The sequence below is a fragment of the Copadichromis virginalis genome, linkage group LG23 (assembly GCF_057382275.1).
Source record: "Copadichromis virginalis isolate Kocher_CV1m ecotype Utaka linkage group LG23, C_Virginalis_male_GT1.1, whole genome shotgun sequence".
Lineage (NCBI taxonomy): Eukaryota > Metazoa > Chordata > Actinopteri > Cichliformes > Cichlidae > Copadichromis > Copadichromis virginalis.
In genome coordinates, this window is record NC_140639.1 from 8584210 (window position 1) to 8656298 (window position 72089).

At 39.4% G+C, this 72089-nt stretch overlaps 2 protein-coding genes across 4 annotated transcripts in view; one reads left to right on the forward strand and one right to left on the reverse strand.

The window, feature by feature from the left end:
- The window catches only part of kdr (kinase insert domain receptor (a type III receptor tyrosine kinase)), a 19102-nt gene extending 9145 nt beyond the window's left edge, over nucleotides 1-9957 (forward strand). For both annotated transcript variants that reach the window (XM_085448097.1, XM_085448099.1), the window contains exons 11-30: nucleotides 505-625; nucleotides 753-864; nucleotides 1022-1366; nucleotides 1471-1617; nucleotides 1704-1835; nucleotides 3419-3525; nucleotides 3933-4068; nucleotides 5545-5649; nucleotides 5741-5854; nucleotides 6046-6134; nucleotides 6368-6530; nucleotides 6612-6703; nucleotides 6813-6935; nucleotides 7075-7186; nucleotides 7274-7373; nucleotides 7453-7558; nucleotides 7930-8072; nucleotides 8174-8258; nucleotides 8989-9074; nucleotides 9182-9957. In XM_085448097.1, coding sequence (XP_085304223.1) covers nucleotides 505-625; nucleotides 753-864; nucleotides 1022-1366; nucleotides 1471-1617; nucleotides 1704-1835; nucleotides 3419-3525; nucleotides 3933-4068; nucleotides 5545-5649; nucleotides 5741-5854; nucleotides 6046-6134; nucleotides 6368-6530; nucleotides 6612-6703; nucleotides 6813-6935; nucleotides 7075-7186; nucleotides 7274-7373; nucleotides 7453-7558; nucleotides 7930-8072; nucleotides 8174-8258; nucleotides 8989-9074; nucleotides 9182-9398 — 2635 coding nt within the window. In that variant the 3' untranslated portion in view covers nucleotides 9399-9957. The remainder of the gene's footprint in view (nucleotides 1-504; nucleotides 626-752; nucleotides 865-1021; nucleotides 1367-1470; nucleotides 1618-1703; nucleotides 1836-3418; nucleotides 3526-3932; nucleotides 4069-5544; nucleotides 5650-5740; nucleotides 5855-6045; nucleotides 6135-6367; nucleotides 6531-6611; nucleotides 6704-6812; nucleotides 6936-7074; nucleotides 7187-7273; nucleotides 7374-7452; nucleotides 7559-7929; nucleotides 8073-8173; nucleotides 8259-8988; nucleotides 9075-9181) is intronic.
- An 18637-nt stretch (nucleotides 9958-28594) lies between these two features.
- kita (KIT proto-oncogene, receptor tyrosine kinase a) lies at nucleotides 28595-52887 on the reverse strand. 2 transcript variants are annotated; one of them, XM_085447468.1, is made up of 21 exons: nucleotides 52546-52887; nucleotides 49532-49783; nucleotides 48175-48459; nucleotides 47941-48080; nucleotides 47341-47512; nucleotides 44278-44461; nucleotides 42957-43072; nucleotides 42612-42726; nucleotides 38659-38843; nucleotides 37198-37304; nucleotides 36938-37052; nucleotides 36278-36382; nucleotides 35798-35908; nucleotides 35550-35691; nucleotides 35291-35385; nucleotides 35054-35184; nucleotides 34222-34344; nucleotides 32983-33094; nucleotides 32790-32889; nucleotides 32425-32530; nucleotides 28595-31362 (listed from the first exon to the last, which is right to left on the reverse strand). In XM_085447468.1, the coding sequence occupies exons 1-21, from the start codon at nucleotides 52607-52609 to the stop codon at nucleotides 31180-31182; spliced, it is 2943 nt and encodes a 980-aa protein (XP_085303594.1). In that variant the 5' UTR covers nucleotides 52610-52887; the 3' UTR covers nucleotides 28595-31179. The 2 variants fall into 2 exon arrangements, with proteins under 2 accessions (XP_085303594.1, XP_085303593.1); XM_085447467.1 differs by having other exon boundaries at nucleotides 47341-47533.
- Nucleotides 52888-72089: the final 19202 nt, after the last annotated feature.

Sequence of the window (72089 nt, forward strand, 5' to 3'; positions counted from 1 at the left end):
TGTGTGTGAGGGACCAGACAACACCAGCAGCAGATTCCTTATCATCTTTCTACACATCTGAGCACTTCCTCTGTCCTGCACTACGTTTCCTGTTGTTCCTGTCATGTTCTTTTTCAAAAAAGAGGTTCTTCCTGCTAAAGCTAAACCTCTTCTTATTACTTACTTACTTTCTTTCCCTGTTTACTAAATTTTATGGTGTTTCTCGCTGTATTTGGGTGTATTAGCAGTTAAAAATGAGAATAACAATTAAACTAGTAGGATTGGTAAATAGAAAAAAAGTGGAAAAACAAGTACTTAGCCGTCATTCTGAAAGACCTGCCAGCTTCTTTTCATCTTCTTTTTGTGTACCATTTGTCAGTGCTAATTCGGTGTATCAGAGTGAAAGAGGAAACTGCTGTGCAGCTATTTACACAGCTGGTGTTTTTGCATTTAATAAAAATTTAAAAAAAGATCAGAGCTGGATATTTGTGTTTTATGATTCTTCTGTTCACTTTTGTCCATCAGGTCAAGACTTGTTAGGTCTGAATCACAGCTGAAGGAGTGCACAAATTGGAGAGATGTCAGCAACAGAACTGGTCACAACCACGTACAACCAATTAGAACTGACACTGATCAAGCTCAAAAGGTAACAAAAAGTCTGTGATTACACCATATTTTCCCTTTTGCTCCAAGAATTTTACGATATCTGAACGATACGGTATTTGGAGTTTAGCTAAATAATAGTAACTAACAGATGAAATGTATTTCTCTAGAAAATCACGAGCTCTTTAAAGATTCAGAAAGCTGAGGCTCACGCCCTCTACAGATGCACGGCTGCGAACAAAGTAGGCAAGGATTCACGTGTCATCTTTTTCCATGTAACACGTAAGTTCCATCCTTTTTTTCTCCTCTTAAAAAGCATCTTGTTGTAATCGTTTTGTGTCTGATGGTGTGACTTCTGTCATCATATAAACAGCCTTTTCAGTATTCTTCTTTTTCTTATATCCTTACTCATTCTTTACCCATGTGTTTCCATCCCTAGGTGGCCTCGAGGTGACTATGTCTCCCTCTAACAGGCCTTTGGAGGAGGATCACGTCATTCTGCGGTGTAAGGCAGACTCGCTGATCTACGGCAACCTCACCTGGTTTCGTGTGACCAACGTTTCCAAGTCAGAGCAGGGAACATTGGCGCAGCCTTGTCGCTCACTGACTCTGCAGCCTACTCCACTGTCGCATGCTGTCCTGACCCCCCAGCCTGGCACCAATGTGACTCTGGAGCTGTCACTTCGCAATGCGTCCCATCAGGACGAGGGCCTGTACGCCTGTCAGGTGGTAAACATCATCACTGGGGAGAAAACCTGCCTGCTACACAGTGTTTCTCTCAGAGGTGAGATGTACTCACAGCATTTTCTTTTTGTAAGGAATAGGTCAGGGTTTGTTAAGTGAATCATACATTTGTTTCAAAATAATCTTTATAATTTTGATGTTTAGACCTCGAGGCTCCAAGGATCCTTAATAACTTCACTGACCAAAAGGTTAGAGTAAGTTCGACAGTCACTCTCCGCTGTATGGCTGCTGGGACGCCAAACCCGATTGTTGCCTGGACCAAAAACAACCACACTGTTGTGGAGAGCTCAGGTGAGACATTCGCAGCGTTTCACTGAAAACTGATTTACTTCATGAGTTACAAGAGCTGCAAAACAAAACATCTGGTTGCCTTTCAGGTGTTACTCTGAATCAGCAGAACCGTAGCCTGACAATTCAGCGTGTGACGAAGGAGGACAGTGGTCTGTACACCTGCACTGTATGTAACAGCCTTGGGTGTGACACAGCACAGGCCTCTTTGAGTACTGAAGGTCAGTCACTAAGTAAGATGATGCCTTTTATTGTAACTCATGTCTGCTTCTTGCAGATGCTTTTTAATGTGTTTTTTTTTCTCTCATTGGGGTTGTGTTTTGTCTTGTTTTTTGTCCACCTGCAGATGTTTTTTTAAAAAATCTTTGTGGTTATTTCTTGCAGTTTCTCTGCATGTTGCATGTCATTGTCATTGACTCAGGGTCTCCCTGACCTTCTGGGCCCTTGGGCCTGTCCCGGGTGTCTTGTGTTGTTTGTAATACATTCTCAGCTTAAAATCAGGAATATCTTATTGTCTGTGTGAAAGGTTTTGGCCTAAACCCTTTGGCAATTCCACCAATACTAAAAAGACTGTATGGTTATATCTGGCTTCAAGGTTTCACAAATTCACATCGCACATAGTTTTACTTTTTATATGTCAAAGATCTAAATAAAAATAGCCTTGCTTCCTCATGACAGGAAGCTACCCCAGTTAACGCACATCCTCCTGGGAGTATCTAAATCTAAAACAATTAAGAGACGGCAGGACAAAGGGAAAGGCCAGCCCTGCCTGAGCTCCAGCCTCTGCTCTCTTGTCCACAGTCTTTTTGTACCAAACACAGGGACACAGCGAAAAACAAACAAATGAACTGACTAGACGCAGAGCCTACGTGACCGTCTCCCCGCCAGCAGAATGTGCACCCAGTTACAGTAGCTCACAATTCTGCTCAGGCGCCAGCTCTGTTAAAAGAGGGGGTAGAGGGACAGACCTTCTCACAACAAAAGCCCTGTGTATGAGGGTGGGGGGAGGCAAGCAATTGCACGTCACTTTAATAACATTTTTTGATTTTTACATATTACAAAAAAGTAATACTCACACATTTGACCAGCTTTTAACTAAAAAAAGGAATACCTAACCAGTAAAAATGGAGAGCTTCTATTACAAATATACCGTAGCGTAATGATGTAAATGGCCAACAAATAATATAGCCAGAGAGTAAGTGAAACTAGCACAGGTGTCTGTGGGGGTGTGCTGTTAACGAAAAATTTGTGATCAGAAATCTGACTGTCCATCATGTCTGTCATATTCACAAAGGGATGAGAAAGATCCCTGCAAACAACCCTTCAGTGTAACCTTCCCATTTTCTGACCCCATCTGCCCCCCAAATAATTCAAGCTCAATAGCAGTGGAACGAAAGGGCCCATTACAGCACGCAGCGACACACTACAATGGCTCTGATAGACCTTTTCCAAGTTGTCTTTGGCAGTAGTTATTCATTCTGACTCCTGACCATTTGTTATGACTAGATAAAATATCAGTTTGCTTACAGTCCAGATTCCAACAGTCTCCTTTCTCCAACCTAAACACAGACATACACATGTGAACAGGCCAAAAACAATGATAAACCTGTCTGAACTTTAGGAAATGCTGCCAAGGCACCTCACTGAAATTATAACCAACATTCCACTGCGACTGTTTTTTCCTCAAACACGGGCCTCAAATTTGTCATGCATGTAGTAAAATCTGTTCTGTGATACCATTACACATTTTATGTCATGTACCTTTAAATTCTTATTTTAAAAGTATTCTTTGTGTATATCTAAGGTGCAGAAGAGAAGACTAATGTGGAGCTGATTGTTCCTATTGGGTCAGTGGTCATCGCTATGTTTTTCTGGTTACTGATCGTCTTCGTCATCCGCGGGAGAAAGAGAGTAAGAACTTCCTCATCCTCTTTTTCCTGTACTTTTCCTTCCCCTTTCCCCTCCAGTTACGCACACGGATGATGTCCATTAAAAAAAATTACAAACACGGTAAAACTGACGAGTACAATGACATGCACTGTAAGGCATTTACGGCTGATTGGAAGTGACTGCTCTGGCCCTCAGTAGCTGCTCTCTTTTGTATCCAGGAACAACAGGGAGTCTCTCTGCTCCCCTAAGTCACGTAGGCCCACCACACTGAGTAGGCCCCTTTTATTGAATGGCCACGGGAGTCACTGGCAAACTGTTGTACACTTTGATTGTGGTGAAAGGGAATAACTGAGAGAAATGGCAGCTCATTAATTTACATGTTACATCTCTGTTTGTCTTTAAAATTTGCCACTGCATCACTGTTTCAGCCAAATGGAGTGGATCTGAAGACCGGCTACCTCTCCATGATCCTTGACTCAGAGGATATGCCAATGGATGAGCAGTGTGAGAGGCTCACCTACGATGCTAGCAAATGGGAATTCCCCCGGGACAGGCTGAAACTTGGTGAGACATGATTATCATTCAAACAATCTTTGAGAAGACTTGTTAAAACAAACATCTGCGCTGCTACCAACCAGTGCCTACCTTATGAAAGAGTTTATAAAACATTACATGAAGTTACAGCCCACATTTGATTTAAACTTTCAGTGTTTTGATCACTGGCCAGCCAGAGGCAAAAATAGGCAATCATGAGATTCTAAATATTGTTTTTAAGCCCATAGACCAACAAGCCAGTCAATCAAGACTTGCACCATATACATCAAATACAACAGAAAGTTCAAGATCAGTGCTGTGATTTGAAACACTTGTTTTTGATACTTCCTGTCACAATGGCTGATAAGATGCTTGAGATGGTCAAAGCAGACACTTTGACATCCCCCCCCCCCACAAACAAACAAAAAACAAAACAAAACCTGATGAATTTTTGTCTGTTGCCATTTTGGCGTTTTGAAACTGCCAATATTTGGATAGGAGAATGATATTAAATGGCTAATGCTAGCACTACCTACTTCTGAGTTCTGAGCTGCTATTTGAACTGGGCTGATAAGTCTAGCTCAGGGGTGCCCAATCCCGGTCCTCGAGAGCTACCGTCCTGCAGCTTTTAGATGCATCCTTGTTCCCACACACCCGAATCAAATGAACGGCTTGTTATCAGGCCTTTGCCAAACATGATGGCATGCTGAAGAGGTAATCAAACCATTTGATTCAGCTGTGTTGGAGTGGGGATGCATCTAAAAGCTGCAGGATAGTAGCTCTCGAGGACTGGGATTGGGCAGCCCTGGTCTAGCTGATTAAAGTGAAGTGGTAATAAGTTCCAAAGAAAAACTGCATCACATCTGAAGGTTCTGGTAGCCATCGTGTTAAGTTTGAAACGAGGAGCAGTCAATAGAGCTGCTGAGTGTAGGGCAGCACAGGGAAAGGGTATAAGGATGAAGGAGGTATGATAGATATGGGGTACCATGTAACTGAAAGCTTTAAAGTGAGAAGCAGAATCTTTATTGGATATGTTAGCAAATGGGGAGCTAATGAAGGTGTGATATTGTCAGTAGACTCTTGCTGTAGAATTCTGTATCATTTGGAGTATCTCAGAGACCTTTACACTTACCTACAAGTGTAGAAAGATCAGGGAACAGCTCAGCTAACATAAATGGCCCTATAGCATAGTGGGTTACACATTTGCCTAACATGTGAAAAGTCCCTTTAGTGTTTTGTCACGAAGGCCATCTGAGCTATCTGCTGTGGTGACCCTTTGTGAATAAGGGAGCAGCTGAAAGAGGCTTCTCCTTCATGTTCAGCATGCTAACAACCATCATACCTGCCAGAAGCTTTTTTTTACCACCTTAGTTTGGCATTTTAAAATTTCTAGCACTGTCCTCACTAGTTGCAATATTTCTATTAAAAACTAGTTGTTTTAAAATCATAAGTACTAAAAGTATTTTTTTTAGGGATTTTGGTCATGACAAACATTTTACTTTAAAGGTGACCCACTGGGACGAGGGGCATTTGGCCAGGTGGTAGAAGCAGCTGCATTCGGCATTGAGAAAGCGACCACATGCACCACAGTTGCAGTCAAGATGCTTAAGGGTTTGTATTTTGTCCTCCTTTTATTACACACAGCGAGCAAACACAATAAAAACCTTCAAACACGCAGAACTAATGTTATCTCTACGTGCAGAGGGAGCCACAGCAAGTGAGTACCGCGCCTTGATGTCAGAGCTGAAAATTCTCATCCACATTGGACATTATCTTAATGTGGTCAACCTGCTGGGAGCCTGCACGAAACCTGGGGGTCAGTCAAACCAAGTGCATTATTTACTTTAGCTGACTAAGCATGTCCTGTATATGCAACTTTTCTTCACATGAATTTGAATCTTATAATCTTTATAAATCAACATCAGTGTGCCATCTGTTGTCCTTTAATGTGTTAATGTTCATTCTTCCTCTGATAATTAAACTTCTTTCTCTTCCTTCTGCTTGCAGGACCGCTGATGGTTATTGTTGAATACTGTAAACATGGAAATCTATCCAGCTACCTTAAGAGCAAGCGCGGAGAGTACAGCCCCTACAAGGTAAATTATGTGTAACCCACATGCACCCAGTAAACCACAGTCAGTCCACTGATGTGGTTTACAATCCAGATGGTTGCACACAATCAAATAGACTGACCGATCATTAAGTAGTAGTGCAGTTCTGTACTGTCCACAGATTGTATCTAACATGAACCATATTGCAGGCAATACAAACAATTCCTGCATGAAATGTTGGGATTTTTTCATTAGTTTAACTGTTCTGTGGTGAACAGAGGAAGCGAGTAAATAGCCAGAGGTGGGTGTCTGCAGAGGAGGATGTGACTGAAGGGGATCTGGGTCTGGGGAAGATTGCCCAGCTGGACATCTGCACAGGAACAGCGGTCTGTTCTACCACTTCAGACAGGGCTTCAGGCAGCAACATGGACATTCAGAAAGGTTCTGAAGACAACTTAGAATAACATTACTGTGGTGCCACTCAGGCTTCGTATTTATTCCTGTGAAATCCCGTTATTACAGAGAGTTCAGATGATGACCATCTAACCATGGAAGACCTGATAAGCTACAGTTTCCAGGTGGCCAAAGGAATGGAGTTTCTGTCTTCTCGCAAGGTGAAATCACAAGTGTCTGAATTTTTTGGTGCACAAATCTGCATTGAAATTGGAGATATTACTTAATTCTTCCATGCTTTGAATATAAATGTCTCTGTTTGGTCGATAGTGCATTCACAGAGATCTGGCGGCCAGAAACATCCTTCTTTCAGAAAACAATGTGGTGAAGATTTGTGACTTTGGTCTCGCTAGAGATGTCTACAAAGACCCGGACTATGTCCGCAAAGGAGACGTGAGTCCTCTTAACCGATACTCCACCAGTGTGTCCCTTCATTAGAAGCACTAATCTAATAGCGCTTGGGCTGCCCTCATGCTCATTTACACAAATAAAGCATAAGAAGGAATAATTTGCTGTTTTATTGTTACCACAGGCACGTCTCCCTCTAAAGTGGATGGCTCCTGAGACCATATTTGACCGCGTATACACCACGCAAAGTGATGTTTGGTCCTTTGGCGTCCTTCTCTGGGAGATCTTTTCCTTGGGTAAGGGTTAAGTTTAGAAGTAATCACATAACACTGCTTAATGACCACTTTATATCTGCAATGAAACTTCTGTAATGTCTTCTTCAGGGGCTTCTCCTTATCCGGGTGTTTGCATTGATGAATCATTCTGCAGGAGGCTTAAGGAAGGTACCAGGATGAGACCACCCGAATATGCCACCACTGAGATGTAAGTAGACAGTGACGGTTGAACGATTTACAGAAATGTAACTTGAATCATTTGCTCTTATTGCGATCCATATTCTCAGATACCAGACCATGTTGGACTGCTGGCTGAATCGTCCCACAGACAGGCCAACATTTACCGAACTGGTTGAACACCTGGGAAACCTGCTACAGGCTAGTGCCCAGCAGGTCAGTTCCGGCCTAAACAAAAAGGCAGCAGTGTTCATAAGTAATAGGATATTTAAAATTCCTTTGTGCTTCAGCAACACTTAAATATTGTCAGCTACAAAGAAGCTTCCTTAGTTTCATCTCTTTCTCTGTGCTATTGTTACATCTGTGCAGCATACCCTGAATGCCTTTTATGGGAGCTTTGGCAAGTTTTTTAGGTGAAACAAAATCAAAAAGCAAATGACAGCAAATATGAAAATATCACATATATTTGAAATGGATTTATAATGTGGCTTATGTATTAGATTTTTAAAGGTTATATCTCTAATTGTTTATGTATAATTATTTAATTCAGTGTGTATTTGAGCCAGTAACGTACTCTGTATCTCCAGGATGGGAAGGACTATATACCTTTGACAGTAGGTGAAGCAGAAGAATGCCAAGCAGCCCCTGACCCCAGGAGACCATATAGCAGGCCTCAAAGTGGCGAAATTCTTGAAGCCCGGCTTAACTATGACAACCCATCATCCCTTGGGTCAGCGTCATGCTCTTACCTCCTTCTGTCCACTGCTTCTCTCATTTTGTTAATGCTAGAGCACTCAGTTGTGGTTTTATTGACACATCCTCTTTGTACAGGTTGTCCCAACAGAATGAGAGGTGCAGTCGTCCCCTCAGTGTGAAGACATTTGAAGATGTCCCTGTGGCGCACAGCAGTGTCATGGTTAGTGTAAAACTACACATTTAACAACCACCTCATTCATAAAACAAGAGCACAGTTAATCTACTTAGTACAAAAAGTCTTCAAAAAGTCTACAAAGAGCAATCAGCACCTTTAGAAGGAACAAGATTTTTCCTCATAACTCCTCCTCTCCTCTGTTATGAGATTTTAATTTGACATCAGGTCTGTTGTTGTAGGTTTTTGAGTTGTAGCTCTCCTTTGAAATGTTGAATTGTTGAAACGCTCAGAAGCATTTCCAGTTTTACTGGACTTTACACTTTTGTGTTGTCTTGTGTTTAAAGGTTTTCTTAGAGTTTAGTTAAAACAACAGGATCACTGATATGGGAAATAAAGATTATTTGTTAGCCAGAGAGGACACTTAATGGATGTGACATTTTAGCAAAATCCCTGACTGACATTTTGGAGAATACAAGAATGCAAAAAATCTTTTGAACTAGGACAATAACTTTCAGACGAACAAAAAAAAAAAAAATCTAATTTGTATTAAGCAAAACTTTTTGTGCAATAGAGAAAAAACCCCTCAAATATCTATTAATGAATTTTCTTAATTGCTTAATATTTTTTACAAATACAGCTAATTGATAATTAAATAATCATTCAATTCCCATTTCATAAAACAACAAAGTGGGCACTAACAAATGTGATTGAAAGTTAATACCTTCCCGCCATGCAGCAACCACTTAAGTTCATTTAAGTGCTGTCTTCTTGGCAGGAGGGTCACACAGACAGTGGCATGGACTTCTCACCAGAGGAGATGAAGGGTCTGAATCAACATCTACCAACCACACCCAACTTAAGGTGGGGACTAAGCCTTTGCATGCTTTCTTTGAGTGGTTTATTTCATATTGTTTTTTTACCCTGTGAATCTGTTTTAAATGTGTCCTCGTCTTGCTTTGACTCTTTAGCCAACTGTTGCGGTGCAAGAGTAAAGAGTCTCTGGGTTCGGAGTCATCCAATCAGACGAGTGGATATCAGTCAGGGTACCACTCTGACGACGCAGACACCCCAATATATGCCAACGAGGAAATCATCATGAAGCACAAAATGCTGAAGAAGCCTCCTCTTCCCAAGACGCCGGACAAATTCAACATGGAGATCCGCTACAGCACGCCACCAGTCTGACCCCATTTTTTCCCCGCAGTTGTTTCACTGTACAGTATTCATTTACTCTCTGCGGGTATTTCACACAAGGAACGATACAAGTAATAGAACTTCACGTGTTCACTGTGGAGCTGAGATATTTTCACAAGCAATAATGTAATTATTCAGCAGAGAAAAATGAAGGTTGTATGATAAGTTTGTAAGTGCAGCTCTCTTTGGACAGCCGGAGAAATGCTATCGTGTTTACTCAGCGAATAAAAAACCCCAAAATGTCTAAGGTGCCCAAATGTGAAGGAATGCCTACTTCCTGAGGCACAATCCACCCACTTCCTTTACTACAGGAAATGGCATCTGGAATTTTTAGATAATTGAACCAGCAAATATTTTCTTTCACTCTTTTATCCTTTTTTATTGGTGGCACATTGAATGGCTGATAAGGAGGCAGTTCTCTGATATCGATATTTTTAGAGTATTATTTGTACAGTTTCTTTATTCATATTACTTGCATTATTTTATTGAAAAAACATTAGTAAAATGGCATTAAATGTAAGTAGTTTCATAAAATAAAAATAATCATAGATGAAAGCTCTTCTCGTGTGTTGTTATTTGTTTCCTTTAAATCACTTATCACTTATTGTTCATCCCACTATGATAATTCGTGAGTGTGTTTGTCTGTTTCTTTGTGTCATACATGTCATTTCCTTTCTGCGTCAAAGCAAACAATGTTTTCCCAGCCTTGGTCATTTATTGTTCATGTGTGTGGGTGTGCTATCGGAACAATGCCCTTCTGCCTTGGTTATTTTCTTTGGTGTATTCAGGTCTCGGTGCCCATAATAACAACCAAGGTCACTGTGGCCACAAACACATTTAAAGTGCATATTATTAAAGCAGGTTTGCAGGCTAATGGCAACGGTTGTATTCCACACTTTACTCCGAATGTTATCATCTTCCTGGGTTGTTATATGTATTTTTAAATAGCTAATGTTTTTAAGCCTTGTTGCTGCAGTTACTGAGGTGGGGTTTAAAAGCTGAGTGGGTGATGAATGAATGGGATGCATGACAACAAAACATATTTTGTCTACAATCAAGGACAACAAGCCCAGCTAATTATAGCATAGACTGGAGGAAACGATACTGTCTCCATGGAGTTGTTTCCAAACTTTAAAGCGGTTATATTGTAGTTAAATTTAGAATGTCCTCCCAAGTGCTGCCAGAGGAGGCCAGAGGATAGTCCAATGCAGATTTACTGAAAACGACAAATTAGAATTTTTAAACCTAATTTGTGTAATGCATATTCTAACTGAGATCTGATCAAAGGCACCAATAAAGCAAACCTTATTCATATTAAAGAAAAGTATTGACTGTATAGGAATTAAGCACAAGTTGCATTAACCTCATTCTATTAACTATAAGTGAGCAACAGCGCCCTCTGTTGTGGAAATGATATAGCTACACCCCCCCTCTCAAAAAAAAATACAGTAGATTAGATACACCACCAATTAATTATATGAAAAAGAACGTTGCTGGAACATTTAAAAGACTGAACAAAATTTATATCTGCAACAAATAAATGACAGCTGTCCACTGCAGGAATTTGGAGCAGTTTCCTCAGGAATGGATAAGCAGGCCAAAGACAGAGCTCTGCACGGGCAGGAAATACCTTGGCATCCACAAACAGACTGCTTGTGAACATCATCTCGTGTTACACCCCCAACAAACCAGACTGCCAGCTCACCAAATGTACCCAGACATAAAAGAAAACACATGCAGACAGACATCCTTCCCCAGCATTAATGCTTGAATTATGCTGTAATAAAGTTACAGGAAGAGTGCAGATGTGAAATGGCTAAAGATGGTATTCTGAAACATAGACAGAGTCTGTAAGGTGTAGCCAATGTGGAAGTGCTGTAAACCTGCATTCTTTTATGGCCAACAGAAAGATGTGGGAAGAATGATCTCTGACTTCTATAAACATTCTTCTAGGGAGTTTATCATTGTAAACACTAGTTTCAAGAGTTCTTTGCAATATGATATTCATTTGATCAAAACAAAAAAAGAAAAACTTAATAAATTTTTTTAAAGTAGCTTGTCTGATGGCCCTCCACTCCTCAGTGGTTCTTTGCGCTTCTCTCATCTGTCCTCTTTTTGCTTTCTCTCTCTCAGTATGTTTGTGTGAGTGTGTTTGAGTGTGTGTATCTAACCACACCCTTTTCTTGCAGGGGCAGAATAGCTTTTGGTTTCCTGCCGTTTTTTCTACACACCTGAGGCTAATAAGCTCTCCTGTTTGTCATCAGGTGATTGTCTCACCACTATTTTGATTGAGGAACGCCTTCTGTTGTTGACTGAGTTTTAAGCTATGTTAGTAAAACTGGCTCCTCATGTGGTAAGTATGATCTGGTTTTGCACCTTGCCTGCAACTTACCAGTTTTCTCCTCTGCATAGAACACCTGGTTTTGCCCTTGTGAGAGAGAAAATTCTGGTAAAGTATCTGTGGAGGAGATTTCTGACTTGGACCTGAAGCCAAGTGGAGCCTGGACCTTTACTGTTGGAATCACCTCTCAATGTTGTAAATTAAGTTGCTGAAACTGATCTCTCAGAGTCCTGTGTTTGGGTCCAGTCTGCACATTGGTTATGACAGAGTGTGCTTACCATTGGACTGACAAGTTTCTAGGCATGTATGCAGTGTTGCACATCGTGGACACACAGGCATCTTGTTTTAGTGACACAAAACAATAATTTTTTTAATGATTATTTTAGGTGTGTTACATGTCTGCAGGCTGCATGTTTTCTTTCCCTCTCCTTTTGTTTGCCGTTCCCTTAGGTCGCAGACTGATGTCAATCTGGGGACGTCCAACTAATTAGAGGAGGGAGGCCCTGATTGGACAATCCAGGAGTGCACACCTTGATAAGGAGACTCACCTGTGGCTGGGTGTGGCTCTCTTCCCTCCTTTGAATTATTTGGTACATGTGTGAGCTTTCTCTGCTGTCCTGCTTTTGTTTGATGATTGTGGTGGGAGTAAAGTGGACTAGGTAAGTTTGGGGACCCCATACACTTACTCACGTGGAGTCTTTTTGTTAGAAACACTAGGTAAGTAGGTTGGTAATGTAATTTTGAGCTTGTTTTGAGTTGAGGTTTAGGGTCTTTCCCTCTTGTTTTTGCTATTCTAGGATAATAGCTCAGCTAAGTTTTGGTTTTGTCTTTTTGGTGTGGGGTGTTTTTTTTTTTTTTTTTTTTTTTTTTTTTGGCACAACCTAACTGTCCCTTTCTCCCCCACATTTGTTGTTTGAATCTGGGTTATTTAATCCGTGAGAGCGCTGCCATTAAACCTTTTTCATAACACCTGTACAGAGTTTCCAGAGTTGTTGTGTTATCCCCTCCTGCCCTCGAGGAGACTTAACAAGGTGGTTTAAAAATGATCTGCTTTAGGTTTCAAAAAATAAACCTTTTCCAATGGTAGACAGCTTGGAAACTATAAAAGTCCAGTTTCTATTTCATTTTAAAAAGGACAAATAGCATTTGTAGAATTAAATTTGATATAAAGTACATGAAATCTGAGCTCTTGTGCTAGTAGCAGAATTCTTCTCATTTGTCTGTTGGGGTACATCTATTATACTGTTGTGCTATAAATATAGCAAACAAAAGTTATCACCACTTAAACTATAAAACAAGAATTCTCATTCAGGGACTTTGATCTATCATTTACACCACTGAGGGGCAGTAATGTTCTAACATCCAGTCTAAGATCACAAAGAGCCAAAGGGCTCTTGATAGGTGACTGCACCTCAATTTTGGAACCCCAAGGTCCTGATGGTATGCAACATCAAGTACGAGCATGAAAACAAAAGAGGGTAGCAGCACCATTCTGGATCATACAGGCGATCTACCTTGCTCTTTCACTCATCTAATCATATTTGAAAAGATTAGCTGAAACATTTGTGCACACACACAAAGTCTGGAGTTGACAGAATGCCTTGTTAAACTGTCAGACTGGGTTAGTGCGTCACTCACAGATAACAAACTGTGAGGTCTTATGACCAGGATGTCATTAGTCTGTCAGTGTCTAAATGCCTGCATAGATCGAAAAAAGAGTGAGTCAGAGAACTTTTAACAAAGAGGCTTAGGTGCACGCACCGCCTCACTTGCAACCCCCATCAATCTATCTTTGTCTATATATGTGCATACACACTTATTTACAGTTTCACTCATGCTTGTTTGACTGACACCTTTATCTGAAATGCCTGTCATTTGCCCTAAGCGTTCAGAGGCTGGCTGTCAAGATTGCTTTCCATGATACACAAGTATTTAGCAGCAAATTAACTCCTGTGGCATTTATCAGAAGAGGTAACCTGGAAGCAAAATGTTATGAAATTTTCTAAGAAAAAACATGGGAAATGGATGCCAAGGGAATATGATTGAATTACAACATAATTAACAAATTAAATCAACCACAGCAAAGAAAATATCATGTACTGTGCAGGGAGACCATGGGATTTAAGCTACACTGTCGACTGTGCCTAGAAGGAGAGCTGAGGTCTGATAGGAGTGGGAGGTGATATGGAGTACTGTTGGAGCCTCTGGGCTTGGATTGGAAGCAATGTTTCTATCAGTCTGTCAGTCTGACCTGTCAGTCTGACCTGCCAGCCTGTGGGATATGCTGCTCAGTCATAAGGAAGATCTCCCTCCAATATGCAATATGTGTAACTGACTGAGACCTGCCAACTAAGCTGCTGATGCAGTGCTGACTTAAGTCATACCTGTGGTTTGCAAACTTTCCAATGTAATCAAATGCATTTCCGTTGCAGGGATAATTATTATTAAATGGTGAAAAAACCGCTTTACTTTTATTCATTCATTGTTGATTTAATGTTTATTTATTTAACTGATGTGCCACCCATCCACTAGTCAAACCCAAGATTCCTCTTTAATGAAGAGACATCAGAATTATGGACAGGTACTAGCACACACACTGACTATAATTTGCCAACACATGTTTGAGCTCAAGTCACAACATAATCCTCAACTGCCAGAAATCCAGACCCACCAGGTATAAATGTAAATGAGCGGTGTGATTGTAAAGACTGATTTTATTCTCGTAAACACTATACTAGCGTTTATTCTCGTAAACACTAGTGTTTACGAGAATAAACGCTAGTATAGTGTTTACGAGATTAAATATCATGGGTGATATCAGGAACTGTTTACAAAAGCAGAAACATACTTGTATGGCTTTGATGTGTCAATTATTCACGACACGCCACAACGTTGCAGGAAACTGTCGGACATTTGTGAGCAGAGACCTGTATTAAATGGTGCTTGGAATCATACATATTAACAAGCTGGAAATTGAATCAGATTAATATCCCAGACAGCAATATGAAAAACTGTCATAAATTACATTACAGAAGCTTTCAGAAAGAGATAACATCTATAATTTGAATACAATAAGATTAAAGTATTTTTTTAAGCAAGAGGTTCTTTTGTCTGCGAGAAAACATGGATGTAATAAAGTTGTTTTATCACGTCAGATGGCTTGGGATAACGACATTTCAGAGACACATCACATGAATAATGCATGCTGAAGAAACAGGCAGGACGATATTTGAATGTACGTTTATTTAATGACACCAAGCCTCAGATTTCCCATGGTACTTTTTAGTCACATCGCTTTGTTTTCAAAAGGGAGCATGAATAAAATGGCCCAGCTCCAGCCCAACATTGTTAGTGCAATACTGCTATCTGCAGCTGGTATCAGGTTATAAACTGAATGATTCCTTCACAACTGTGCTGTATATTCACAACAATTGATTGCACAATTATCCATTATGTATTGAGCAGAGCAGGATGTGCTGCCACACTGTTATTGTGTGTCTTCCTACAAGGGGGTTGAAATCTGCAAAGCCAGATAAGAGTGCCGGCCGGACTGTCCATTCACAAATTTCTCATGAGGTCACTCAACTGTTGGATATTAAAAGCCAGTGGGGAGGCTGTGGTAGTGCTGGTAGAGGAGGGGCAGTAAAACAGTAATAACCCAGAGGATGTTTTTCTCACTGTCATGATAACACTGCTAGTTCCTTCCTTAGAAAAAGGAATGTCCAGGTACTGTAAATACACTTCATATCAAGGAAAAGAAGACTATCGGTGTCACAATTACCTCTTTAGGTTTGTGAGTGTGCGCACGTGTCTTTGGTGAGTAATCGCTGAGAAGTGTTTTTGTGCCGGTCAAACACAGCTGTACAGGAAGGAGAACCTCTTAGGTTATCACTGCTCTCACTGGACGCTCACGTCATTGCCCAGCTCCGCTGCAGATGTGTTTTTCTGTGCCCCAGGAGGGAAAACACGGCAGGAAAACTATAGTGGTGACAGGGACATTGCACAGAATGACAGTTGCACAATTCCTAAACACAAAGTGATAGTCAAAAGATCATAATTCATAACTGTTGCATTACATTCCTGTTAAACTGTATGTTCATGTATTTTGTCTTTCGCAAGAGATAAGCAGTACTGTCAAAACACTGTTCGATGTGGGGACCACATGCCTGTAGCTGCTGTATTTATGCTAATTCCAAACCAGCAAAGCATGACTTTGTAAAGAAGAATTTTGCAACAAAATTCCTAAATGTGAATGTTCTTGTTTTGCTATTTAAAGTGACTTTTTTATGAAGTGAAACAAGATGAAACTATCAAAATCATTATGGTAACAATTGTGTTTTTTTTTAAAAATGCAAGTGTGTTGTGGGTTACATAGAGGGTGATGATGAGTTTAATAGCCCAATTACTGGAGAAATCCCATAATTGGAGAGCAGATTGTGCTTTTTATGCTGCACTACTTCCCTTCTTCCCTTTCCACATTTTTTTAATCTTCACAAGATTGATTTTGTATCTGGTATTTGCTAATAGTGCGTTTTATCATCTAATCTTGAATACTTTTTAATGCCACACAGATACCTGGCAATGTTAATCTGTTCTTTATTTTGAAATGCACAGCCCCTGCTAACATTTTCTTTCACCAAACGAAAATGAGAAAAATCCTGCACTTGGTTGTTGCAACGACAGATGTTCAAAAGCTAAACAGCAGAGCATGACATTTAACAGGTGATTTGGTGTTTTGCAATATTGTACTGGGGAAAAGGTGTTGACTTACTTTAGCCTCCCCCCCCCCCCCCACACACACACACACACACATCTCACAAGAAAAAGCAACAAACCCTCAAACATCTTAAATTAGCACCGTAGTCTGAAAATGCAGTGTTGGGTATATTTTTAATTCAAACTGAGTACATTAATGGAGTTAATTTAATCTAAACATAAAATACAGATTTTGTTACCATGCAGGTTATTGGTTGAAGAGTAAGTTCTTTGGTTGACTAATAAGCCAGAAAGCTTTACTTTGGTAAGAAACACTTGTATTTGTTTACTTAATTCATGTGAATATACCTCCTGCCTCAATAGACAACACGCATTAGGAGGCAGTCTTATTGTTTCAAAGTAGGCTCTCTCATCCTGAACCTCTGGGGCCAATGTGGTATCCATATGTGCAAATCTATCATGTTTACCAATAACTCATTCCTGCACAGGAATGACATATATAGTCATATGTGAACTGGGCTGTTAGTGCACTGACACTCTGACAGTCTCCACATGTTTTAACTTATTCTGTATTTCTTGAGATTGTGAGGTTTTGATCAGATTCTTCACTGCTTGTCCATCACTTTTCCTGTTTTTCCAGCCTTGGTAAAAGAAATAGGGCAGGTAGCAGGAGCCATGGAAGAGTGGGAGACACTCTGTCAAGGATGGCACAAGATTAATTTCCTAATCTGCTACAAGCATTTTCTTGTCCTCTCTTGTTCGTTTTCCCTTTAAAAAAGGTTCACTTGGCACCAATATTTATGTATGCTGTAAAGTATTCTCCCTTCACTTCTTCGTTGTTATAATTGAATATGATCTTTATCTCTGTGGGACCTAAAATACTGGGAAGTACCTCTATGTTTACGTGTCTGAAAAGACCCGTGTGAAAGAAACACCTCTATGATTATATGTGTCCATTCACTAGTGTAATGGAAAACATGTTGACATACATGCAGTTTAGTTCAAGTATGAATTTTCTATCCAGTAACTTGAACTCCTTTATTTTCTGCAGTTGTGATAGAATGAACATGAAAGAAAGGGACTTGGAGCAAAAGTATATGCAAGAGTCACCTGGCTATGCATTGTTATGAGCATAAATAGGATCGATGAACTACAGCACTTGGACAGAAGATCTCACTCACTGGCAGATCAGAGTTTTAAAAACTTTAAATCAGGAAAAAGAAAAGAAGACAATTGTTAATGTTGTACACCAACCCCAACTTGACTCAAACCAGATGACTCAACAATGTGCTTATTGGCTCTGAAATTTTACTTCATTACTACGACAGTTTCCTCACATTGTAACAATTTAAAAGTATTCCTGTGGTTGGCTCAGCTGACAATTTGACATGTTTAATCAGGAAAGGCACAGGTGTCAGCAATCATACTGATGATGACTGATCTGCATTTGAGTTCCCTGTGCATTGTGCCAAATTACCCACTAGCTAGCCATATTAAAGCACCTAATAAAGTAGACTGGGTTTTAATTTTGTTAGTTAAGACATGCTTTTATAAGTCCAAGTGTTTGCTTGTATTTGTAAGTTGCTAAGAAGAAGATCTTAATTTAGTTTATTTAGTTAACTTACAGTAGCCAGGTGTCATACAACTACAGTGGTCCACACATTCAGCAGGTCGCTTATGGCACTTACAAGAAAGCGGTCTAAAGTTAATGGAGTAGTTGAACATATTAAGACATGCTTGCTCTCTCTTAGATGGAGCTTGGTTTTAATTGTTCTTTTTTGAACTTGTCTGAGGAGGGTGGAATGACATTAAGTTAAACATCACACACAAACTCATCAATGTAGGATTGGAGGATGCGTGCATGCGTGTGCATGGATATTTATTTAGTCGTAAACAGCTCAGATTGGAGGGGAAGGAAGACCGATATCCTAACACTGAAAATAAAGAAAGCAGAAACAGGATGTTTGGTGTGCACAAGGGGAGATAACGCCATTGTGTCCAGCATGGTCAGTATGACAGCTGCAAATGCTGTGCCTCCAGTCAAGTCATTTAATCCATCTAATTCTATTTGTGATAAAGAATTTTATTGGTAATAATAATATTGATAATAAAAATTGTTATTATTATAATGCAATTCCTCCAATTTTTGAACTGTCAAACAACAGATTAATTTCATCATGTCATCCATGCATCTCTTAACCACTAATCCAGTTAAGGGGCTTTGAGGCGGCTGGCGCCTATCCCAAATATCATGGTCATGGAGTGAGATTTGTTAATCATTACTTTCCATAATCTTATTTTATTGAATTTGTCTTGCATAAACAATGTTTGATTAAAAAAAACATTCAATAAAGTATTTTTTTCTTTTTAGGTCAGTTACCTCCAAACCAATCATGGATTCCTGAAATGACATTGAATGTTATCTGGACAGTCGGCCTTCTAGGAATCCAATAATGTTCAGTTATAATAATTCTATAGATGATCCAAAAACGTTCACTAATGCATTCAAAAACATCACAGTTTAACATGTCTGGCAAAGAGTAAAAGGAGAGACCAGGTCAAATACTGAATATATGATGAGACACAGGTGAGAACAGCTGAAAACAATGAAAATCAGGTGAAAAAATGAGAGAGGGGCAGACAGGAAATAAGACACAGGTGGAAAATATCAGCGGGAGGAAAAAAGACAGGGTGTAAAAGCATAAGAGAAGAACAAAGAAAATAATTTACCTGAATATACCATGGGGGCGACAGCACAAACACATAGACAAGACAGGGGATGGAAAAGACAGAGGACATCTGAAATAACAAAATCAAAACAGGAACCAAAGCTCAATAGCATCATAAAAGCAGAACAATAACAAAGGGAGTCCTTCCCTTCCATTTCCCACAGACAAGGGTTGGAGGGGTGAGGCTGCGGTTAATGTGGTCTCGAGTCACATCCAGGTTTTTCCTTCCCACTGTCGCCAAAGTGCTTGCTCATAGGGAGTCATATGATTGTTGGGCTTTTCTCTGTATCTACTGTACAATATAAAGCACCTTGAGGCGACTTTTGTTGTGATTTAAAGTATGAAAGTGATGTTTTTCATTGAAAAATAAGAGCAATTATAATTAGAAGAATAATTAGAATGATGACCTATCATGCTTATTTCTAGCTCCACATATGTGTTGTTGGACTCTAGATTAGCTTAGAGTCCAAGCTAACCTGTCTGCCCCTCCCTCATTAGCTTAGTATGATTCATATTCAAACAGTTCCTGACAATGAAGGGCAGAGCAGTCTGATGACGGAGCTTTTTGCTGAACCCATTATCTGAAACTTTAGCACTAAGCGTCCACCCTTGTAACTAATACACATGTAACAACTAGTCATTATATATATTGTGTGGAGCAGGGAAATTATTTTACTGCTATTGGTAAATAATCATCATTACCATTGCATTAATAATATAATTTACAGTATTGATATTGTATTCAGAGGTTTAAACAGTGTGTGTGTCTTTCAGAATGACTAAGTTGCAGGAGTTGACAGGAAGTTGCAGAGGCTTTGCAGAACTGAAACCAAAACCATTCAGCTTTTATGCTCCTTATATCTGGAACAAACTCCCAGAAAGCCTCAGATCAGCTGAAACACTCAGTTTATTTAAATCCAGGTTGAAGACTCACCTGCTCTCAGCTGCATTTAAATAAAGCACCAAATCCACACTGTTAAGCTTAAATTTCAAAACTAACATTTTAACTACTGATTTTATCTATTTCTGATTTTATCTGTTTTGATTTTATATACTGTTTTGTTTGTTTGTTTGTTTGTTTGTTTGTTAATTAGTTAGTTAGTTTGTTTGATTGTTTTAATCAATTTTAAATCATGCTTTTTATTTGTTTTTGTTTCTAATGTCTCTGTAAAGCACATTGAATCACCTTGTTGCTGAATTGTGCTATACAAATAAACTTGCCTTGCCTTGCCTATATTTCACCACACTTGCACATCACTTCTATGTAGAAATAAGTCTTCAACAGTGACTATTCATCTTTATTTATTTAGCAGAGCAGTCTTCACATGAATCAAAGCTACAATAAATGACATGTTTATGTCATTCTGGAACACTAACCTTGTTATTTGTTGTCTGTAGTGCAGAATAGATTGGATTTTAACCTGTCATGACAAAAGTTGGTACTTGTCAGCATCTTCTTAGATACCACTTGAGAATGGAAAACAGCCTCAGGTCTTCTTTTAATCTAAGCAAATATCTAGATATGCCTCACTTAAATGTTCTTCAGAGGTAAAAAAAAAAAAAAAAAAGATTTGTCATCTTTGACATAAAACAAGCATGACATCACATACACAACATAATTTAAACTGTCGCAAACTACACCGCTTTAAGGTGTCAGTATCATTACTGTGCCAAGTTTTTTCCTCAGGATATTTTTCAGTCAACTACTTGCCTGAGAACTGGAGCCTCTCCCTGTCATTGGGCTAGAGGCAGCACGCATCCTGGACAGTTAGCCATCTAATCACAGGGCTAACACAGAGAGAACGAAAAGAACATTCATACCTACAACCAATTTAAAATCACCACGTAACCTAAAAAGCACGTGCTTGGACTGTGGGAAGAAGCCAGAGCACCTGGAAGGAATGTACACTCCACACAGAAAGTTGTGAGCCCGGTTTCAGACACACACAGCTCTTCTTGCTGTGAGGCGGCAATGCTAACCATTGTACTGTTGCACTATTTGCATAATGTTGCACTGTTGCATAATATTACTAAACTAAAAAGATGATTCTTTGCCCTCATAAAGATGAAACAATAATTTTGAGTAAAATGCAACTGAAATATATAAAATCAAAGGTTTATTTATGCAACTGATTAATCATTACGGTAAAGTACTTGCTATAAACGGAATGTACGCCAATCAAATGAATTTCATTTGATCAGAATCTGTTAAATTTAAACGTTTACAAAAATAACAGAAACACAAACATGAAAATATAAGAACAGCGGTGAACAAATAAATGATAAGGAAACATTTAGGATAATGAAATTAATTAAAGTATTTTTTGAGTGTGGAGAAAAACAAGGTCTCGTTTTAAAAATGCAGTCTGTGTTTGTGTGTTCCTTACTAGGTACTAGTGAAACAGTGAAATACAAATCAGGAAGTGATGTTCAAGTGATTCATGTTTGAAACAGAATATTGTTCAGACATACAAGACACTGCACAGTGGTTTGTGCTGGGGTTTTTCAGCCCTGGAAGGTGTATATTCTGCAGTTAGGATTACAAGGTAACAAATAATAGTCTGTCAACCTTCGACAAATACTTTCAGAAGTTTACTGTACAGCAGAGTCAGGTTTGGGTCAGGGAGCTGCTCACGTCTCATCTAATTGATGGCATTCTCACTCCAGTTTATTTCCTTTGGTCACGCGTGCTCCCACAGCTTTCCTCTCACATTTAGACCATATGTGAAGGGGATTAGAGGCTCTGACAAGCTGGGCCCTGCAACTGTGAAAAGTCATTTCACAGTCCTGTGCGTTCATCACCTGACCTGAGGAACTACATATTACATGCTTTACAATAATTCTCAGTAAACAAGAATATTGCTTCAAAAGTAGAATACATGCTTTACGTAATCAAGTATAAGTATCAGTAACACCAGCTTTTACAGATAGAGTAACCCTAACCCTTTACCCCTGGTTTAGAGATAATTTAAATTATTATTATTTGTAGTAGTACTAATAATACTAAAATAGCTTTGATGAAATGTATTTATTTGCTTGGTCTCTTATTCCCAAACTGTGTTTGGCGTTACTTACAAAGAGAGAGAGTATCTGAGCTGCTCTAGAAGAATTTATCTTTAAGCTTCATAGATGAATTTCATGTAATATATCTGCCATCTAATTATAAAATAGGCCATTAAACTTTCTAGGAGAGAGAACAATTAAACATAAAATATTATCACTGTGAGTTTACTGTGACCACAGTGGAATCAAGACAAGTCAATGTTAGACAAAACAGTGGATCGAGCAAAGTTAAAGTTTAAATGGCATGTTTGGCAAACTGAACTCCGGGTGAACGTCATGAGCTGTGTGCAGTTTTCAATGAAACTGGAGATTAAAATGAAATGAACACCTTGCTTTAGTCAGCCTTGAAACACAAACTAAATGTTTAATGAGCAGACAGGTGATACCTGCACATACCAGTGGAATGTTCCAATGAACAAAAAGGCTTAAAAACATGTCACAGAAGAAAACACCGAACATCGAAAATGTATTTCCTGATAAGATAAACTGATAACCTCTATAGGTATAATTATTTCAAATACATGAAACTATGAGGCCTGTTGACAATTTATAGGTTTAATGTGAGGGAACCAGATGTTTCCATGACTCACACTGGAGAGTGAGAACTGTTTTGGAGAAACTTTGGCTCACCTTTATAGAGATGTTGCCTGGGTCCAGGAAAACGATGTTTAACAAAGTGGCAATTCTGTTTGATATCAGGCACAGAAATGTTAGCTAGCATAGTTGCCATGCTGTGCCGTGAGCTGGCACCAACAATGTGGCATCAGGTTAATGAATACCTGAACTGCACAAGGATGTTGACTTCTCTCACTTGACCTTTGAGAAAGATAAACACAATGCAGGAGAGTTTTTCAACTACCCCTCTTTATAATGCTGATTATAAATTTCCAGTTTGCTTTTTGGATTAATTTTAGCCTTTTATAAGTAAACAGAAGTAAAAGGAGGACCTGAACAAAAAAAACCAAACAAACAAACAAAAAGAAAAAACCCATGACAAATACAAATGTTTCCACTCAGGTGCACTGCATACTGCAATATAATGTCCGTAGTTAATTGCTTTTTTGACTCTAACTTAATTTCTATTACATTTTTAAATATATAGATTGTGCTTCAAGTATTGTAGGGTCTTTGAAATATAAAGCACTTTGAGATGATATATATGTAAATAAAATTGGAGTGAAAATTGAATTGAAGTACTTATGTTGAGTTACTGAGTTGTACTATCTGCCCCCATACTGAAGAATATAGCTGTGCATTCTTCTGCAATGGTAATTGTAAAGATTCATGGTCCTGTTAATGTTCAAATCCTTTATATAGTATTGTTGTCAACTTATGTTATGTTCAGATTTAGATTCTTGTGAATTGCTTTGTGGTTTCCATGGTATGTGTAGTCCAGAACAGTGTAAAGGTTTAGCTGGAAGTGAAGAGCTACAACCACTATGTGGTTATTTTTAATATGTAAGCCTTTACAAATTTTTAATACATTGTCATTTAAAAAGCAGCCTCATTAAATTCTAATTTTTAACATATCAGGACAAAATAATTAAAATATTCTGAAAATGAGGTGAAAACAACCTCAGATGGACTACAACACATGACATATTACACTGTATCATTGTTTATTCCACAAATATTAAGCCAAAATGCAGAAGTACTTTATGAAAAACTAGGTACACTCTTGGTGCTTCCATAGGAAATAAAAGGGTACAGAAGTTAATCAGTTGCATTTGGTTATCATGAGCAAGGTGTGAGCACCTCCATAAAAGCAGAAGTTTTGACTGATCTGGAACATGCAGGTGTGCTTTAACAAAATGCCACAGAGGAAAGATACCCATTAATCTGAGGAAGGTTATAAGGCCATTTCACTAAAATTGGAGTGAAAATTGAATTGAAGTACTTATGTTGAGTTACTGAGTTGTACTATCTGCCCCCATACTGAAGAGTATAGCTGTGCATTCTTCTGCAATGGTAATTGTAAAGATTCATGGTCCTGTTAATGTTCAAATCCTTTATATAGTATTGTTGTCAACTTATGTTATGGTCAGATTTAGATTCTTGTGAATTGCTTTGTGGTTTCCATGGTATGTGTAGTCCAGAACAGTGTAAAGGTTTAGCTGGAAGTGAAGAGCTACAACCACTATGTGGTTATTTTTAATATGTAAGCCTTTACAAATTTTTAATACATTGTCATTTAAAAAGCAGCCTCATTAAATTCTAATTTTTAACATATCAGGACATAATAAAAATAATTAAAATATTCTGAAAATGAGGTGAAAACAACCTCAGATGGACTACAACACATGACATATTACACTGTATCATTGTTTATTCCACAAATATTAAGCCAAAATGCAGAAGTACTTTATGAAAAACTAGGTACACTCTTGGTGCTTCCATAGGAAATAAAAGGGTACAGAAGTTAATCAGTTGCATTTGGTTATCATGAGCAAGGTGTGAGCACCTCCATAAAAGCAGAAGTTTTGACTGATCTGGAACATGCAGGTGTGCTTTAACAAAATGCCACAGAGGAAAGATACCCATTAATCTGAGGAAGGTTATAAGGCCATTTCTCAACAATTTGAAGTCCATTATTCTGCAGGGAGAAAGATTATTAAGTGGGGAACATTCAAAACTGCTGCCAATCCTTCTAAGAGTGGATGTCCTCAGCAAATTCAGCCCAAGTTCAAAGAAACAACAACAATCCCAGTGCTACATGCCAGACTGTACAGGCCTCAGTGAGCATGTTAAATGTCAACTAAAAAAAGACTGAACAAGTATGGCTTGCTTGGCAGGGTTCTCTTCTCGTAAATGCTAAACTGCATCTAAACAAACTGCGAGACGTACAGAACAATGGCCTTTAGACAGTTGAGACCAGCATTCATGAAGAAAAGAAAACAATCTAAGTTTTCCACGGACTTTCTGCAGTTTGATTTTCTTTGTGCTAAATAAACAATGACATGATGTAAAAAATTGGCTCAAAGGTTAAAATCTGAAGTTACCATCCACCAAATTCGTGAACTTACTTTACTGTATGCCTGCTAGATATCAGGATTTAACCTCTGTGAGCATGGTAATCTACTGACATATGCTTTTAATTTGTAGAAACACTGAATATAAGTACAGCTTCAGTCCTGTTTAAACCAAGCAATGTGAACAGGTTTTAGTTTTTTTCTGCAGTAGTGATTTATGTTTGTGGTTCTGTTAAAAGCACATCCCATCGTGTCATAAATTAGTGTCATAAATCTCTTATGAAATCCAATGGTAGGATCCAAAGCAGGATGTGAAATTTTGTGAGGTTTGTCAGGTTATATAAGTGAAAACTATACTTTGATTGAATGACACAAAGAAAAAGCAAGTATTTCCTTTTGTAATTAAGTAGAAAGATATGCTCTCGTATATAGTAAACAAGATCTACCATGACCATCACATCATGGCCCCGGGAAGACAACAGTGTGGCATTAAATCTCCTATAAAACCACAAAGTGTATTTTTTGGAAGAATTAAGCAAATAAAGCATAACATGTTCATTAGTTAGGTCTTCTGACTTTATAAGGTAGAATAGATCTCCTCATGTTTACACACTGAATCAATTTAATTAAGTAATTGTATATCTGTTATAAGAAAAACTCTATAAAATACTGCAACTTTGTTGGGGGAAAACTCTGTAAAAGACCCAGGAGAAATAAAGACACAATGAGACAAGATCACTTTTTATGCTTTAACGTGCACACGGGTAAGCTGTTCAGAACAACTCACAACGTGTACAGAGGCTGGGCACTTTTTATAGGAAAGACAGTGAGAACAGGATAAGAAAATACAAAACAGATAAAATAAACAACTCCATATGTGGCGCTAGTCTCGTCAGCAGAGAGCTGGGAGAAAGCTGTGAGAGATAAAACAATCTAAAACAATATGTCCCAAAACAGTATGTCTTTGCTGAGAAAGTCTAAAAAGATAATTCTAAACTAATCTAACCATAGACAAAAGGGCATCTTTGTACATTTAAAAGAAGGTAAAGAAACATAGAATCATTTTTCCTGTAACAAACTTAAACAAAGTCGGCCTTGAAGTTTGCTCACTGTTTTTGTATTTACAACAGAGTGATGGAAGCCATCTGCTGGGGCCCTGAGCCCTTCTGCCTGAGAGTTGCCTGTTAATGAACTGATACACAGTTATAGGAACAGAAGGTTCACTCTTAACACAAGAGGAAGTGCAGTGTACCTTAGATAAAAAATTTTTTTACCATACCCACACACCCACACACACATGCAATACACACGCTCCTCCTCACCCACCCAAATCTGCCCACTCCCTCTGCGGTCTGTGTATCTCAGAGCTTCTGGCAGGCAGGCCACAGGAGCACCCCTCTTCAGCCCTGACAGGGTGCACAGAGGGGTGCATGTTTCCTGAGCAGCTTGAGCAAATATGGGAAGTGGTGGTGACCCAAAAAATTACCCATATGCTACGCTCCTTTCCATTTTCAACCCGACACATCCGTTAACTGCTAAATATGTGCAATAAAAACAATTTGGAGGCTTCTAGTGTTATTCAATTTGTGCAATTTAGTTTGAGAGGTATCTTTTTCTGAGAAAGACCTTCTTGTCATGTTATTACTAATGAAGTAGTAAGCTCCTGACTCAAGTCATGGGGGTCTTGTGGGTATGGGAATGTGTTTTGGTGTACATCAAGACAACCCTTTTTTTTTCTGAGTAAAGACTCGATGTTATCTCTGTTACATATTCGCTCGCTGGAGAAAGACAGAGCTCGCGCATCACATGGTAATGCATGAAGCATCACATGATGCTGAGTAAAGACACTGTGGTCAAGGAGGTCATTTAATAGAGGCCCTGGAGGGATATTGCTGAATGTTTCTTTCTGGAAATACAATTATGATTAGTCAACTTCACAGATACTGGAGGCAATTGTGTTACCGGGTATTGCAACAATATTTTACTTTCTGGAAATCTGAAAAAGAACAGACTGTTATCATTGTTTATCTCCTAATGGCCACAATCCACTAGTTTTTCTGTTTCCTTCTTACCATGAGCTTAGAAACACACCGGAGGTTTTCGTATTAAACCGCCAGATTTACCATGAACAGCGTCCAAAGGAAAGTGACATGCTTATCAAATTTACAGCCACAGCAAGGAACCGCAATGCGTTGAGCAATTGCAGACACATAATATTGACAGGGACGTTTTTGCACACAACACATGGGTTACAAAGACATGCTTTGATGTTTTTATTTCTATTTCTTTCTACTTTATGATGAAACATATCATTTGTGTCAGTTTTGTCTGAGCAAAACAGAGGATTATTAGAACATTTTTTGATACTGATTTTTGTTTAGGAAGAAAAGCTGCATTCAATGTCATTGTAAGGGATTATTAAAGTATTCCGATTCTGATTGATTCTGATTCTGATTAATAATGGTGTGATATGCTTTGGCAAACGTTTTTGCTGTCGTAGTAATAGTTTTCAAAAGAGTGCAAACCTGTTAATCCTAGAAGAAATGCGTAAGCCTAGAAGTCAGTATATCTATACACTTGCATAAGTTATGCAAAGAGAAAACCAGTTTTGTGACTGTTGTTTCCATTAAAATGCAAAACACTAGCCAATCCTGAGGGTAAGATAAATGTACTGTGGGATTAGTTATATGTGTGAATTTAAAATGTCTTGTTTTATGCTGTGGGAAATCTGCTAAAGATCTATATTTCTACCAGTGTCCTAATTACAGATTCATCTTAACCTTTCTTTCTAAAACTTCCTAAAGTCTGACTAACAAACATATTTGCCTCAATGATGGGATTTCCTGGCAGTCTCTTATCAGCTAGATCCTGAAACAATGGACTCTGCCCCCGCAACTTTCTGCACCGGGTCTTTCTGAGGGGCTGCTTCAAGTGCTGCTGTCCTCCTCGTGGCTTTCCCCTCATGAACAGATGTCCTTTTCTGGGTTCAAGCCAAAGGATTTAAAATACAGCAGGAAGAATGGCAAAAAAATATCAGATAGTGTATCATCTGTAACTTTATTTGGCAAAACTGAGATCCAGTTAACCTCAATTTTCTGGTAATGTAGAGCTTATCAAAATCACTTGTGACAGCGGCCTGAGGGCAAAAACCGGCAGTGAAGATTCATCCCCATCCAGGTGGCAGAGAAACATATAAGGACATGTGTTCCTCAGCCTAGAAACCTAAGGATTTCCTTTATACTAAGCCATCATGTGTTCTCTTTATTCTAATGACTTAGTATAAAGAGAGTTAAAATTGCCAGAGCTATACAGTAAGTTGAATTGTGGGAGCAAAGATGTAAAATAAGGACCAAAAGGTTTGATTGGGAATTCAATATACACAAATTTTATTTACACTGACACGTGTAATAACAACACATCAAATTTACAGAATAACTCTAAAGCTTTTAATAAATATTCAGCAAAATGCAACCAAAAGCTCTTAAATGAGAGGAGGGAAATGCAGTTACAACTGATCTCTCTATTATTCTGAGACATCTTCTTCCTGGTTGTAGAATTGTATTGACTTTGTGATGATCACACATGACCATAAGGAGCAGTTCAGCTTTGGCAGTTACCAAGTGAACTGGCAAAACTGGCTGAGATAATGAATTAGCTAAAATTAGCCAGAGTGAAAAGTTGCAGTGGCAACACAGACAAAAGCAATTTCTCAAGTTGAATCTACAGTAGGAAGTTTGTGCGCACATAAAACACACCATAATAAAATTCTGTACCATATCCTCAATAAGATAAACATCTTCAAAAGCAATGTTACTTTAAAATATATGCACATTTATATTTACAAAAAGACAGAGCAGTAAGACTGTGGGGTTTTTGAAGCCTAAATGACTTGATGACTCTTTAGTAGTGGCACCTCTTGACAGTAATCATACAGACACATGCAGACACACACACACATGCACGCACACACACACAAACACACATACACACACACAAGCATAGAACAAAGCACACATGTTCATACACTCAAACAGGACACTTTCTGGGTGCTCCTCATAACATCCACCACAAGGAAGAGGGGGTTTCATAAAGGTCTGGACTGATACAGACTACTGGCTGAGAGGTGCTGAAAGTCCCGCTTCTGGTGGAGGAAACAGCTGGATACAAAGAAGAGAGGTACTGCTGGGAAACCAGCTACTGGCCGGAGAACAATGAGATGACCGACACGCTGAATTCTGTACCCAGTGTCAATATCTGAAGTTAGAGCCTGGAAGACCCTGTGTTTTCCTCTTGCTTGTCACCTCAGGGAATACTGCAGTCCACTTAATGGCATTTCATATGACTTTAACCACTGTACTGCAATACAGAAGTACAGCGTTAGCATGGGGTGAAAACAACTGCCTTTCTGTTTCCTTGTCCTTTGTGAAGGGATAGAAGGTGAAATACAGAGAAAACACAGCGCAGAAATGGCAGTACCTGTCTCATGCTTGTAAACAAATATCATACACTGGATGTGGCAGGAGAGGAACTATATCAACCTTAACAGCTATTTACACCCTTAACAGGAGAACTCCAGCAATGCATCTGTCAAAAACGACCTGCTTGTCTAAGAAAACTAAAATGAAGACTTAAAGGCTTCAGGAATCGTCTCTGTTGTAAAGAATGATCTAACATCTCATCGTAAAGCATTATTACCTATACCTATATACAGTTAAGCAGTTAAAAGTCGAATAAATGAAAAGCTAGCGTACCATCTCTCTGAAGACAACTGTGTGTAAAGAATAAGTGCCACCCCAAGTCATGGTAATGTGGTAATATGGTTCAGCAAAGACAGGTGTTTAGTGTCTAGGAAATGACCTCCAGCATACAAAAAAGCAGAAATACGTTCTAACTAACATGAAGCACTTACGGACTCTAAGCATGGCATAACATGCTGTCTAATAGCTTATACACCAGAATCTTATCATCTCATTTTCAATTGGCCCCTGAAAAGTAGCTCCTTCATGTAAAATAGATCTAAACAGATGGGTATAATACTGATGATAACAGAACAGGATATCAAAAAAAAGTAAAAGCTGCATTAGTTAGTATGTGGAATGATGTGAAGTTCAAGTGCCTTGAGTGCTTTTTCCTCCAACAACTGCAACAGCAAACCACAGTAAAAATAAAAATGCTACATACATTTTCATGAAAGGAAACAACAAACAATAACAGAACACATAAATGCAAAAAGTATATATATATGTATATCTTAGTGCTGTCAGTGTTAATCTCGTTAAAATGACATTAACGGCATAACTGCATTAATTAAATCTCCGTTAGCGAGTTAGCGCAGATCGGCCCATGCGTGGGTCTGGACAGCACTAACGCGTTAACAAGCAAACCACGCTAACGAGCTAACTGCGCTAAAGCATTGATGCTGCGCAGCCCCACGCTAACTCGCTAACGGAGATTTGCCACGTTAATGCGGGTTATGCCGTTAATGCAAGATTAATGCTGACAGCACTACTATATATATATATATATATCGGAGAGAGAAAAGAGACACTCCCCCCACGCCCCGGAAAAAACGCAAGAAACAAAAAGAGGTAAAAAAATAAAAACACCAAAACAACCTGTATGAAATGTGTAAGGAAAAAATTAACTGGAAAAACAAAACAAAACTGATTACAGTGTAATATGGTTTTACATAATGACAGTTTTAGAGTAACGCTTGATGTCCCTCAATTCTCCCTGGTGCCTTAACAGTTCCTTCCTGGAAGCAGGGGAGCATTAGTCCAACTGTTCTCCCCGTAGTCGTCAACAACAGTGGCAAAGATAAATGCCTTCCTTCTGCAACACAGGACAAAAAAATGCTGCTGGTACCAGGTTGAGGAGCAGGTGTAGTGGTTGGGTGTTTTGTGGCGGATCATTACAGGCACTTTATGAGGCAGCCAGACAGGTCGGGTGGGTTCTCACACCCACTCGGCTGAGAGGATTGTTCCCTCCAGGAAGACCTCGTGTTGGACTAGTAAGGGCTGAGTTGGAGTGTTGTTACTGCCGGCTGAGTTGAGATGGTGAGACGCTGGGCTCTGAGAACTCTGCTCCTCCCTTGCTCTAGGCATCATAGGAAGCATGGAGCTGAAGTTCAGATAAATCTAAAGATAAGATGAAAGAGCGAAACAAAAATCTGTGACGGTTGATACTGTTACTGGCGTGTTTAACTTTAAACATATCAGTGATCAGTGTTGTCTCATCTACACAATTACTCTGTCTTTTAGCTGTGTTGTTTTCCTATTCATTCTTTCTTATTTTTCTTTTTTTTTCTCAAGATCAAAACCAGGTTTTAGGCAGAGCCTAAACAACCATCAACAGCATTGTAATAAAATTCTACAGCTCTGTTATCTTGACAATTTTCATACGGGATGCAGAATTACTCATCATATAATGCCTCTGCAGGAGACTTCACAACACATCTCTAACATATCGTGTCCTTTTCAAGCATTCTTGCTATTTCTAGGATTGCTGTAGCTCAGGTGGCAGAGCAGGTCAGCCACTAACCAGAAAGTCAGTGGTTTGATCCCAGGCCCTCCCAAATATCTTGGGCAAGATACTAACCCAATGTTTGCCTACTGGTGGTGATCAGAGAGCCCGGTGGCGCCAGTGTCCGGCAGCCTCGCCCCAGGGCAGCTGTGGCTACAATGTAGCTTGCCATCACCAGTGTGTGAATGGGTGGATGACTGAATGTAGTGTAAAGCGCTATACAAATACAGGCCATTTACCATTTCTAACTTGCTCGGTCTCATGTTTTTTGTCAGTGATTGCTGCTTGTGCTGTTACTCTCTCTTAGACATTAAGCTCCACATGTATACATGTGCAAGGCCTGGGTCCATCCAAAATTAAGCCATACTCCCAAATAGAAATTATTTTCAAATGTAATAACAATCCTATTTTGGCTAAAGTGGTCCTGTCACACAAAAGATAATACGGTATGAATCACTGCTTTTATTATATTTAATATGATTCCAAAAATGAAATGATATCTTGTTATTTCTAGGCTTGTCTAACAATAATTTCCTGTCCTTTAATAAACCCTACCAACTGGAACAAAAGTCTATCTAAGCTAAACTCATGGTCTGTGAGGTATTCTGGGTACATTATTTTCCAGGAATGTTGCCTTGGATAATAAAAGAAAACAACACTCAAATGTTGAAACCTACACGCTTAGTGGCATCTGACAGCTGCTGTTCAATCGTTTCCACGACCTTCCTGAACGGGGGTCTGTTGAAGGGGTCAGCATCCCAGCAGCACCTCATAATCTCATACCTGCACAGCAGTAATCAAACATACAATTATTATATCCTGTTTCTTTTGTGTATATTGTTTTCTGTTCTCACTTCCATCTGAAAGTTTTAACACATCCTCATTTTTAGTTTTTCTTGTGAAAAGCCAAGCACAACAGGAAGAAAGAAAGCTGCTATTGATATCCTGCTCATTACACTCTTTCCTAGTCCTAGTCCACCTCCATCTGTCTCACTAAATCTCTCCTTTTGATGATCCACATTTCAATTCAACAAAAACTCACATTTCACTGGGCGCAAACTCTGGGGCATCCATTCTGTATCCTTCTTTTATTAGTTTGTAGAACTTGGCGTCCACCTGCATACCAGGGTACGGACTGTTTCCTATGTTCAGCCAAGATATTTAGTTACATTACACACTTGTGAAAACACACAGATAGCCAGACAAACACACATAAAGTGGATGGAGAGACATACCCAGTGAGAAGATTTCCCAAAGCAAGATGCCATATGACCACACGTCACTCTCGAATGTGTAAACACACTCAAAGATACTTTCTGGAGACATCCATTTCACTGGCAGACGAGCCTGAAAGGTAAAGTGAGTATATGGCAACTTGCAATAAATTACAATGTGACATGAAACCTTTTCCTGGAAATGTTTTTTTTATGTGGCTGGGGACAGAAAATGTGCAACAGAGGGTTGATAAATGAATAGCCTTGACAAAGTATGCAGAAGGTATTTGCCTGGGGTCCCAAAGAACACGCAGAGCTCGGCACAAATTTGTGAGGCTCATACCTCACAAATTTGACAATCAGTTTATTGGCTGTCATGCATAGAGAAATAAATTTGGGATAGAGGTCAGTCAGAAATAAGACTACTTGCATAAGAGATGTAAGTGTTAAAGTTTTTTTCTTTTTAATAAAGTACTGTGTTTGCAGCTGTCTAGCACCTGAGGGATACAGAACAACTGAGGCCACTGTTGAAACAAGGAAAAAATGTAATATGCTAAAAGAAAACTTTATCACAAAGAGATTCTTCTATAAAATGTAAATTAAATACAGTACAGGTTCTCCATAGACAGATAAGATCAGGTACCTACACTGGTTTGGGAAAAATACACGTAAGCTACTGTGTTCACAAAAGCTCGTCTTATAGACAGGTACGTTAGATAACTCCTGAATTTACATATCAGGAAGTGTGGCAAGGCAAATGAACCCCTGGATTTACAATTTGAGAACTACACAAACAAAAGCTTCCAGTTTTCCGGATTTGTCTGTACCATGTTCCTGCGAATCCATTACAAGAGTAGAGTTCATACTAGCAAGAAAGCTAAAATCAACAAACAAACAAACAAAAATCTTGTTCAAATAATCACTTATAAAGTCCAAATCTTTCCTTGTGACACTATTGATGATTTTGATTCTGGTGAAATCTTAAATTTAGACTTTCCTGCTAGTTATTTTCTAGCACGTGAAAGTTTTGCTAGTGAATTCAAATGAAGCATCATTTAAACTAAATCTCACTTTCTAGTGAACTAGAATAGGTCATAAGGAAGGAATTCATTTTTATAGTAGGTCTGAATGGTGATGAATTAAGCGGATGACCTCCAAACCTATCAAACAGTCTTATCCTACTCCAAACTAGTGATACTAAAGATGTATCACGCCTCTAATATTATATCCCTGTGTGTCCTGCAGCTAGTGCAGACTTACATTGCCTTTGACGACATAATTAGAATCTGTGGTGATGTCTCGGGCAAGGCCAAAATCACAGATTTTGGCCACTCTTCCTTCAGTCAGTAGGATATTTCTGGCAGCCAGGTCTCTGTGAATACACTGAAAAACAAATGCATCATTACTTATACAATCCAGTGATACATGATACATGTTACATACATTAACAGTTAATCACATAGTCATGAATGAGGTGCTTTTTTTGAATGCTCTTTGCTACTGAGCTTCCACACTTGGGTCTGTAACATACAACCACTGACACTGATACATGAGAACACTGGCCTCAGTATCATTGCCTCCACAACCAATGAATTTTTCAGCAGCTTGCTTCAACATCCATTTTGGATCTGTTTACTAGCTGTGGAAACATGATCCATGTGCTGCGTTAAAAAGGTCAGATTATCAGGCATCAGAGTTTTATCCACAAATCTAATTTGGTAGTCCATGTAAAGAAAATGCATTTTATATATGGTAGAAAATAAATAGTGAAACAAATGTGGACTGCCGTTTGTGTCCAGCCTAATATTGTCATGACTGGACATCAAAACCTGCAGCACAGTTATGAGGAAAATGGACAAGAAATACTGATCTTATGCAAGCAATATAACCCTATAGCATTAGCTCAAAAGGACAGAATGTGGGGTGGTAATGATAATGTTAAAGGTGTACAGAAATTTAAGAGTAAAAACCTCCCTAGAATGTTCTGGAAGGACACCAAATTTTTTCACTGTGAGTGAAAAAATCTGAACATATGTATTTTGCTGCTTTATATGGACTGCCATTAAAAAATGACATTCAAGTGGATGCTCACATTTTTCGAGGCTAAGAACTCCATGCCTTTGGCAACTTGGTATGAGAAACTGAGGAGATCTTCGGTGTCCAGAGACAAACCGTCATCAGCAAACATCTCATTCTCCGTGTCTGCTTCAACGTAAGGACCACCTGAGAAGACAAACAAAATGAAGATGATTTTTCCAATGTGATGATGTAACCACCTTGGCGTGCTAATAAAGATAGGAGAAATTTGATGAATGGCTGGCCGGCTTGCCTTTGCGTAGCGAGTTTCTCTTCTCAGAGGATGAGCTGACCGGTGCGTTGCCAGCAACAGAAGGCTTCATGGTCATGTAGCTGTTCAAGCTGTCACTGTGAAGAGGAAAGGAGCAGTCTGGTCTCAGCTGAATACAGCCACACATAAGCATGCTGCTGTCCAAATAACTTCCTCCTACGCACGTTCTGGATAGTAAATACTAGTTCTGTCTTTTCCACAGGACAATAAATCACTTTTTAAAGATAAAAAAGAACCTGACCCATCCGTGACTCTCTGCTGCATGACGTTGCGGTTGTAGTAATCGTCCTCAAGCTTAAAGCAGATGCACAAGTCTCTCTTTCTGCGTAGAAAGTTGAGCAGATCTCCGAAACAGCAGTACTCTGTGATCACCAGGGTAGGACCTGCAGTACAGTGAAAATAAATCTCCTCAAAAGTTGCAGCAATTTATGAAGTTTACAACTTTATTCCAGTCATAAACAATAACGCAAGTGAAAATGGTTGCCTCACCTCCAACTGTGCAGGCTCCCAGCAGGTTGACAATATTAATGTGGTTTCCCAAGTAACTGAGGACTTTCAGCTCTGACATTAGTGCTTCTTTCTCTGTGGCATGAGCGCTAGCTGTGGAAAGAAAAATATGCAATGCACTCATTATTCACTGAAATATTAAGGGTACACTGTAGCCAAACTCATGTTAAGCAGTGCTTGCGTATCGTGATCTGGTATTTGCTAGCTTAAAATACATAATTGTTGAGAGCTAAATGAAATAAAAGAGCTCTGTTGAAATGTTTTAATATAGCTATATAGCATAGCGTGCAAACCACCAAAAAATATCCACGTAATGACTCTGTTTACAGGCATCTGCAGGCAAATTATGTTTTCATTAGAATTTCTGGACAGCGTGAAGCTACTGTGCACATTTCTCACATAGTCAAAACAGCTACACAGTGCTTATCCCACTTCATTTGCATGTGTGTTGACAGCACTTACATTTGAGCATTTTCACAGCCACAGTCATGACTGAATCTGCTTTGGAGAGTCCATATGCAGTGGCTTCCACCACTTTTCCAAATGCACCAGATCCCAGAGTCTTCCCTAAAAAATGGAGACAGAAACAAAACTGTTAATCCCCATCCTGTTTTTTCTCCAACAAACAAGTTCCATGGTAGTGTTCCTAGGACAGCAGCAGTTTTAACCCCCAGGCTGTGTACGTAGGCACCAGGACATGCAGGATCCTGTTTAAGGTTTGTTGAAAACACCCAGAATATGTCAACAATATTGTGTTTGCAGTGAGGGAGTGGGGTTTCATCATTAATGAACTGTGGAACTGGTTAGTAAATAAAGACCACAGACATGGCTAAGCCCCTAATGCTGTGTCCATACACAGAAACCAGAGTGGCTGTCAATCAATGGGAACTAGCCTGAGGGTGGCAACGATGATGTCATACCCACTGGACTGTTAGGCTTTATTACAGATACAAGCCCCCATTTATCTTCATATCATCCTGCTCCCTACTTACACCTAAGACATGGCACCCAGAACATAAATTTTAGGGCTGCAGTGTGTCAGAAATTATGGATTAATGTAATTACGGGAGCCTAGATACGGAACACAGTACAGATTTTGGTGAATAGGTTCCGGATGCTCACCAAAGCGCAAGTTGTTTCGCGGAAACTCCCACTGGTCATCGTACGGTAGCTGGGTGGGGTCAATGTCCACATAGTCGTTTCCGATAACTTTCCACTGAATCTGATATTTGGGTTTCTAGTGTGAACAATAAGACACGGAGATATCAAAAGACAATTCATGCATTAATTACACGTGGCATCTCTCTGGTCTTTCTATTCACTTGTTTATAAATGTAATCAAAGAGGGTGGGGCATGCAGGAAAAGTACAGTGCTTTCTTACCTGCATGTACTTGTAGAACAGCATGATAAGGATGAGGCAGAGGATGCCTGCTGCTGAAATGGAGCCAATTAGCAGAGGGGTGAACAGGTCATGTGGTACTCTTTTCTCTGCAGAGAGACAGAAACAGTAATGTTTGATAGAGCCAATCGGGGAATCTTTTCAAGGTTTGTCATGTTTACATTCTAAACGACATTGACACGGAGGCAATAAGGTAAGACAGAGAAGTCTAAGTCACAGTGAAGCCCACTTTGATCAAATAACCACAAACTAATCCAATTATACAAGTATACATACTGTGGAGTTCTGTGCTTTTATTCTTTGTTTAAAAAATTATGCACTTTGTTTTGCTAGTTGCTGAAATTCCCCTTGTTTTTAGTTTGGTTTTTTTTAAGCCACAATGTTGTCCTTATTTTATACAGCTGTGCTGGGAATAATTAGAAGTAATCAGTGTTCTGTTCCTTTGTGTCTGGCTCATTGTGATGCCTTATTGTTTTGCTCCTCTGTACAGTGGGGTGTAATAAGCTCTTTAGCGATAAGAAGCTTTCTCTCCACTTCAAATCTGAGAATGCAGAGTCTGCAGGAACTAATCCCCTGTAAACCTGTCAGTGGTTTCTAAAGCTCTGCGTGTTCTCTGCTGCAGCTCACTGACACCTCCGAGCCTCCCACAGCCCCACAATGCCCGGCATTGCCAGGACTCCTACTGTGCTCCACAGTCTCAGCGCCTCCGTCTGGTCCGCTGTTACTCTGTAAAGCAGAAAAATCCTGGGCACACACTCCCAAAGGCCTGTCCTGTCTGGCCACAAACACTCGTCTTCCTCATAATGCTCGCCCACATACCCGCTGGAGCCACAGTTAGCCCCTGTGTCTTGCATAAACCCAGTCCTCCAGGCTCATTTGGGGACAACTCAGCTCAGACTCAGACTACTTTGAGGACACTGCAGAGCAGATGGGGAGGCCGTTACAAAAAAGTGGTTTTGGGGTCATGAAGTAAACAATGGACTCACCAAATGCTATCTGAGCCAATCATGTCGGTGGTATCTCTTCACCAATGTTTACCTAACAGATCATAGACGAACAACATCTAGTAGTAGGACTTCATTTATGGGTTAATCCCTGCCAAAGTCATGTTTTCAGTAAATATTTTGCTGAGGAATTATCCTTCCCCTCAGTGGCGTTCACTGAGGGGAAGACCTGCTTAGATAACTTAGTGCATGGAGTCACAGACAGAGTTTGCCAGATCAGTAATTTTTTTGTGTTCCAAAAAGTAAATAAATTCTTACACCTATGTCCTCTGTTGTTGTCCTATAATATTACAAAGAAAGCATGGAGAGGATTGCATCACTTCAGCAGCAAAACATGTGAACTGACAGACGTCAACGCCTCCTTTAATTCCACAACCCCTATTTAGACTACCTGTGCTGCTTATGTATGACTGGATGTATATCCGTGAATTCAACTCACCACTAATAGAGTAAAGTATGTAGGCTTGCTCTCCCTCCACTGTAGCCACACATTCCAGAGTATTGAACCGTGCTCTGCTGATGTTCACCCGACTCTCCACCTCTGTCTTCCCAAACATGGGACTGAACAGTGTGATGGTGATGACATTGAGCTCCTCCTGGGTGGAATTTACCTGCTGGGAGCACCTGAAGGCAGAAGATTATATACTGTTGACAAAAGAGTTGATGGGATCATCTAGATTTCAAAACGGTTGTCTGTTGTCTGGAATCTCTTCTGTATGTCTCTGAAAGATTACTTTCCTGAGGCTATAAAACCCTTTCAAATAACCTAACTTTACAATATGCAGAACCACAGAAGCATGCACTTCTATTTTAGTACAACAGCAGCTGTTAGTTTCACCTTTTGTGATGTCTTTTTGTGCTCATGAACCAAAGATGAAATATTTGTAATTAACCTTTGACGGTACTGTACTAATAAGAGTAGCAGTTATTTAAGTGCTCTCTGGTGATAAGCTGACTTAGATCAGGTTACTTTCTACTTGGATATACATGCCTTACATGCCTTTAATGATTGTGCATGTAGTGAGCGTTAAGTGGATTTGACTACAATTTTTTTTTTTAAAAATGACTGGCTAAAGTTTGGATTATCAGCAGTGATTCATTGACCCAGCTGCTTTGGATTGGTATTGCTACAGCAACCCAGGGCTCCTCCTTCAGCACACTTTATGTTTGACACAAGATGAACCCTGTTCACTTGTAGCACCAACCAATCACAAATCAATACTTCTCAATCCCCTGTCACATGGGAGGGTCATCTTATCACAGTCAACCAATCACAGGTCAGCCCAGTCAAATCCCTCAATCTCACATTCCACCATCATCATCATTCCAAAGACAAAGAGGAGTTGAAAAGGGTGCAGAGAGAGTTGAGGGGACTGATAAGGAATGGGAAGGACAGCTACAGGCAGAAGATGGAGAACCAGCTTCAGCAAAACAACGTTGGTGAAGTCTGGAGAGGCCTCAGAACCATCTCAGGCCACAAACAGCAGAACTCTCTGCCTGGGAGGGATGTGAGGTGGGCAAATGAACTGAATCATTTCTTCAACAGATTTGATTCAACCATGAGACAGTCTACAACATCGGCTGCAGACTCACCCACCCCCACTGCTGCTGTTCCACCTCTGACACCTCAGACACTTCACACCTCCTCTATTCACCCTGCTCACTCCCCCCCACCCCCAACAACAGCATCCAATACACACTCAACACAAGGCTCCAGCCTGTCTCTCTCAACCACCCAGGTTAGGAGGGAACTGAGGAGGATTAATGGCAAGAAGGCAGCGGGCCCAGATGGCATCAGCTCGAGGGTCGTCAGGTCCTGCGCGGACCAACTGTGTGGGGTGATGGAGCACCTCTTCAACCTGAGCCTGAGGTTGGGAAGAGTCCCACAGCTCTGGAAAACCTCCTGTGTTGTACCAGTGCCAAAGACTTCACGCCCCAAGGACCTCAACAGCTACAGGCCGGTGGCTCTGACATCCCACCTGATGAAGACCCTGGAGCGGTTGGTCCTGGCTCAGCTTCGGCGCCTAACAAGCTCATCACTGGACCCACTTCAGTTTGCCTACCAGCCTGGCATTGGCGCGGATGATGCCGTCATTCACCTCCTACATCGTTCCCTCGCTCACCTGGAGACCGCTGGAAGCACTGTGAGAATCATGTTCTTTGATTTCTCCAGTGCCTTCAACACTATTCTTCCCTCGGTTCTGAAGGACAAGCTGGAGAACTCTGGAGTGGACCATCACCTCACTACCTGGATTTTGGACTACCTCACCGACCGACCACAGTATGTGAGGACTCAGGGCTGTGTGTCGGACAGGGTCGTCTGCAGTACGGGGGCCCCACAGGGAACGGTTCTGGCTCCGTTCCTCTTCACCATCTACACTGCAGACTTCTCCCACAATTCCACCCAGTGCTTCCTGCAGAAGTTCTCTGATGACTCTGCAATAGTCGGCCTCATCACTGATGGGGACGACAAGGAGTACAGAGGACTGACTCAAGACTTTGTGGACTGGTGCCAGCTGAACTACCTCCAGATCAACGCCAGTAAAACCAAGGAGCTGGTGGTAGACTTCCGCAGGCACAAGCATTCTCCACTGCAACCACTGAACATCCAGGGTATGGACATTGAGGCTGTGGACAGCTACAGGTACCTTGGTGTTCATCTGAACAACAGACTGGACTGGACTCATAACTCAGACGCCCTCTACAGGAAAGGGCAGAGCAGGCTGTACCTGCTGCGGAGACTCAGGTCGTTTGGGGTGGAGGGCCCACTCCTGAAGACCTTCTATGACTCTGTTGTGGCTTCTGCTATCTTTTATGGTGTGGTCTGCTGGGGCGGCAGCATCTCTGCTGGGGACAGGAAGAGACTGAACAGGGTGATCCGAAGGGCCAGCTCTGTTCTAGGATGCCCTCTGGACCCAGTGGAGGTGGTGAGTGACAGGAGAATGGCGGCTAAGCTGTCATCCCTGTTGGACAACGTCTCCCACCCCATGCAGCAGACTGTGACAGCACTGAGCAGCTCCTTCAGTGGGAGACTGCGGCACCCACGGTGTGGGACGGAGAGATTTCGCAGGTCTTTCCTCCCCACTGCTGTCAGACTCCATAATAAAGACTTTAACTGAACAAACACACACATCCACACATGTGCAATAACACTAAGTGCAATAATCTTTTCTGGCATCGTTGTATTTTTACTCAGTTGTATATAGCATTCGTATTCTATTTTTATCTTATTGTATATTTTTATTCTATTTTATTCTACTGTATATAGTATATTATTTTATTCTATTCTGTACAGCTGTGTACTGTATTTATTCTTATTGTATTCTAATTTTTGCGTCATAACTTTTGCACTGTCCACTTCCTGCTGTGACAAAACAAATTTCCCACGTGTGGGACTAATAAAGGTTATCTTATCTTATCTTATTCCTGACTCTTTCCAATGTGTCTTTAGTGTGACCTTTAGGACCCTTGACATGCACTTCATTTCAGCCATGTTAAAGGTTGAATATGGAGATAAAACTCCAAATAAATAAATGGTTAGTGTTGTGTGCAAACACAGTGCTAAAATACGCAGTAAACCAAGAAGAATTCTCCGAAATGCAAAATGAAAATGTTGTATTTAGAAAGACTTTCTGGAAAGTATTTTGTTAAATTCACAGATGCATGCATGCCTCATTGCCTTGCTAAAGCCATGAGACTTTTTTTTGCAGACATAAATCTAATAATTGGATAACATTAGAGAATTTTGTTTGTTGGCTACAAATTACAGAGCTGCTATTGATTTTGGTTTGGCAGGTTTTCCTTTGTTTAGTCAGTTTATGAGACAGATGACCGATCTGGCTAATATGAGTTTCCAACCAGTATAATTACTTTAGGCTGGGGTTCTAAAGTGCAGCACATACCATTGCACTCTGCCTCTGCTAATTATTATTTTACTTTCAGCTGTGTTACAAATTGAGCAAATATTTTGTTTTTATCACAATGAAAATGTGTAGTTTCCCTTGAGGGACCACATCCATTTTTTCATTTTTGCAAACTGAAATGTTTAAAGCCTTACGAAATCACACCAGTCAGCATAATAACTGAAACTCTCTAGCTATATTATTTTTGGGAAAAAAAGTTGCTCAACACTTAATCAGGGGCTTTGAAGGCCATTGTTTGGTCAGATATGTTTGGCAGTGCCCCAGCAGCTGTCATTGCTAAACGTGGTGCAGGAATGTATGACATGACATTTCAAGATGCAGCCCCGTCCACAAAAACATTGAGAAAAGCAAGACAAACAGAAACGTCTTATAAGAAGTCACAACCCTTTAAAAAAATATTTTGACATGTTGGTAACAGTAAGTAGTAGTCAGTAAATAGAAAGGATTTTAGAAGCTTTAAAAATCTCACCTGCCATATGGATGCTCACAGTAGTACCAGGTGATCTGGGGAGCAGGGAAACCCTCAGCCACACAGCGCACCTGTCCATTCACTGGGCTGTCAATCGATACAATTTCTGGTTTACCTGATAAACACAAGTTAATGTCACAATGTGTTAGGTATGTGACAATGAACCAGAGGAAAAATATTGGTTTAAGCATTAGCAAGGTATATTTGCAAGGTGTGGTGAGGGTGGAGAGCTGGACTTCATTCCACACAAAGTAAGTGTAAAATACACTATGGGTGGGTCATGAAATTCATCCCATGGCTTAAGGGAATATGAAACCTTTCAAAAAAAATGTGAAAACAACTTACTGATCACAAAGACGGTGAATGTCTGATTTGCTGAAGCATCACCATTGGAGGCTTGAAAGGTGTAAACTCCACCCTCTAACATTTTCAGCCGCACTAGCCTCAGCTCACTGATGTAACTAAGCATAAAATAATTATTTTATTAGTGCATTTGTTGATTTTTAAGATTCAAATATCACAGTATTTCATTCAAGCTCTAATTGTGCCGAAACAGGAAAGAGCTGATTCTCATTTAGCCACCCTGTGAGAAAGAACATAAAATGTTCAGATATTTGCATTTTATATTGTAACCATCTTTTCTTTGTTTTCTGCTCTTTCATGTGCATCTGCAGTATGCATATTAAAAATATTATTAGACAAGTATTAAATCTTTTCAGTCTTTATTTGCATCTATTCACTGTTGTGGCCACTGTAGTAATAAACCCCCAAAAGTTGATTCTGTTCATCTGGTGAAGTTTTTTCTAGTTATCGGTATCAGAAGAAGAAGAAAGTGTGTACATTATTGTACTTTATTGAGCCCCGTGGGGAAATTGCTCTCTGCATTTAACCCATTCACTCAGTGAAGCAGTGGGCAGCCATTGGGCGCCCGGGGAGCAGTGTGTAGGGACGGTACCTTGCTCAGGGGTACCTCAGGGTAGCTGTTAAGGGGAATCGAACCCCCGACCTTCCGATCATGGGGCAACCACTCTACCTACTGAGCTATCCCTGATATCAATTGTATCAATGGATATTTACGAGTTATATTAAAGTCAGGCTTAAAGGTTGCATCAGGGTTTTATTAGGAACAAGTCTCAGCAAACATCTTGAAACTAGTCTGGGTGTCTTCTTCCTGTTGTAATGAAGCATTACTCAAATGAAGTTCAATTCTAATGATCATTGAGACATAAAAAAGTGTAGCAATAAACACATATCTTCTTTGCCAAAAATAAGTATTTTAAAAGCTGTTCACCCAACAGGATATACTCTTATTATCTTTTTTTCTGTTGCAGAATTTTTCAACATATTTCACAATGCCATATCTCCTGACAGTAATATTGAGGGTGGGAGGCATGCAGGATTACATCAGAATACACATTTCTATCTGCAGCATGTAGGTTACACTCCAGATATATCATGGTTTTATTTCTCAAGACAGTCATTCACAGTCTGACAGCTCCTGTTTCACAATAAACCCCAGGGCACTGTTTCAACTGTATATTTAAAGGGACTATGACCTGCAGCTAAACCAGAGATTCACCTAAAATAAACCTGGCTGAATATGATGTTTCCATCTTTCCAACAATTAAATAAAACAAAGCAAGTGTGTGCTTGTGTGCTGTCACACCTGTATTCATCACTGTGTGTGGTGATCACATGGTCAGTTGTGTTTCTCAGCTCGTGGCCTTTAAAGCTCCAGGAGATGTGTGGCTTTGGATAAGCCACTATTCGAACTTTCAGGGACAAACTCTCGCCGGAGCGGACGTGAAAGATGCTGCTGTTTGTGGGCATTAAGTCGATGAATCCTCTTTCTGAAAAATAAGAAAATTAAATTGTTGTCAAATTTGTAGATTAATGCACCGAAGTCTGAATTATCTAACTAGTGCTGTTCTCATCCAACACATGCACTCCAAAGGGTTAGGATAAATTTAAATACTGAAAATAGTAGGGGTGCAACGATATTCGTATCGATATTGAACCGTTCGATACAGTGCTTTCGGTTCGGTACGCATATGTATCGAACAATACAACATTTGTAATTTATTTTATCAACTTTCCTTCTGACGATGCTGTCTGTGTTGAGCGCTCAGTGAATCTGCGTTCGACTACTCCGCCTAGGCTGCACTGTCGAGCGCAGATCCACTGAGTGCTCAACACAGACAGCATAGTCAGAAGGAAGAGCGCAGGGCAAGCTAGCAAGACAGAAGTTAAGCTCTCCAGATCTGGCGTTTGGAATTATTTTGGTTTTCATGTGACGTATGACCCTGAAGGTAAGCGAGTCATGGACTAAAGTAAAACAGTATGTTGGATGTGCCGTGCAATGCTCAATTACATGGGTGGGAGCTAGTGTGTTAGCGCAGTTAGCTCGTTAACGTGCTGGCCGTCTAGCCCCATGCACGGGGCGATCGGCGGTAGCTCGTTAACGGAGATTTGCCGTGTTGTGGCGTTAAGGTCATTTCAACGAGATTAACCTGAAATCACTAGTGGGAACACAACGAATATGACTGCACATTTACGCCGACATCATCCTAGTGCAAAGACAAAAACAACAAGCATGCTACTAACTTTAGCCGAGTCATTTAGACAGCTGTTAGCACATGATTCTCCTTATGCTGCTGAGAATATAGCCCAGAAGAAGCGGATAGTATAGCTTTTATTTTGGAAAGAGACATTTCTCTGTAATAAACTCTCTTTTCCAAAGATGAGTGATTCCTCAATCAGATACAGGGCTTGCAATATCGCTAGCCCGACGTCCTGGGGCTAGCGATTTTTTTCAGTCGGGCTACCAAAATCTATCTCTTCCCTGCCCGTCGGGCTATTGTAGGAAGGAAAAATATATGTCAATGCTTTTGCATTCTTTCAGAAATGTAGCTGGGTAATTATGTCATTGGCATCGGTGAGCCACTGTCAACATGTGACATATTGAAATCGCGTTTGAATTTGCGCTTGTTTTTTTGCTTTCACTTTGCAATCGCGCGAACTGTGTATAGAGAGCGACAGCACTGATCTGTGAGTGATGAAAATTTGTGCACCAATTCCTCTGACATCGTCTTATTAATCGTTAGCTTACTATGCAAACATGACAAGTGAAATCTCCCGCAGCAAGCTTAAACATGTGAGAGGTTGATCGCGCAGAGAATCGCTGAGCTTATGTGAGTGCGTGTGTAAAAGCAGGAGGATATATATTTCATTTCTTCTGAGCCAAATAAGACAGGTCAGGGTGAAGAAGTGACAGCCAAAGAAAAGCTTACCACAAAACGGAGAAGTTATGACAAATCAGACTATAAGGCAAAAAGAAAGTGCAGCTTCATGGTTTCATGGACAAAAGAATTTCTGTGGCTGCAATATGACGAGCTAAATAACCAGGGCTGCACATAAGTGGTCCGCAGGTGCGCATTCGCTGTCAAAATAAAAAACGCGCACAAGGGTTAGGGTTAAATTTAAAAACTGTACTTTTGAGTTAAAATATATATTTATAATTTTAATAAATGACAAATTAAAAAGGCATGAACATTTTTTTTGTATCGAAAAAATATCGAACCGTGACACCAAAGTATCGAACCGAACCGAACCGTGAATTTTGTGTATCGTTGCACCCCTAGAAAATAGATCTCATCAGGGGTTGGGAGAAAATGTACCACTGTATGCTCTGATTGATTTGGTCTGTTATTTGGGGCATGATGTTACTTATGTATTTTATTATTATCACATGCCAGATAATCAGTGACTGTTTCAGGAATATTAACTTATTTTGTTGTCACCATAAAATGTGACTCTAAGTGGTGATGGTCCATGAGAGTTCATGATATACACAATACTAGTGCCAGATGCATTAACGTCTTTAAAGAAAGTGGAAGTGATAGTACAGAATCAATGCTATTTTGTTCCCTTAACTTCTTGTACAGTGGGTTACATGTAGTTCAGCCTAATTAATGTCTAATAATCACAGTGAAATATATCTTCTCATTTAACTGTTATGCTCTTCCTTTTTGTTTTAGTCATATCTGTACTGCTGCAATGGTGGATGCTTATATAAAACACTGGTAAAGTTTCAAGCAAGGTATGTTTAAGTATTACCAATGAGCAAAAAGCTCAACATTAGTCAGTTTTGTTCTTATTCTTGACTCTATATGGTAAATGGCCTGTATTTGTTTTTGCTGCCCTGGAGTGCAGTGACAGAGGCAAAGCTGCCAGACACTGGCGCCACCGGGCCCTCTGACCACCACCAGTAGGCAACGGGTGAAGTGTCTTGCCCAAGGACACAACGACAGAGACTGTCGAAGCCGGGGCTCGAACCAGCAACCTTCCGATGACAAGACAAACTGCCAACTCTTGAGCCACGATCGCCCCATGACATTAATGAGAGAGAACATGCTTAATTAATATGGTCATATAAGGTGTTCAGCTTTGGATGTGAGTGTAGAAACACCTACCTGATGTTCACATATTTTGTTTGTGAGAGGCAATCAGAAGAAAACGATTTTTTAAAAGCATGAATCATACAAAGCTTCATTAGTGGAATCAAAAAATACTGATACCATTGGAAATCAGTGTATTGGGTTCCCTTTAACTCATTTAAAACACTGAAAACTTAATGATGCAGAAAATTTTTGAGGAGAATAATTCACAAAAACTCTTAAGTTCATGTCCAGCTTTAAATGCAAAAAACAAAATTACATCACTTACTCACCATATACATCGAGCCACACCGACTTGCTGCTGACCCCTTTTCCATTCCTAACTTCACATATGTAACTCCCAGCATCCTGTGGCCGTACTGCATCGATTTGCAGTGTCGTTCTGTGGCTATTGGCAAATTTTTCCATCAGGGATTCTGAAGAACTGCCAACCTTTGCTGGTTGCTGTGGATACCAGACGGCACCCTGTCAACGCCCAGAGATCTCTAGAGATTAACCCTGTCTGCATGTCTATGCTCACCAAGCACAAACTACCACATGCACACAACCACCTGCATGCAAGCACACACACCTACGGTAGCTCACAAGGTACACTGCAAGGCATACCTGAAGCTTAGACATTGTGGACTTTTTAAAGACAGGCAACAGGAAGACGCAAGGACGAGGCTGTGCTACCAGTGAAAGATTCGCCAATATTATAAGGGACTTGAATTAATTTCCTTTGAATTATTTTCATTTTGGAGCACCAAATTGTAGCAGCTCATTTGGAATGGCAACAAATGCAGAATTTTAAGGCAACTCAAAAAGGGAAGCAGTTAAATCTTTCACTGACGGCAAAGCACACAGCAAAGACAAAGGCAGAAGGTTCTCACCGAGCCAGGTGGGGTGACCCACGTGATGTTGATTTCTCTATTGGCATTACTGGTGTTGCAGGTGAGGGAGAATCTCTCACCTCGGGTCAGAATCACTCTTGTGGATGGTTGGAGCTCAACTACAGGAGGCGCAGTGGGTACTGCAATAAAACAAACCTCATGTGATGTCATTCCTTTGGTTGATTTTAGCCAAATCGAAAAATGTACATATGCTGCACACCCACACTAGTTTACCTGGTACAACACTCAGGAAGAATTGGCCTGATCTGACGTCCTTTCCATGGAGTCTTCCTGCACACACATAGCAACCTTCGTAGGCCTTTTGTGTGTTGTGCATGTAAATGCCATGCTCCAGGCTGGCGGAGAACTGGAGACCAGGGGGCAGAGTTTTACTGGAGCATGTTTCCAGGTGCATATTCTCCAGATCTGGATCAGTTGCCAGGCAAGGGAAGGAAGCATTTTCTCCCTCACGAGTAACATATCTAGACACCTTTAGTTTTCTGAAGGGATTTCCAGGATCTGGCAAAAAATAAATAAATAAAAGAAATTGCAAAGGTAGCATGAAAGCAGGGTAACAGTATATGGGTATTTGAACTTTTTATTATAATAATGGGGATGTAATGCTGGATATCCAATTCCTTTATATACAAGGAACAATGTACTTTGCTGTGACAGTCTTTTCTGTTTCACATTATTATTAAAGCTATGTTGCTAATAATCTCCAAATTCAACCATGAAACAGCTCTGATACAAATAAAATAAGTCCTCTTTTGATCTCAGTGGACCCCCTGAGTACTGTGAGATGCTGACTCGATAGATTGGTTTGCTCTGATAGATTCTGCAGATGCTTTATCAGACTGGGACTGAGGACTTTCTAGGCTGGGTCGATGGCTTTGCATCTCCAACTAATTTCTGCAGTTAATTGTCTTGCTGGGGAAGGCTCATCTCAGATGTTTGAGGTAATTGATAATATAAACTAGAAACTGTTGCTACTTAACTCAGACTTAACTTTGTGCTGTTTGTGCCCTGTGAAATCTGGGATCTGTAGTCTTAAGTCACACTGCTATTACCATGGGAACCATAATTGTTGCCAAAACAACCAACAACCAGGACTAACATGTGAAAGATTATCAATCTGTAGATATTCCTTTTGAATAAGTTCCTTAACGAGAAAACAGGATTATCTTCCAACACGATTTAAATGATTACCAAACAAATTACTTCTCAATATTTCTAAATATCATCTGCTAAGCAGTTCCTGCTTGTTGCCTCAAAGGTAGATGAACGGATTGTGGAGTGAATGATCAGCACATGATAGAAGCCAGCAGTGATGGCTTTGGGCCAAGGGGATATTGGGTCATGTAGAAGAAGAAATACAGTAAAACTCAGTCATACACTCAATAAATAGCTCTGGTAGCTACTGTACCTGTCCAGGGCAAAGTCACAAACACCTTCTTCTGCTAATACACCCACACACATAGATTTTGTCTACTTTTCCCTGCAGCCTGCGTACACGCTCCTTTCTCTTTCTCTCTCACAAAATTACCACACAGTCTCGAAAGGGTTTAATCACCAAGAAACATTTAGGTACCTTTCACATAGACGTAGATGGAGGCATGTTCCTTGGAACCCTCCTCCTGGCAGATATAGCGACCCATGTGAGTAGGCAGAGCCTTCTCAATTGAATATGTCAACATCCCATCGATGTTGTTTGCTGCCAGCAGCTTTGACCTCTCCCGCTTCCACTGTATCCTGTTTTCACCCTGGCAACGTAGTTTGAAGGGTTCGTTGAGCTGGATGACGACGTGGGGTCTGGCAGGGGTGATAGTGGGCTTTGTATCACCTTGAATGGGAAAAAGAATGTATTTAAATGAATGCCACGGGTATGAAAATGCAAGAAAGTGCAAAATCAAGGCATTATTTCTTAAGCCTTCATATGAACTTAAGGCCCTACAGTTTATCCATTTGGAGATTTGTTTTGTTTTTACTTGACCAAAGCTATTGTACAACAGTAAAATGTTTTCAGCACTGTGAAATCAAGATGTTTCCACTTATATGGCCCCACAAGCCTCCCATGCATCATGAAAGCTTAGGGATAAAATCTCTGATGTAAAGTTAAACATAAGGGTAGCCCACATCAGATTTCAAAACAAAAGATTTATACTGGCCATCATTCACAAATTGACCAACAGGGACATGAACTTTATATGTAAAACTTCTTCAGTATATTTATTTGCTCTCAACATTTATGACTTGTGACTTCTTGAAACAACATGAATTGTACTCATGGCTTCTGTACTCAGGATGTAGCTCCACAAAACAAGATGTTTTGCCAAAAAGTTGCTAGTCAATCAATGTCTGATTGTTACTGAAAGATGCTAGGAGACCAAAAAGAAAGATTTTCACGAGAAAAAACGAAATCAATCAATTTATTGATTAACTTAAAAAAACAAAACAAAAAGCAATTATGCACCCCTTAAATTAATAATAGGGTTCTCTGATGGATCCAGACCCTCAAGCTGGAAATGACTTTTCAAAACATTTATCTGCATCAGCGGTGTAAGTAAAACAGCTTCAGAATATGTAAACTGTTCTATGATAGTTAAAAGAAATGCTGGCATTATAAAGCAGACTGGTGGTGAAAAATGTGCCATATGAAAAAACACTCAATAATTAATATGTGCTTTTTACCAGTCATGGTATAAAATAAAACAAATGCCTGTAGCATGGTCTGTATTTAAAGGGGCGGGGGTTTTACCCAGAGTCTTAATCTGCTGCACCAACTGAAAACAGGTGGGGAAAGATTGAGTTGCTCGAGTAATGTTTTTGTTCCCTGAGAAAACATCACTGTCTTTATTGAAGCCACTTGTGATAAACACTATAGGACTGTGGTTGCAGCAGCAGTACAACAGGAATGAACAACAAGGTTTTTATGTGAATAGATGTGCTCTTTCCATCCTTTTAATTCATACTTGGATAAAATATATAAATGAATAAACACTGTTCAGAGAGCCAGTCTGGCACTAACAAGTCATGAAGAAAGACACTATTGTAAGAAGGAAGTGTAGCAAGAAAACATTTATCTTAAATGATGAAATAACACGGAATTTCAGGAATAGCAGGGTATCAGTATACAAATACACCCTGTTAAGAGACTGTAAATAATACCAACATTGCCCTGAGTTAAAACGTGAACATTTGGATATCAGTATAAAAGAAGGAGATTAATTTGCATGCGATGTATATTAAGCCTAACTGAATCTTCATAGCGTTTATTTAGTTGATCTGATTTCTTATATCCACCAAATGCAGAACAAACATGGTAAAACTTAATTAGGTCCACACTGTGCGTAAGCGGGCTAAAGGCAAACTTCATGGCGTGCCGTATTGCGTCATATGCCAGGTAAGCTTGTGCGCGCTCGCTGGAAATGTGGCAGTTAGTCGAAGCCCCTGGTGAAAATGTCGTGAACATCAACCGTCCCCTATGGGCGCATTATATGCTGCCAAGCTGTCGGTCAGATGGAAGTCCACCTGATGCCGCCCTGAGCTGGAAGAAGCTCCGTAGACGCACCATGTGCGCAAAAGAGCGCAAAGTTAAACAGCAACACTCGCGGTTCACCGCTTTTATAAACATGCATGGCCAATGTCGGTTTTTCATAAATTTCCATAGAGATAGCTCTGGGAACATCCAAAACTCTGTTTCCTAACAAGATTAAAAAACAACAACAACCCAAATCGAATTTAAAAAATGACAGGCTGCACATCAACCCACTTAAAGCGACCAAAAAATTGAATCGTGAAATTAAAAAAAACTGACACTGAGTATTTTTAAAAGGCAGTAAAGATATCATTAGCTGTTTATAGACGATTGACCTATTCGGCTGGACTCTGAAGATGATGCCAAAACACAACAGTTGCAATGTGTTTTTGATATTCATCCTCAGATCAAAACACAACCAACCAACCCGGAGCGCAGGCGAAACGTTTTACATTGCTCAGTGTTAAAAGTCACACATGTGACAATATTTATCTAAAAAAAAGGGAGAAATTACATGTGAATGCAGTCCTGCTTTCGACAGACGTTTTGCATACTTCCTGTGAATCAAGAGACGCCAATAAATTTTCATACTGACGGTTATGTGCAGCTCCAGGAAAAAATAAAATAAAAAAACGGCTTCATCGTGCACAAAATGATCAAGAAGTCTCTTTGAAGCTCACTCTTGCACATTGTTCAACACTTTATCGTTTTGATTACTTTTTTTTTTAAATAGCGCCCTGTTTTCCCAGTATAACATAAAATATTAAAGTAGCTCCAGCGCCCAGATCGTCCGCATTAGTATCCACTTTCCTCATTAGGTTTCTCTGACTTCGGGTTGTCTTATTCAGCACCCTTCAGATCTGACTACTTCATAGAACAAAGAGAAGTACGGACAAATCGCGATGGGAGGCAAGTGCAGCGGTACGGTTCGCTATACGTAGATTATCTTTATCACACTGGGCTGCAAAATAGCAAGCATTAAAACAGATACCCTTTCTTTGTTCAAAATTGAAAAGCAACAGTTGTCTGCGTAAACTGGCGCGTCAAGTGTAAAGGCTCAGTCTTACCTGGATGGAAGGTTAGCTGTAAAAACACAGAGAGAAGTATCCAGTGGTATTCCATAGTTATCATTCCATGGGTCTACCTGTGAAGGTGAGCCAATGCCTTTATATGAGTAAGGTAGCTCTTGTCTGCTTGCCTAGCGCGTCGGAGTTGTGGGCAGTTGACCGTGGGCTCTGATAGAGGCGCACTTAGAAGTCTTTAAAAGCACAGATGCTCAGTTCATCTCGCAACAGCAGCAGCCGTCGCCAATCTGCAAACATACTGTTCTCCTGGGGAGCGCCAGAGGGGACGGAGCAGGCCGACCAGGTATCTCTGACTGGCTGTGGCGTCAACAACATGTTTATAGGAGCCAGTGGTGGAGCCTATTACTCACACGATACAGTGAAAGAGGGAGGTGTTTGTGACCTGCAGTGTGCTTCCCAGCACGCACGCACACACACACACACACACACACACACACACACACACACACACACACACACACACACACACACACACACACACTGAACTCAGAGAGAGACTGACAGATCAGGACAAGGATATATGCAAGATGGCATATGCTGTAGATGATGTTATCGCCGATGTAGCCCGCATGCACATGCTTCAGATAATTTCACTTTTTTTTTAAACCTTTTACGTATGAGTGGAAGTCAGATCGATAGATGTGCATTTTTTGTGGCTTTTGTTTTTATCAGATAAGAAGTGACTGCACACCACTAGCATCCATTTCAGCTTTAATCACACTAGCATTGGTCATTTTTCCCACGGCTTTATTATTTTACATGTTTTTTCACCAGACAACTCCCTCCTCCTAAGAACAGTGACCTGCAGTGTGCTTCCCAGCACACACACACACACACACACACACACACACACACACACACACACACACACACACACACACACACACACACACACACTGAACTCAGAGAGAGACTGACAGATCAGGACAAGGATATATGCAAGATGGCATAGATGATGCTATCGCCGATGTAGCCCGCATGCACATGCTTCAGATAATTAACCAAGTGACTGCACACCACTAGCATCCATTTCAGCTTTAATCACACTAGCATTGGTCATTTTTCCCACGACTTTATTATTTTACATGTTTTTTCACCAGACAACTCCCTCCTCCTAAGAACAGATATGACTAGCCCTGTGAAACTCTCTCTCTCCCTCTCTCTCTCTCTCTCTCTCTCTCTCTCTCTCTCTCTCACACACACACACACACACACACACACACACACACACACACACACACACACACACACACACTAATGTAGTCTAGTTTTCCGTTGCCTGTCACATCCATTGCTTTCTGACTGTCCTTATTTGAAAGCACGTGGCAGCGCGATTTTAGCTCAAAGCAACTGTTGCAATAAACCACAATACCGTCCTCATTAAGTTGATTAAGTTTACTCTGTGAGTTAATTATTCATTCATAACGCACCTTATCTGTCATCGTGTTCACGTCAAATAGGCATAGAACATACATTTTGGCCAGTAGGATAAATGGGGTTCTTTTCCTTCCTGCAAAATGTGAAAATAGTATATTCAGTTGAAATTAATGCAAAATTTTCATTTTTCTTCACCTTATTAAACAAAGATTTCAGTTCTTCCCTCTGTCATATTTAGTATTTGAGCATCAGACTAACAGATCTGGCTAAAAATCACATGAAAATTAAAGAAAGCCAATGTTTAGTTTTTAAACTATAATTTCCATAATTAGACTTTGCATTTCCAGTTGCACTGCTTCACAAAAGCAAAATAGGGCTGCAACATTCAAATAACCCCCAACACACACAAACTAAACCTTTGGTTAGATTTATATCAGATCTAGTGAACCTGCACAACCAAGCTCAGGCCATAAATGGCACTGCCAGCTCTTTGAAAATAGTGCCATGAAATCGGATATGTTTGCTAAGCAAGCAGGTAATTACTAATGCCAAAAAAATAGGGATTAAGTTAGCTTTCCGTTGATGAACATATATACTTTGGCTCACTCAGTGCATCATTTAAACAACGTTGGTGTGTAGAATGTATTTATAACTAAACCAGGATGTGTTCATAGTGGTGAAGGACATCTGTAAATATGTATTTGATGCAGTTGCGTGTTTACTTATAGAGTATATGCTTGAACCACAAAATCACCGCATGTCAAAATGACAGGCAAATAAAACCTGCAAATACTCTGCTGCGGCACATTATTTTAACTGATAAGAAGAACTCAACATGCACAAGTGCTCCTGTTTTTCATCTGTGTACAGTGCAGCAACTATCACAGAGTTTCGAACAAGCTCTATGTGTCTGAAAAAACATATTTGTCATGTAAATATTTTAACAACATAAAAAAGAAACGAATTTCATCCTGAATCTTCTGACATTTAAAAGCCTCTCCAATCAATTCTTAAAAAAAGAGTATCACAGACCTCGCTCTAAGGCTCAAATAGCTAACACATTGAAACCAAATCTCTAATTTAACTTGCTCGAAACATTAGCTCCTGTGAAAGATCTTTCAGTTACCACACAGCAATTTTTCCATTTTGTATACGTGTTAGGATTACGAAAAATAAAAAACCCAAATTGTCTCATTAGCATGTGAAACACGACAACTTGTTGTCAAATCCACCATATTCTTTGTATGTTTAATTGAAAATTACATCTCATTCATTCACCTTGTGGTCGAGGAAATGACTAGACTGTATCGCAGCTTGGGTATTGAAGATAATGAATTAAAGATTCTTCTGAGAGTCACAGTGCCAATAATGCAGCAAAGAATTAAGATTAATGAGTTAAGTCAATGCAATGAAACACACAAACAACAACCTTTTTAATATATTTGCAAAAAAAAAAGCAAAAACTTGTTGCCCAATATGTCATAAATATAGAAAATGGAACATGCTCTGAAAGAGTCTATGAACAAACCTTTGTTTTTCTTCTGTAGCCAGAACACAATTTCCACCCACAAAACCATGATTGTAATATTAGAATGTTTTGACTATTTCATGTCCAGGAGGCATCCCCTCTAAACTTCCAGAACAAGGTTTTTACTGTCTCTCTCCCCTAAACATTTCCTGTGATGAACACGGTAGAGCAGGAGAAAACACTGGGATGGAGAAGGAATTAGGAACCTGACACTTGTTTTCATGCTGATTAATATTTTGGACTCCCGATCACCCTGGGCCAAGAACACAGTTTTGAGCCAAACCATAATTGCTTCCAACACTTCACTGAGAGTGACTAGTGAAATAAAGATATATGCAGGCACATTTAAATTTGTGGAAATACACAGATGAAAAGATTATGATGGGAGAAGGGTTTTGGTCAGGATACTGAGGCTTGTAAGAACTTGTGCATGTGATTCAGTCAACAACCCCTTAGGAGCCATCAGCTCAGTACCAAGGAATCTGATACCAGAACAAAAGCTCTTTGTTTCTTGTTTATAAGAATAGTGTACAAAATGGGCAGGCAATGTGTACTAGTACAACTAGTACTTTAAATATTAGTAGTAATTCAAGTTCTAGTTCAAGAAAATTTAAATTGCAACATATATAAAACTGAAAAAATGGAAATAGCATGCAAAGCATGTATCTTTCATCACACGCACTTTTTCCATTTTGTTTTTCATCCCCATACATGAGCTGCACCAAGATATGTTGAAGCGCTAAACTAAAATAGGCTGATCTCGCAGAGATACCATATGTCGTGTAAGAACCAGAGCCCATCAAATGAAAGAGCAGATTGAGATGTACGTTTGGGTAACTGGTCCACCTCGTTTCTCTAGTTATTTTCTTACCAGCCCAGTAACTGCTGCCTGTGCTTTTACAGAAATGCTTTCAAGTCCTAAAGTCTCTTTCACAGTTATGCTTGATGTACAACATCTGTGCTTCAGGCCAGGTGTGTCTTCACTACAACCAGCACTGGGAGATGCCAACTTTCTGTCATTTGCGTATTTCTAATCTCTTACTCTGTGACCTCTAATTACTGTGTTTTAGTGTTGAAAAAAATTCAGTTGATGAGTTGACATTAGGTGATGTGACATATATATATTGCTTATGCCTATAATTTACTGTCCTTTTTCTTCTTGGAACTATGAGATTATAAAAAAAATGTGAAACACTTTCATGAAGCTGCAGAACAACAAAATTTATTTCCTGCTAAGAGAAAACAGATGTACACTGAGTACAATGTATGTGTGTTTTTGAAAAGGCTTGTGCGTCTCCTGAAATGTTTCTAGTAACAAGATAGAGAGAAAGAAAGGGAGAGAGAGCAAGAGAGACAAAGAGGGAAAGAGAAAGAGAGAGATACTGCTCTTTCACAATAAAAGCCTTTGTTAGTGGCCCCTTGATTCATGCCTTAGGTCTTCAAGGGTCGTGCTAATTGGTATGTGAATGTGTATGTGTGCATGCGAAAGATAGAAAAAGTTCTCATGGTTTCTGTTGAACATCAAAAATTAAACAGCAGTAACAGATTGTTTCAGTTTTTGAAACAAGAAGGAATGCTGGAAAACTTTTTTCCCAGTTCTGAGTTGTCAAAGCTTGTCAAAAAGACCTGTAATTTAGCAAAGAGTGAATCTTAATAAGTGACTTGCATAGAGTCATAACCCTAAATCCCCAAATCTTCTGGGAAAAGAGAATAATTAAAATCACATCAAATTATTTTTTAGGGGTTCTAATAGTAATTCTTCCATAGCCATAAATGCAGTGTTGAATCTGCTGCCACATATTGGTTGTTGGATGATAGCACCCTATATCTTGTGATTAACGCAAAGCTGAATATGGTTATACAACAGGAAATATTTGTATGACAGAGGACATATTTGGTTCCATGAAATGTTTCATCGGCCTTGTAATGAGATACACTGTCCTGGAAGTACAGAAAGCTGAAAAAAGACAAATCCATACCCAGATGGAGGTGCTGTAATTTGCTCAGACGTGTTTTATAATGAGCAGAACAAAAAGGACTGCACAAAGTAAAATCTTTTAAACAAAAGAGAAACCAAAAGCTGAAAAACTTCTGTATAAAAGAGCACCAGTGGGTAAGTACTTGTTGGTGCTATTTTCTTTTTATGTTCATGTATTAGGCAACCTGTTTTCTAAGTATGCTACACAATTACTTTTATTTTAATAACTGTAATGGGTGGGGATTTAATTGACAATATAAAATTAGTTTTCTCAGAGAGACAAACTGACTTCAATGTCAGTACAAGGCTGATGAAACAATTTATTTCCTGGGAATTCCTGTTCGCATCAGGATACCAAACAAACACACACCGCACTGGCAGTTACCATTGACCGACATCAGCATAGTTAGTAACTGCTCCCAGACTGTCCCAGGAATCAAAATTGTATATCTAAGAAATGAGCAATTCCTTTATTGATGCCTGGAAATGTCAGAGGGAAAAGGGGTTCAAGAGAACACTACCTACTATGGAATTGGACATGGGGCCTTTTGAGTGTAAGGTGAATATCTTATCCACCACAGCATGGAGCCACTAAGTACTTAAAGGTGATCATTTGCTTTTCAACTGCAGAAAGACCTGAGCACTAAAAATACTTGTGTTTTTGTTAACCATACTGCATGCTCAAAGTTACAGTCACACTGACACAGATGGTTAGAGAGACAGAAACCGTGTGCTAGTGTCCACCAACCTTAAAAACAAAACAAAACAGAAGAAGTTTACACATCTGTGTATTTTCTGTTTCTAGTGTTAAACATGTGAGATGTGATGATAGGAGTGAGGTAGTTTATGCTTTTCTTCAAAGGTCATTGATAAAATATAACTGGTATCGATTAGCTAGTTAATGACATTCCTCTCATTCTGAAGCCTACAGAGAAAACAGTTCAAGTCTGCTGGGTTTGACAAAGAGATCGTTTGAAAGAAGATACATTTTGCTTCAATTTGCTGATAAAATTTTGTCTGTAGAGTGAAAAATGCGTGCTTAGCAGCAGGCTAAAGAGGAGATTTTCAAACCCTTTTCTTAATATTCAGAGTGAATTAATCACCAAGCCACAGGGAGGCATAAGCCAGTGTACGCCTAGTGCCAGTTTCAAGATAAATGGAAATTGTTGCATCATGAAGGGCATACGGCATAAAGTCATTTACAAATTAAACATGCAGATCATCAGTAAGATTGCCACAATGGATTGGGGTCGTTGTGATGACTACTAAAGGGAGCAATTGAAATAAGCAAGAGAAGACCTGGTGCAAATTAACAACTGGTCCAACAAGTACAAAAACTCAACTACCACATTGTGTGTAGTCAGAGAAACCTGCAGCTGGTTTACTGAAGAAGTGTGTTAAAGCCAAGTCAGTATATTCAAATTCAAATTCAAATTCAAATTTTATTTGTCACGTACACAGTCATACACAGTACGATATGTAGTGAAATGCTTGGACAACTGCTCGTGACCTAAAGAAAACAAAAAAGGAAAAGGCTATGAATAAGATAGGAAATAAATATGAAAAATTAAAAAGGGTAAATTTAACTAGGAAGGAATAAAATATAAATTAAGGTTAAAAATGAAATAACTGTACAACACAAATTATATATAGATTGAATATCCATGTAATTGGCATCATTACATATTTTATCCTGCTTATCTTGCTGGCATGCTGCTCTTTACATTCAAGAATATAAACCGTAAGTCAGTTTGGCATTTATATATGTATGCATATATCTTTTAAACATCATTTTCTACATCTTTATGCTTCAAAAACTGTGCAGAGCTTTTGCACTTTAGCTTAGGATGATGTGCAGCATTTCTAACACTGTACAAAACAAAGGTTTCATCACACTGTTTATAATACTGAGCTTTGGCCAGTCTTATCAGCCTACGGTGGGGGTCTGAAGAAGATGATTTTCATCTGAGGGAACTGCTGGTGAAGATTGTAAGTCCTGTTTGATCCCTGGGATATGCATTGGTCCTCCTGATGTTTCTGATATGTCTTCTGCCTTAGTGGATCAACAGGACATCTGGCGCAGGAAGTGTGTAATGAAAGAAGGAAAGAGGTTTCTCCCAGGTTGAGCCCAGCAGCCTCCCTTGTTCCCATACTGTTCCCCGTGGGTGAATATAACTATTTATGGTAATGCAAGTTTCAGGTCCTATTTGCTGGATAAATGAAACCTTCTACTCATGCATTTTTAAAGGTCATGTTTTATTAAATTTTTCTGTTTCCACATTACTAGGCTGTAGAGTGTTTTGTGAGCACCTGTAAAAATGTTTTAAATTTCAAAATGATTTGATTCATGATGTAGTCTAATGCTAAAACCTGACAAGGCAAGGCATACGATCCAGATAATTCTGATATTTACTGTCACTCTGGGCCTCTGTGGAATATTTGGTTGATGCTATTTCATTGTATAAAATGACCATAATAAAACTAAATATGCATTGAAACATGTTGACTTAATAAAAACAGCACAGGTGCACAGGTGGGTAAAATTGCTAACCAAAAGGTACGAACACATTTTATGCCTTTGGTAACTGCTAAATTAGTTCATCACTAACAGTAGAAGGAGCCAGTGGTTGAGTCAAATGGGTGTGTGTTTGATACAGCAACTCCTTCCCGTATCACTACTGTGCACACTAGCTCCAAAAGAGCAAGATGGCATCACTTAAGTGGGAAACCTTAGTTTTAATTGTGTACAGCGGGTCCTCCATCTTTTTTGGAGTCATTGACCCAGACATGACGGCAGGACAAGAAAATCATGGTTTCAGCCTAAGCTGATAATGGTCAACTGTAACGCTGAGCTGTCATAAAATAAATGTTTGATGTCTGGATCTTATGCAAAGTCTATGGTGATAATACCTTTAGCTTGACAGAATTCTCCTAAACACTGAAAACAAATGCTCTGTTTACTTAATTCATATGTTTTAGGTGATGAAAAGCAACCTAGTGTTAGTGTTACAAATGTGTGGGACATGCTGACCAGACATTACAATAATGCTGTCCTTGCAAGCTATCACCAGAAACGCTAGCCAGCAAAACATATTATTCTTATTTTATTAATATACGACAGCAGTTGCCAGTACAAATATGTTGCCATGCCACCGGCCATGCTATCTGCAGCCCTCGTGGATAAGAGCTGATGGGTTAGTGGAGCAGCTTCAGCTGGCTTTAGCCCCCAGGCTAGCTGTACTGTAGCACTAACTACGGATGTTCACTTCAATCCACACGAAATTCAATTTATTTAGCACCAAATCGCAACAACAGTTCCCTCAAGGCCTCAATGTTGTAAGGTAAAGACCCATAATTTGCTAGTTGTTTGAACAAGAGAAAAACGTTAAAAGCTCACTAGTCTAAAAGAGAGTTTTATGTCTTTTAGACTAGTGAACTTTCAACGTTTTTCTCGAAAAGATTGTGAACTGAGCTCGCTTTAAATGGATGACTGTAATCAATGGCCAAACAAATATTTCCCATGTGTTTTAGAAGCTATATAAAACATTAAATATGTTTCTCAGGAATCATAAAATGCTTTAAACGTAATTGGAACCTGCATCATTTTGCGTCATGTATAAAGCTGCAAACACGCACAGTATCAGAAGAGCTTGCAGAGCTTAACCAACCTTTGCAGTGTTTCTTGGTTCCCATACAAATGTCCACAGCCCAGTACATAATGCGGGTAATATAACGAAAAACCCTTTTAGGTTTGTACAGAAAGTCAAAATTAATGTAGAGAGGATGAAGAAGTCTCTGTGTTTCACTTTAAAAGTTGTAGTGTCAGGTCTGAACCCAGTACAAGAACAAGAATATTGATAGATTACCCTCACATAAGTTTTGTGAGATCAAAGTGGGTGATGAAGTGACAGATTTATTAGTCTTTATCAAGAAGTATTTATTTAATCAGTTATTCATTATGAACAGGAGCATTGTAATTTATTTTAGCATGTCCCCTGGCCGCTCTTCCCTGAGCCTGGTTCTGCTGGAGGTTTCTACCTGTTAAAAGGGAGTTTTTCTCTCCCACAGTCACCAAGTGCTTGCTCATATGTGCTCATTGTTGGGGCTATCTCTGTATTATTGTAAGATCTTTACCTTACATGTCTTCTGCTTTCACTATTTTATTGTTCAGTACTTTGGTCAACAACTGTTGTTTTTAAAAGTGCTATATAAATAAATCAACTTGAAGCTTGAAACTTATAATATGAAGAATACTGAGGACATTTGGTCCTATAAAAATAACATTGAAATAAAAGTTGCACACAGAGATATTGTGTAGTTCCTTGTCTTGCAGCAGTCTTCACTGAAGCCCCTGACCTGCAAGCAGTTTTATTTATGAACTGTCAGAGGTGGGGAAAGTGGCTATGAAAATGTAATCTTCTCCTAAGTGGTTACTGGTTAGAATGAAAGCAGTGTCAGGCTGAACGTGGATCGTGGGTGTAATAGACGACTTTATAAAGGATTTGTTTCTGCAGTCACCGGGTGTAACGAGTTGACATTTCTTTTTGACAAGCAACGTGAAGCAACCGATACCCTCAACTCCCTATTTAAAATTTACTGGTCTAGAAATGAGAAAGCAAGCTGCCCCTTGAAAGCCATAACTCTAATGTGTGACATCCCACCTTACTACATCCATGTTTAGTACAGTGTATAAACAGAGTTGTGAAGTTAATACTTTAAAAACTGCTATGTCAACGCTCCTTTGGAGGCAGAAGCAAAACAAAAGAAAAGCAGCATTTCCCTGGTGTACAGGATTAAGTATTGAAATAGATGTTTTTTCCCTGATTCCTACAGACTGGCACACTGGCAAACAACAGGGCATTTGGGCTGACCAGAAGGTCAGTTTGCGGGCACTTGGGTTGTCGAAGTGGTCATATGATTTGACTTTAGGGCAGAAATAAACAGGGAAGTGTTTTGTTATAGAACAGGCACATCCTGGCTAACATAAGGCATTCAGAGAAAAACACTGACACACATACACAAACACAGAAGAAAAACAAACGCACTGGAAATTAAACATTTTGTGCACACAATGTTTGAAAAAAACAAAGAAATTGACATCGGGAGACTAAGTAGGATGATAGGAGTGTGCTTGGGAGTAAAAAACAAGAGACAATACTGACCACGACTTTGAATGATTTTACCTCAAGATGTGATGGACTCTTGGCCACCATCTGAACCAGAAACCATTCTTGGAAACTTGTTTTTAGAAGCATTTCAGGATCTTTTCTGTAAAAACCTGGAACAAATAAGCGACTATTAAACTTTCAGTGTTTATCAGCGTCAACCTCTGTAGTTTTGTAAAACAATGACAGCAGTCAAAACTAACAATTACAAGAAAGTAACAAAACAAAGATAGGGAAGGATAATAGGGAGCGCTTTTTTAGGATGTTGCTATTCCTTTGCACAGAATGTCCAACAAATTAAATACTGTTAAAACTCTAGTTTTATTTTTCTTGCGATTACCTTTGTAGACAGCTCATGTTTCCCAGGACTGTTGCTTTTTAAAAGAGCACAGAATGAAAAATGAGCAGTTATCACTTCTAGTACCCCACGGTGGGAATTGTCAACTTTGCCCTTCCTTCAATTTTATATGTATCACATGAACTTGTTGCAATCGTTTCCAAATATAATGCTGTGTTTGTTATAGGCCATAAACCTATCAACATGATACTAACAGACTGCAGTGAATGTCTGTGAGTCACAATAGAGGAAGTAGCAGGTTGAACACAGCTATATTTTAATATTGTGCGGGGAGGTGCAGCTGACGCTTATGTATCACTTTGTAGACATTAAAAAAATGTTTCCCAGTGAGCGAGAGTGGGCTATTTGTTTCCAGACTTTAGACATATTTATGATCTAGATGCAATTTGCTATTCCAACTTTGAGAAAAAAGACAGCTTTATGTACTCCACCAAGGTTAGTATGATACTTTACTCAAGTTTCCTTGAATTACATTGAAGAAAATCTGTTAGTTTTTTCCCCCAGCCTTTTCCTTTTGTTTAAAATCTTTTCAGATGATAGGTGAAAAAAAGGCCTGTGAGATACAGCTTTAGCAGAAATTCCTACAGTATTCCTTACAGGCCTCATTGACTTATACCAATAATAACACAGCCAGAGAATGCAGACTCGACAACCTGGGTTTTGAAATGCAGGATCTGTCCGTCTGTGCATCCAGCACAATAGTTATTGATACACAGCCAGGACCAGAGTTTAGGTTTGCAGAACTTGATTATATCTGGAAGTCCAAGAACAACAGAACACAGACAAAAATAAATGATAAACTCGGGGTTTATTCATGGACAATTGACCAGCACAAGTGTTGTTTCTTAGTGCATGACTGGTTCATACACATCTGCCTCAAATACAAAGGACAATAAATAAAATTGATAATTCCCCCTCCTCTGTTTGTTTTAATCCTCTCTTCTTTTTCCTCTCTCTGATGTTTAATCAGTAGCATACGTTGCAAGTTTGAGCATATAACTAACACAAACTTCTGCATCAAAAATACAATGCTGAAACAGATAAAGATAAACTCGCAGTGTATAAACACTCCACTGGGGTCCTTTAGCAGTAGGGTGTGGTTTTTTGCTTATCTGCAGGTGGAGTTGTGGGACAATATCGTTTAGGGAGCAGTGCCAGCTAGAGCTGATTGGCACAGCTGCTGTGTATTTACTTACCAGCTTCCTCCTTTTTTATGTAGTAGTGAGCTGGAACCTAATCACAAACAAGCAGCACTGTCACACACAACCACGGCAGATTATGGTGTTTATTTCCCAGTCAAGTCTGTATCTGAGTTGTGTGGAGGGAAATTGTCTAGAGACAGATATCTACATGTAAATATGTTAAAGCAGTAGAAAAGCCTATTGGTATTTGCTGTTACTGTTTCTAACCCAGGTTAAATTGACCAAACACATTTGGGCAGGCTTTGATTTCCTCAGGATAAACAGCTTTTGTCGAGAACAAATGATGGATTCCATCTGGTGAATCTATTGACTGTCTTCTGATGTCGATTTTGTTTTTTTGTTTATGCTTTTTAAATCTATTTGCATTTGTAAACAACAAAGAAGGATGGAAACATGAATTTTGGCTGACATCTGCACCGCAACACCAGCTTTGAAATACAGGCTTTTGTCTTCAAAGAAAGACCCTTAGTAGACGCTTAAAGCTGGCATTTGAAACCATTAAGTCACCAGGAATGTTTACTGAGTTTGGCAAGCAAGTGGGGTCATTTTCTCATCTATGCCAGCTATGCCCAGCTTTTATATAGTTTGTTCTAACCTGTACATACACAGAGCTACAGCTGACTCACTGGATGTGCTGAACCAAGAAGCTGTAATACAATTCATTTCACATTAACATTTTGAAACAAAAAAAAGAAAGTTGTCGTCTTGCTCACCAACATAATATTATAAAAGATCACACTCTTTTCTTCATTAGAGATTATGATCGTTAATTTATTGGATTATGTCTCATGATCTCAAGCATGTGTTCAGAATGATCCTTTGAAGTAATTGAAGTTTTTACATGGATCGATCGATCGATCTATCTATCTATCTATCTATCTATCTATCTATCTATCTATCTATCTATCTATCTATCTATCTATCTATCTATCTATCTATGACAACATCTTATTTTCATATGATATATGTTAAAATCCCACGCTCTTGTAATATCCAAGTTTTATCAACATAGTAATTATCCACAGAGGTTTCCATTTTGGCTCTCTATCTGTGACTAACAACTGCAAGTTATTGCAACAAAGGTTCACTGTCGATTTTCATAAAAGTGTGTTCTTGCTGGCTCTGGGATGTGGTTTTTCAGATTTTCTTGATTATCAGTTTAATAATACTTGCACAGATGAAGCTTAAATGAGGCTCTAGAGATCAGAATCACTATTTAGAATATATAATACTTTACTAAGGGACTTATTTGAAAATATAGAGAAAGTGTTACTGCAGTTAAAGTTTTTAGGAGAGAAGAAAATAGGAAAAATTCTGACATAAAATTATTTATGGTACTTATTTAAGAATACTTTGATTCGTATTACAGGGTAGTTTAAGGATGTAAAATTAACTGGTGGCCTTTTCGCTGGATTTCATTGTTGTAGGAAATTTTAAAATGTATAGTGAGAGTTTTTTTGCTAAGAATGAATTATCTATAGTTTTTTGTTTCTGTATTCTTATTTACCAGTGTATTCCCAGTACATATTGTCTTAAGGTAGATCTATGAAAAGTTGTGAGTATATTCATAAACTAATTTTTCTTTCATTCATCATTCTAAATCCCTCAAATCTCATTTCAAGGTCTGAGAAATGAAACATGATAGATCACAATGAAATGATTTGTAGAAAGCATGAATACATTAATTCCATTTTATATATTAACCCCCTGCTGACCCTTGACTGAAGCAAAAGAAGTCCGAATAATTTCATGGAGATTTCCACTGTAGCTGAACAATTATGATTGCTTTGGATGACTGCAGCGCCTTGGTGTCTGTTTTGTTAATAAATACGGTTCTGTTTCTAAATTACACATGGTATGAGCAATAAAACACTGACTGCAAAAACAATGTAACAATTCTCAAAGCAATTTATTCAGCAGCTGAAACAGAGAATGTGCAACCTGCTGCATTTTCTTCCAGCCAAAGTTGTGTGACTGCCCCGACAACAGTGAAAGTAAACGAGGGAAAATCTAATTAACTAAAAAATAAAGCCGAAGATAGCCTTCTTCCTAATTTTAGAGTTTTATTTTATTTTGCATGTGTTGTGAAATGATGCTTTGTCTGTCTTTTTATACTTTTACTGTTTGCGTGTATTTTATAAATTGTAGTGTGTCAGGCTCTCAGGCCTTTGTGTAACTCAAAAGTTTGACAGAAACTCTCATGGGAGCACTAGTATCCTGACAGGATGTGAGAGATATGAGTTAATATGGACATTTCTTGTTTAACTAGCAACACAAGCTGTTTTTGTTTCATAATTAACTTGATATTCTGAGGGACAGGATTCGAGTTATGAAAGTTAATGTAATCCTCCTGTCAGGAATTGAGAGACATGTTTTTGTTAAGTGTTCTTTGCTTTTTGTAAAACAAAACAAAAACAAAAAAAGCCTCATAAAGCTACTCAGAAAATAATTCCAAGTGTTGTCTGTGCCAAATCAATGAAACTGCAGCCGGTGCTCTGCAAAAAACAGGGAACCGGGCACATGAGAAATATGCACGCTGTTAGTTAGCCTCACGGTTGTGTTGGGAGACAGATGCACTTTGATGACTTCCATGAGTTTATTTCTATCAGTCTGGTATATGTTTAACCCAATTTAAGCCTGAGGCTTCTAGAGAGTACCCACATAGCCCACTGTCACCGATCACATGAATCTAAGGGTGTCATCCCCAGGCCAAGGCCACAAGTCAGTAAGCACATGACTACTACATTGGCTTGGTCGCAAGCATGTGAATATTTCCACAAAGACAAGCAGACCCATCAGAGAAAAGACACGGACTGAAGATACTATGGCACACAAAAACAGTTTTATGCACAAACAAGAGCTGGAAAACAAGCCACAATTGCTTTGAGTAAACATTGTTGTATCCAGGTCATATCTCCCCAGAGGAAACAAGAGGCACAGTGTTCCAATTCAAACACTACAAAATTGAGGGGGTTTAGTTAAAAAATATATGTACAAAAACAGTCTTCCCTTTGCGATACAGGGGCTGGGTATGATGCAGATGTCATGGGCCTTCTTGCGTTCTGAAAGTCTGAAAGACCCTTTGGGCACTGTCACTGTCAGGCAAAGCAAAGAGTTGTCCAGTACAACTTTAGGTTTAAATGCATTGATCTCCTGAACTATCCAACTAGGGTTACATCAGCAAGCTTATCACCAATCAACCTGTGCATGTCTTTGAAGAGCACTCATTGAAAACCCCATGCATGAACAGCAGGAAAATGTAAACACCACACAGACAGACCCTCCTCTGACCGCAGACCACCCCATGCTTTTGAATTTGACCTAAATTATCACGGGACTAACTGTTTATAAAAAGCGTATCTGTAGTTTGTCATAAAACACAAAATATGAAACAACAATTTAATCTGAAAAACCTAGAAAACACAAATAAGTAACTGTTTAAATTGGCAAAATAAAGGTCTGCACGAGAACAGATTTTGTTTATATTTTTAACTTTGACCTCAAGAGATTACAACAGACAAATGATCATTATGACCAAAAAATATAAATATATTTATTTAAATTGACTGTCTTGTACAAAGAAGTCTAGGAGCAAGATGTGGCCAAATGAAAGTTGTCTTGGTAAGAGTAGATATAAAAGAAAATCATAAAAATGCATTTTGGACTTCCGTACTGTCTCAGCCTGGAGCTGTCTCATATGATTCCTGAAAGCAAACCCTCCACACAGTCATGAGTTTGCATGATTTCTTGGCTTACAGCAAGTTCTCAACAACAGGGCTTAAGTCATTACAGCTATAAATTCGAGAGATCACTGCAGCATATAGCCTACTGCATGTGTGTGGGTCTTTGGGTGGTTAGGCTAAAGGTGCAGTTTGTGTATTTAACATAGTTGCTGTTTGTTTTCCCCTCCTATTGTGCATATTAAATCAATTGCGATATCTCTTACGGTGATGGTGCTTTAATCTGGAAGTGATGCTCTGCTGTTAAACAAAAAGCCTGGGAAGCACACGCAGGGCAGGCCCCTCAGTGAAAAAGCTTGAAATGAGACACCAGCCTTGAGGATGTACAGCGGCCAAGAGACAAAAATGCCTCGCAGCAGATCTGTCGAAACCCTGAACTGCTCCTGGACCTGTTTTCCCCGAGGAGCACAGGATGGAGACCGCACAGACGGCAACAAGGCGTCGAGTTTCACGAAGGAGACTGATGTTACATATCAAACAAACCAAAGAGATTGCTAATCTAATTGTCTCACACTCACTCGTGCAGCCAAATATATCAAAATCAGATTCTCTCTCACTCTCGCAAAGTAAAACATTATACAATTAAATTTCCCTCAATCTCTTTCATGACTTATGATCTGGTAAGGTCTCGCTGAGTCTTTCCATATTGTTAAAAGAATCTTTATTTGTCATTGTAAATCCAATCAAGTGTCAGTTTGGTTCTCCAAGCATTTGGTTGATGAACGGTGTTATTGGGTTGTGCTTTGTTTATGACGTATGTGCTATTCACCATTCCATTAGCAACTCAGAGAAATGAATTGTGGAAAGGTAGGGTGCACCAGAATCCTTGGAGTCATCTGATTTGCTGCATATTGTTGCACACTAACTTTCTGTGTTTGTTTTATTTTTATTTTCTGCCCTTAAGGTGGGTAAAAGTGTACCGGCTGTGACACTTTAGACAGCGACGAGACTGTTTCACTGGACTGTTTTGAGTAGCTCTAAAGAATGAAGTATATAGTGGGAAGTTTGTCAGCAGCACGCAAAATCGCCTAATAAATAAGCAAACACTGACACAGTCTGTGTCTTTGTTTTGTCTCGCCTCTTGGCGAGAGAGTTATCTTTTCACATAAGCACATTTGTTAGTTGGATTTGCTTAACATTAACTGCAAGTGTGTGTGTGTGTGTGTGTACAATCTGTTAGGACATAAAACTCACACAGTCACATTGTGAGGACTTGCCTACTTTTAGAAAACACTTCATTTTGTGGTAAAATCTTGGTTTATAACAACATTAAGGCTTGTTAAACATGGTAAAAATGTTTGTTAGACATGGTAAAAATGACCTGCTAAAGCTCTAACTGAGCATGAGAATTGGGAAGAAGGGTGATTTACACGACTATGTGGCTTAGTTGTTGGTGCCAAACAGGCTGGTCTGAATATTTCAGAAATATCTACTGAGATTTTCCCAATCAACTCATATTTAGCACCATTGCTGCTCATAACAATAGCAGCAGTTCTCTGAAAATACCATGTCAGATGTCAGAGGTCACAGAGAAATAGTCAGACTGCTTCAAGCTAGTGAGAAGGCAACAGTGGCTCTATTGGTTACAGCCAATGCACGCAAAAGAGCATCTCTGAATGCAGAACACGTCAAACTTTGAAGCATATGGGCTACAGCTGCAAAAGATTACACCAGGTGCCAATGTTAGCTAGGGTGAATTCTGACCGAGTTAACTAAGGTAGGAACTCACACTAGCTCACCAAAATGGGACAATAGAAATTTTTAAAAGGGTTGCCTGGCCTGATGAGTTACGATTTCTGCTGCAGCATTTGGATGGTAGGTTAGAATTTGAAAGTGAAAGCATGAAATCCATCCTACTTTGTATCTGTGGTTCAGGCTGGTTGCGATGGTGTTAGAGCATGTGGGATATTTTCCTGGCACACTTTGGGCTCCTTCTTTTACATCATTTAAACAGCACAGTCTACCTGAGGATTGTTGCTGACCATGTCTGTCACTTTATGACCACAGTGTATCCATGTTTTGATGGCTGCTTCCAACAGGATAACATGCCATGTCATAAAAGTAAAATCATGTCAAACTGGTTTCTTGAGCATGACATTGAGTTCAATCCATGTGTGATGATGTCATGCCAATATGGACCAAAATCTCTGAGGAATCTTTCCAGCACCTTGTTGAGTCGATGCAAAAAATGCATGCACACCTTTGACATTGCAAGACAAAATCTGTTTTTTTTTCTAGAAGATGTTTTTCAAAACCTTAATTTTTAGTGACCTGAGGCAAATTTTACAAGTTGACAAAAAGATGAAACCTATTGAAAAAGTTACATTTACCAAAATACCTGTTGACTCTTGGACAGGGTCTTATATGCTCTCCTTTCTAATGTGTAGCAGTGTCACGCTGCTCACTGATTGGTTCACCCAATGACAGCTTTGCACGAGAGCAAAACATGTCAGCAACTATAGGATTAGATATATTGTCAAAACACATCATTAACTTTCTTTTCAGTGAATTCTCAACACTGGCATGAGGTTTGCATTTATCATATTGTGAAATAACTCAAAAATGTTTAGATAGTTTTACATTACACCACTGACCCCCTCCCACTTTCTTAACACACATGTACTCACTTTGGTAATCTTTTGACAAATCCTCTGTCCTTAACAAGGTGAAGTCCTTATTTTGTAACCTTGTATTTCTAGGGCTTGTTTTTATACTTCGAAGTTTTGTTGTTGTTGTTTTTTAAATATGCACTTTATGTTGCGAAATAGTGAAATTTAATAGTCATGTGATTATTGACTTGTGGCTTTGGCCTGGTGATGGCTCTCCTGTGGTTCCAAGAGAGATTGTATAAACGTCTTTAAAAAATGTTCTCAGTTGATTGATCGCCTCACCAAACATTTTCCCAATGAGCCCCTGAGTTTGTCTTTAATGCATCATTTTGCTTACTGTGTAAAATATTTTCTCATATATAGTAATACAGATGATAAAGCAGGATAAATGGTAAATGGCCTGTATTTGTATAGCGCTTTACTTAATCCCTAAGGACCCCAAAGCGCTTTACACTACATTCAGTCATTCACGCATTCACACACACAGTCACACACTGGTGATGGCAAGCTACATTGCTTTACGCTTTAGAGCTACGCTGTGTGTAAGAAGTCTTTACGCTGTGGGCATGAGGTTTCCTCAGTTTTTTACCCACTGTTTTACCCTTTCTGTTGTGGTTTTAGGTTAAGTGCAATTAACCGTAAACTTGTTAGGCACAAAACATCTCAAATAGTTGATCAATTTCCAAATATAAATATAAGGCAGATATAAGGTTGTTTCAAATGATCAAGATCGGTTATGTCAAGCAGTGTTACATATGCTCTCTGGTCCGTATGGTGTTGGTAAGTGGTAGATGCTATTTCACATCACCTGCTTTGAAATAATAGAAATAATCGTCCAGTAACCACTGTGTGAATTTTCCTCTCTGAAATTGTTCGAGTGCATTGTGAATTTACAATTTGGTGTAATCAGTTCAGTGTAACACAAGTCAAAACTAGATACTATGCACACTAAGCCATTCAGGAAATTAGAGCAAGGTACGGAAATCTCAAGTTCTTACTAGCATGCTAAAACTCCACTCACATTTGAACGTATCTTCCTTCATGTTGTTTTAGTACACATGAAACGGCCCAGCTAACTGGGTGATTGCCATCTTTTGAATTTACTGACCTTAATGAAAAAATGTTCTTTGTATAATGTCGTAGCTAAAGGCACAATCTCCTTTTGGGATTGAATTAGTCTTGTTTTCACTGTGCAGTTCTGCAATGGTGTATGGGAAAACATAAGCACTGTTGCACAATGGAAGGCATTGTGAAAAAAAAAGAGCATTTTATTTCCTTTTAACTGAAACAGGTTTTTGAATTCAGGAATGCAAACAAGGACCAAAATTTGATCAGATATATTTCATGAAATAAAATGTATTCATACATGCAGCAGTTCCTTCTGTTATTTTATTGCACAAAGTTCACCACAACACTTTGCATGCATGTCTGCATGTCTCACGGCAGGCAAAGTTGTCTGAATGGAGCATTTGTTATCATCGTTGGGGGTTGGGTTGGCTAGTATCTTTCCACCACTCGAACAAAGTTTCCAATGCAAATAAAAATAAAACTTTAGGAATATTATCTTGA

What these genes read in the sequence shown, in the direction of transcription:
- kita (XM_085447467.1), bottom strand. Translation starts at nt 52,609, where the DNA reads ATGATAACTATGGAATACCACTGGATACTTCTCTCTGTGTTTTTACAG. An exon ending in CATCTACGTCTATGTGAAAG is followed by an intron (nt 48,460 to 49,531) that starts GTACCTAAATGT and finishes ATTTTTTGCCAG; the next exon opens with ATCCTGGAAATCCCTTCAGA. An exon ending in GCGAAACAACTTGCGCTTTG is followed by an intron (nt 36,383 to 36,937) that starts GTGAGCATCCGG and finishes TCCATTTTTTAG; the next exon opens with GGAAGACTCTGGGATCTGGT.